The 72,089-nt window shown below is 44.7% G+C and overlaps 2 protein-coding genes across 2 annotated transcripts in view; both read right to left on the reverse strand.

Moving 5' to 3' along the window:
• Window positions 1–18,646: 18,646 nt before the first annotated feature.
• LOC120877109 (glycine N-acyltransferase-like) lies at window positions 18,647–48,635 on the reverse strand. Its single transcript, XM_040259437.1, has 6 exons — window positions 48,453–48,635; window positions 41,397–41,492; window positions 37,508–37,615; window positions 30,606–30,732; window positions 27,842–28,013; window positions 18,647–20,758 (listed from the first exon to the last, which is right to left on the reverse strand). The coding sequence occupies exons 2-6, from the start codon at window positions 41,472–41,474 to the stop codon at window positions 20,356–20,358; spliced, it is 888 nt and encodes a 295-aa protein (XP_040115371.1). The 5' UTR covers window positions 41,475–41,492; window positions 48,453–48,635; the 3' UTR covers window positions 18,647–20,355.
• A 20,593-nt stretch (window positions 48,636–69,228) lies between these two features.
• LOC120877110 (glycine N-acyltransferase) overlaps window positions 69,229–72,089 on the reverse strand; it is a 13,695-nt gene continuing 10,834 nt past the window's right edge. The window contains exons 5-6 of the mRNA XM_040259438.1: window positions 70,157–70,328; window positions 69,229–69,730 (exon numbers count right to left, since the gene is read on the reverse strand). Of these exons, the coding sequence (XP_040115372.1) occupies window positions 69,328–69,730; window positions 70,157–70,328 (575 nt within the window). The 3' untranslated portion in view covers window positions 69,229–69,327. The remainder of the gene's footprint in view (window positions 69,731–70,156; window positions 70,329–72,089) is intronic.

Raw genomic sequence — 72,089 nt, forward strand, 5'->3', positions numbered from 1 at the left:
CAAGCAAACTGTGGTTAACAAATAGGCAAGTCCAGAGAATGAAAGGAGAGCATTCTTTTATAGAAGAAAGGGGAAAGTTAGGAGGGGTTGCTCTGAACAGAAATTTTTTGGAGAAAGGGAGAGTTGGAAGCGGTGGAGGCCCTAACTGGCTGCAGAGCAGGGCAGCCTGCTGTTGCTGGGTGAGAAAGGAAATCCTCCTTGTCCCTGCAGATCCACGCAAGCTGCAGTGACAAGCATGGGCCTGAACGCCCCCCCTTCATGGCTTCCAGCTCCAGCTTTGAGTAAGCATTCTTTAATTCACCTTCACGCTCATGAGGTGTCAGGGGACCCACACTTACTGCATCGTGCCTGCGTTTCCTACATGGAGCGATCAGCCCAGCTCACACCCTGAGTTTGTGGTTCCATGGCTAATGCAGTTTTCCAAGAGAACAGGTGGCAAACTCAGGTCTTGCAGGAAGGCAGTTTCTATTTGTTCTGAATCAGGGTCAGACAAGGCCCAGCTCACCAGATTCTGCAGATTCAACGTGCACCAACGAAGTGCCTTTCACTTGGAAAATACCTACGAAGGCTGGAAAGCTGGATGCACATGACTCTTGCAATTCACCCAAATCATGCTTGGAGCCTTCATGAGTGATGACCTGAGATTCTTAGGAGAAGCGGAGCGAGGGAGGTGTGCATAGAACCTCTGCAGAAGCTGTGATGCTGTGAATCGTTGCCCAGGCCAGACTCCTGGTGCTGCAGTTGTATGAGAACCACGGGCAGTTTATCCTTAGTCCCTCATCTCTCTCCTCCTCGTCTCTTCAGGCCTCTCTCAAGGATCTCAGGGTCTTTATGCCATTCTGCTAAGTGTGTGCAAAGTTACAAATTCCTCCCGGAACCCTCACATTCTCTCAGAATAGCTTGTCTGGGGATAATGAATGGAATATGGTAAAAAGAAGATTCTATCCTCTCAAATGCATGAGTACGGACTTCCCTGGTGGTCCTGTACCTAACTAAGACTGCTGCTGCTGCTAAGTCACTCAGTCGTGTCCGACTCTTCGAGACCCCATGGACTGTAGAGTACCAGGCTCCTCCATCCAAGGGATTTTCCAGGCAAGAGTACTGGGGTGGGTTGCCATTTTCTTCTCCAAGGAATGTTGCAGGGAGGAAGCCAATTCTGACTCCATATTCAAAATTGTTTCTTTGACTTGATTTTCATTGTTTTATTATTATAATTATACTTAATGGCCTCCCTGGAGGACCCTGCCCCTCTGCTTGACAGGAAAGTGCCTTTGTTCAGCTCTTGGAGAGACAGTTGTCCCTACCCACCTGTGAGTAGAGATTAACACACCCCATCCAAAGTCTGACCATTCCCTTAGAGATGTTTTGCAAGACTGAAGACCCTTTCACTTTACTTCCCCACTGCCTCTCCCTAAGTGCTCCCTATTCAGGGGCCCAGTTTCGATCCCTGGTCAGAGAATGAGACCCCCCCCCCCCGCCACAACTGGAAGATCCTGCAGGCTGCAACTAAAGACCCCGTACGCTGCAGTGAAGAACCACACCACCAAATGAATGGCTCACTGACTGAGTGAAGAAAACAAATGTATGAGTCGTGAGCGGAAATAAGGGCAGTGAAATGATCAGCAGAAGCGGAAAACGTCAAGAAGAAAAGCTGCCCTCGCCAGTGGAATCCCCTTTATGGATCTGGAGCCCCACTTAATGGTCCCAGAGAAGGAAATGGTGTTGCTGGGGGCCTGGACCATTACACAGGGTGATCCTGAGTCTCCCTTCTCCCAGCTCTTCTCATTTCCCTAAAGTTTCTTGATCCTTTATCTAGAATAAAGCTTCAGCCAAAAGGCTTGCCTTAGATGGTATCCAGATGCTGAGAACATTGGAGAAATCCCAGAGGGGAAAGAAAGTCAAAGACAATATCATATGTTATCTCTTATACACAGAATTTATATGAGAATTTGTATAAGAGATGTCTAAACGTTCATCCCTGGATGTCACTGGGGCTGCCTTGCTGAGTGAATTTTGGCATTTTGGTGGGGATGATAGGAGCCTGAGATCCACCATGTACAGTATCCAGACCTTCCACAGCTGCTGTCTGCTGGGATTTGATGGGGATCCTGAGACCTGGACCCCGAGTGACCAGCCTGAGAGCTGTGAATGCCTGGGTTCCCAGGACCTTACCCTGGATCTTCTCCTCTCCCATGCCTTCTACTGTATCAGATCCAGGCTTTCCCATGCGTTCCCAGGTGGACCAGGACACCTACTTACACAGAACGCCTGCCAAACCTGAAGCAGACGGACGTGCTCTGTGGATGGCGCCTGAGGAATCGTGTGCCCTCGGAAGTTTCTCCAGGGAAAGCAGGGATGTCAGATGAGGACTGAGGGTTGGGGAGCAGCTCCCTGGAGGCCCAGGGGTTAGGATTTGCTGCTTTCATTGCTGCGGCCTGGGTTCAATCCCTGCTTGGGGAACTAAGATTCTGCAAGAGGCATGGTGTAATCAAAAATAATTACAAAGCAAGCCACACAGAGCTGGGACTGCCATGTAATTAATGGACATATAGGTAAACGGGCTTCTCCAGTGGCTCACTGATGGAGACTCTGCCTGCCAGTGCAGGAGATGCAGGGTCGATGGCTGGGTCAGGAAGATCCCTTGGAGATCTCTTGGAGAAGGACGTGGCAACCCACTGCAGGACTCTTGCCTGAGAAATCCCATGGATAGAAGAGCCTGGTGGGCTACAGTCCTTGGGTCACAAAGAGTTGGCCATGACTTAGCCACTACACAACAATGCATAAGTAAATATGGAAGACACTAAACTTGCTTACTTGTGTTTCTAGAGTTTCTAGCCAGTGTTTCTCGTATAGCTGATGTTCAATAAATCTTCTCTGATGAAAAACATTTAATTAAAAGAAATATTTGCTTAATATAATTTAAGAACCCTCTAAGCACTGTGGATACATATAAAAACAGCATGAGCAGAGTACATTGATTTCCTTGAACAAATAACATGTTGGGAACAAGATGGTGTGCAAGCTGTACTTAAGCCAAGATGAGATTAAAAACAACCCTGCAGGTGGAACCTGCGCCCTGGAGCCTCTGGGCTAGATAGATCGCTGTGTATCCCTGGGATGCTTCAACTGTGATCAGTAAGTATTGGTTGGAAGGAACTTTCATTTATCTCTTCTGGGAAGAAGACGGTGTGTTCTATGAGTCAGAAGGAAAATAAAATGGTTTGGTAACCAAAACAATGATAGGTGATGACAGAGACGATGGTCTACGTGGACATGATTTTCTCTCTTCTAATTGTGGCAAAAATCATTTTCCCTTTTTTTTAATTTTTTACTAAAAGAATGAGGAGATATTACATTTCCCAGTAACTCACATAGTTAAAGAGCCTGTGATTAATTACTTGCCAAGGGGGAGTTCCCTGCTGGTCCAGTGGCTAAAACTCCACCCTCCCAATGAAGAGGTCCTGGTTCCATCCTTTGTCCAAGGAACTGAATCCCACATGTGGCAAGTAAGAGCTCTCGTGGTGCAATGAAGATTCAGTGCAGGCAAATAAACAAATATTAAAAAAAAAAAAAAAAAACATCAACAGAGGAACCAAGAAGAGTCAGAGAGACTGTGGGCAAGACATAGCTCAGCTCAGTTCAGTTCAGTTCATTTCAGTTCAGCCGCTCAGTCGTGTCCGACTCTTTGTGACCCCATGAACTGCAGCACACCAGGCCTCCCTGTCCATCACCAGCTCCCAGAGTTTACCCAAACTCATGTCCGTTGAGTCGGCGATGACATCCAGCCATCTCATCCTCTGTCATCCCCTTCTCCCCCCATCCTCAGTCTTTCCTAGCATCAGAGTCTTTTCCATTGAGTCAGCTCTCCGCACGAGGTGGCCAAAGCATTGGTCCTTCCAAAGAACACCCAGGACTGATCTCCTTTAGAATGGACTGGTTGGATCTCCTTGCAGTCCAAGGGACTCTCAAGAGTCTTCTCCAACACCACAGTTCAAAAGCATCAATTCTTCGGTGCTCAGCTTTCTTCACAGTCCAACTCTCACATCCATACATGACCTCTGGAAAAACCATAGCCTTGACTAGAGGGACCTTTGTTGGCAAAGTAATGTCTCTGCTTTTTAATATGCTATCTAGGTTGGTTGTAACTGTCCTTCCAAGGAGTAAGCATCTTTTAGTTTCATGGCTGCAGTCACCATCTATAGTGATTTTGGAGCCCCCCCAAATAAAGTCTGACACTCTTTCTCCATCGATCTGCCGTGAAGTGATGTGACCAGATCAAGACAAATCCTTACCTAATCTTCGGAGGGACTTCCTTTCGCTCTTGCTGTGTTCTGTTCCAAAGAAATGAACAAATGTTCACTGTATGAAATGAACAAATGAACAGATTTTCACAGTGAAAAGCAAGCTATAAAATAAATAAATAAATAAAATTTAAGTACTTGCCAATGGGAACAATAGCACAAGTGATGGGTCACTGTGCTGCCAAGCAGGTCAGAGTGGATGTAAAGTTTTCCACACTCTGTCTCCACTCACACGGATGAAAAAAGAAAAAAGTCTTTGCAGGAGGTGACGGCGAGCACTGTGGCTTCTGTTCTGAGTTGGAAAATGAGAAAGTCCTGGGCTCACCAAACAGCCTGCCAAGTGGTGTCGCTTGCTGTCTGCACTGCCCTCTGCTGGTCAGTGGTGCCCATTGCACGGAGGAACGTTCCGGGCTTTCAGAATGGAATCCCCTGGGCCATTTATTTCATTGTCACTGATTTTTTTTTTCTGTTGTTGTTGTTTTTTAATTTTACTTTATTTTGCTTTACAATACTGTATTGGTTTTGCCACACATCAACATGAATCTGCCACGGGTGTACACGTGTTCCCCATCCTGAACCCCCCTCCCTCCTCCCTCCCCATACCATCCCTCTGGGTCATCCCAGTGCACCAGCCCCAAGCATCCTGTATCCTGCATCGAACCTAGACTGGCGATTCATTTCTTATATGATATTATACATGTTTCAATGCCATTCTCCCAAATCATCCCACCCTCGCCCTCTCCCCAAGAGTCCAAAAGACTGTTCTATACATCTGTGTCTCTTTTGCTGTCTGGCATACAGGGTCATCATTACCATCTTTCTAAATTCCATATATATGTGTTAGTATACTGTATTGGTGTTTTTCTTTCTGACTTACTTCACTCTGTATAATCGACTCCAGTTTCATCCATCTCATTAGAACAGATTCAAATGTATTCTTTTTAATGGCTGAGTAATACTCCATTGTGTATATGTACCACTGCTTTCTTATTCATTTGTCTGCTGATGGACATCTAGGTTGCTTCCGTGTCCTGGCTATTATAAACAGTGCTGCAATGAACATTGGGGTACACGTGTCTCTTTCAATTCTGGTTTCCTCGGTGTGTATGCCCAGCAGTGGGATTGCTGGGTCATAAGGCAGTTCTATTTGCAGTTTTTTAAGGAATCTCCACACTGTTCTCCATAGTGGCTGTACTAGTTTGCATTCCCACCAACAGTGTAAGAGGGTTCCCTTTTCTCCACACCCTCTCCAGTGTGTATTGCTTGTAGACTTTTGGATCGCAGCCCTTCTGACTGGTGTGAAATGGTACCTCATTGTGGTTTTGATTTGCATTTCTCTGATAATGATGTCACTGGACTTTTAAACACTGGGAGGGGGTGGGGTGGGGAGGTGGGGCAGGAGAGGGCGGGGTATTTACCATGTTGGGTGATAGCTCAAGATTCCCGTCAGATCCCAGCATACAGAAGCTGGGAGGGCAGGATCCTGTCTGTTATAAATCTCAGGCTCTCTAGTTCAGTTTGGTTCAGTGGCCCAGTTGTGTCTGACTCTCTGTGACCCCGTGGACTGCAGCACACCAGGCCTCCCTGTCCATCACCAACTCCCGGAGCTTGCTCAAACTCATGCCCACTGAGTCAGTGATGCCATCCGACCATCTCATCCTCTGTCATCCCCTTCTCGTCCCACCTTCAATCTTTCCCAGCATCAATCAGGGTCTTTTCAAATGAGTCAGTTCTTTGCATCAGGTGGCCAAAGTATTGGAGTTTCAGCATCTGTCCTTCCAATGAATATTCAGGACTGATGTCCTTTAGGATGGACTGGTTGGATCTCCTTGTAGTCTAAGGGACTCCCAAGAGTCTTCTCCAACACCACAGATCAAAAGCATCAGTTCTTCATTGCTCAACTTTCTCTCCTTCCCACCAAAATGCCAAAATTCACTCACCAGGGCAGCACAGGGATATCCAGGGATGAAAGTTTAGACATACCTTATATAAATTCAACATGTAAGAGCTAGCACATGATATTTGCCTGTCTCTGTCTGACTTACTTCATTTCGTGTAATAATCTCTAGGTTTACCCGTATTGGGGCAAATGATGTTCTCATACTTTCTTTATGGCTGATAAACATTCCAAACTTTATGGCTGAGAAATGATACATCTCCTTTAGCCATTCATTTGCTGCTGGACACTTAGGTTGGAGAAGCAAGATGTTTTCTTCGGCCCTGGGGCAGTTTTCAAAGGCCATTCCTGTTGATCCCTACCAGAACTCTTGAGTTCTGAGCAGGAAGAGAATGAGAGCATTACCATCTTTGAGATGAAGATGCTAGATGATGAAGATGAAGAGTGATTTGGCCTAACTCCCATAATTAATAAGAGGCAGAATCAGTCCTTAAAAGAATTATTGAATGCTAGTCCTGGAAAAAGCGTGCAGACCATCTGACCCACCCACTTCATAATGTACAGAAACAGATCTCTGGAGAAAGGAAGTAACTTTCTGTGGTCTCAAATCTAGTTTTAGAATTTTTTTTTATGGCTATTTATGTAAAATAAAATGCTGCCTCCTTAGCACCTGGCACCAAGTCTGGCTATTAGCAGGCATTGAATGAGGCGCAACTGAGCACCAGTGATTCTAAAGTCTCCTCCCACGACCCCCTTAGTCCAGAGAATATTGATCGTAGCTGATGTCCACACAGATGTTGCTTGGGAAATGCTGGTATATGATTTGGCACACTATTTAGATAAATACCATGCCAGTATGCGCTGTGTGCTGAGTCGCTTCAGTCCTGTCCGACTCTGTGATCCTATGGACTGTAGCCCGCCAGGCTCCTCTGTCCATGGAACTCTCCAGACAAGAACACTGGAATGGGTTGCCATGCCCTCCTCCAGGGGAACTTCTCCACCCAGGGATCAAACCAGCTTCTCTTACGTCTCCTTCATTGGCAGGTGGGTTCTTTACCATTAGCACTTGCCTGGGAAGCCCTACCCTATCAGTATATCTTCCCTAATATCTGAGACAATAACCAAAGCTAACGTTGGACATAAGTTTGCACACTGGTTTGACTTGAGAACCTGTAAAAATCACCACTGACTTGAAATCTCATCTGAAATAGAGGGGAATATTTCAGAGTCAGATAAATGGGAATCAGGTAAGCCTCGGCTCTCCTATTTGCCAGTCTTTGCTCATCCTTTCTAGGCCTCTGTTCTTTTGTTCATAACCACTGAACATTGGCATCTCCTTGCAGGGATATTATGAGGGTAAGGTGAATGGACGTGACCCAGTGGGTGCTGGCCCCATGGACTGCATCAGAGGCTGAGCTTCACACTTCCCCACAGAAGGTCGCATCTCCACCTTCATGAACTCAGGATTTTTTTGGTTTGTTTTCACTCATGGATTTCTCCCATGTCCTCAGAATCTGGATACCATCTAAAGCAAGCATTTTGGCTGAAGCTTTATAAAGGACCAAGAAACATTAGGGAAATGAGAAGAGCCAGGAGAAGGGAGACTCAGAATCACCCTGTGTCATCATTTCTTCCCTGGGACCGTTTAGCAGGTCTCCAGATCCATGAAGGGGATTCCACTGGCGAGTGACAGCTTTCTCTTCTTGAGGTTTTTCCCTTCGGCCGGTCACTTCACCGCCCTTATTTCGCTAGTGCATCACACACGTGTTTCTTGGTTCACCTGGGCACGCTGCTCTTCACCGCCTGCAGGGCCCTTAGCTGCAGCATGCGGAGTCTATCAGTTGCGTTGTGTGGGGTCTCGCTCTCCAACCAGGGCTTGAACCTGAGCCCCCTGCTTTGGGATCCTGGAGTCTTAGGCACTGGACCACTAGGAAAGTCAACACTCATGCATTTGAAAGGTTAGAACTTTATTATTATTTTTTATATCAACTTTCCTTTCATTATCCCCAGATAAGCTATTCTGAGGGAATGTGAGGGTTCCGGGAGGAATTTGTAACTTTGCACATGCTTAGCAGAATGGGCGGCATAAAGACCCTGAGATCCTTGAGAGAAACCTGAAGAGACGAGGAGGAGAGAGATGAGGGACTAAGGATAAACTGCCTGAGGTTCCCATATGATTGCAGCGCCACGAGTCTGGCCTATGCAACGATTCACGGCATCACAGCCTCTGCAGAGGTTCTATGCACACCTCCCTCGCTCCGCTTCTCCTGAGAATCCCAGGTCACCACACATGAAGGCTCCCTTTCTTTTGGCCAAGTGTGTTTTGGGCCACACTTGGCCCAAATTGTGTGAGGCATGTGTGTGCAGCTTTCCAGCCTTCGTAGGTATTTTCCAAGTGAAAGGCATTACGTTGATGCACATTGAGTCTGCAGAATCTGGTGAGCTGGGCCTTGTCTGACCCTGATTCAGGACAAATAAAACATGTTTTCCTGTAAGACCTGGTTTTGCAATCTGTTCTCTTGAAGAGCTGGGCATTGAGCCCTGAGCCACAAACTCAGTAGGCCTTTCTTCAGTACGTGCATGTTCAGTCGTGTCTGACTCTTTGTGACCCCACGGACTGTAGCCCGCCAGGCTCCTCCGACCGTGGAATTCTCCAGGCAAGAATACTGGAGTGGGTAGCCACTCTTTTCTCCAGGGGATCTTCCCCACCCACGGATTGAACCTGAGTCTCCCACATTGCAGACAGATTCTTTACCGTCTGAGTCACTAGGGAAGTCCTCAGTAGGTCTGAGCTGGGCTAATTGCTCCAGATCAGAAATGCAGGCATTATGCGGTCAGTGTAGGTCCCCTGACACCTCATGAGTGTGAAGATGAATTAAAGAATGCTTACTCAAAGCTGGAGTTGGGAAGCCATGAAGGGAGGGCATTCAGGCCCGTGCTCGTCACTGCAGCTTGCATGGATCAGCAGGGACAAGGAGGATTTCCTTTCTCACCCAGCAACAGCAGGCTGCCCTGGTCTGCAGCCAGTTATGGAGAAGGCACTGGCGACCCACTCCAGTACTCTTGCCTGGAAAATCCTGTGAATGGAGGAGCCTGGTGGGCTGCAGTCCACGGGGTCGCAAAGAGCTGGACATGACTGAGCGACTTCACTTTCACTTTTCACTTTCATGCATTGGAGAAGGAAATGGCAACCCATTCCAGTGTTCTTGCCTGGAGAATCCCAGGGATGAGGGAGCCTGGTGGGCTGCCATCCATGGGTCGCACAGAGTCAGACACGACTGAAATGACTTAGCAGCAGCAGCCGGTTAGGGCCTCTCCTGCTTCCAACTCTCCTTTTCTCCAGTGAATTTCTATTCAGAGCAACCCCTCCTACTTTTCCCCTTTCTTCCTCTGGGTTGTCTCTGTTTTAACCAGTTTGTTTCTCCTGAAATTCCTCCCTGTATGTGCAATCAGTCCCTCAGTCATTGCGACCCCATGGACTGTAACCTCCCAGGCTCCTCTATCCATGGGATTTCCCAGGGAAGAATACTGGGAGTGAGTTGCCATTTCTTGCATCAGGGGATCTTCCCAACCCAGGGATTGAACCCATGTCTCCTGCATCTTTTGCGTTGGCAGGCGGATTCTTTATTACTGAGCCACTTGGGAGGCCTCAGTTCCTCTGCTCTTCTGGAGTAAACTCTCTTGCTCTCTCTTTTTTTAAAACGTAAACTTGCCCTTTGCTATGTTTAAGGTTGATATTTCGAAAAGAAGAGCAAGTGAAAGGGCAAACTGCCCTTGACTAGTGAGCAAATAGTCAAACAGGAATGTATAATGTATTGCAAAAATGTCTTTACCAGGAGAAAACTTAACAGGGACAGAAAATTTAAAACGGTGCGGGAGGCAAGTAAATTTAGAAAGCTTCGCTGGACTCAGGTCAGACTTTCCCCCAGCGCACGAGTGGAGGAAACTCACATTCCTCCTGGTGGTGGACAGGGGATGAATTACTAAGCAGTGGTGTGAGTGTGGTGGGCTCACCTCCACTCCTTAGCATTCAGGACAGCACGTGACCCACCCGAGGGACAGCAGCTTGCTGAGCTCTGGCTGATTATTGCCTCGTGGGCAGAAGGTCTGCTTTGGCCAGATCTGAGATTTCAAGAGAACTGTGAATGAAATTCTGCATCAAAATGACCTATTTTAAAAAATGTTAGCATCTGAACCAACTGTTTCCAGAAACACTGCACGGACCTCACTCCACTGACTCGAGAGCCTTGCAGGACGGGCTTCCTTCCTCTCCACCACCTGCTCCTCTGTTGCTAAGCACCTTCTTGCATATTTCTGCTTGGCGTGTTAGTTGCTGGTGGTGCTCTGCAGCAAGCGAAGGAAAACCCAGAAGAATAGGGCAGCTTGTTGACCTCAAGGAGCTCACGGTGTAGTAGGATAAGGGCAACGACTTTAATAAGAGTGCAACAGAAGTGGAATAATATTCAGCCATAAACAGAGGGATCTTGCTAGTTACAACACGGACGGAGGGCCTTCCCTGATGGTTCAGTGTCTGGGATTCCTCCTTCCAACGCAGGGGCTGCAGCTTGGATCCCTGGTTGGGGACCTAGGATCCCACGTGCCTCTGGGCCAAAAACCCAAAATATAAAGCAGAAGCAATATTGTAACAAATTCAAAGAAGACTTAAAAAAAAAAAAAAACTTTAAAAAGGCAGATGGAATTGGAGGGTTTCATGCTCAGTGAAATAAGTCAGACAGAGAAAGACATACTGTATGCTATCTCTTATATGTCGCTCAGCCGCTCAGTTGTGTCCGACTTTTTGCGACCCCATGAACCGCAGCACGCTAGGCTTCCCAGTCCTTCACAATCTCCTGGAGCTTGCTCAAACCCATGTCCATCGAGTCGATGATGCCATCCAGCCATCTCATCCTCTGTCATCCCCTTCTCCTCTTCCCTTCAACCTTTGCCAGCATCAGGGTCTTTTCCAGTGAGTCAGCTCTTCGCATCAGGTGGCCAAAGTATTGGAGTTTCAGCTTCAGCATCAGTCCTTCCAGTGAACACCCAGGACTGATTTCCTTTAGGATGGACTGGTTGGATCTCCTTGCAGTCCAAGGGACTCTCAAGAGTCTTCTCCAACACCACAGTTCAAAAGCGTGAGTTCTTCAGCTCTCAGCCTTCTTTATGACTCAGAGAGAGAGCAAGTAAATTGTCCAAAGCCCCACAGCTTGTCCAAACCCCGAAGCCCTGTGAGTTTCAGGTGAAGCAGTCTGGCTCTGGGGGCCGTGTGCTTACCCACCACACTTGACTCTCCAGGGCCACAAATATTTGGCTGCTGCTGCTGCTAAGTTGCTTCAGTCGTGTCCGACTCTGTGCGACCCCATAGACGGCTGCCCACCGGGCTCCCCCATCCCTGGGATTCTCCAGGCAAGAACACTGGAGTGGGTTGCCATTTCCTTCTCCAATGTGTGAAAGTGGAAAGTGAAAGTGAAGTCGCTCAGTCGTGTCCGACTCTTAGCGACCCCATGGACTGCAGCCCACCAGGCTCCTCCGTCCATGGGATTCTCCAGGCAAGAGCACTGGAGTGGGTGCCATTGCCTTCTCGGATATTTGGCTTACAAGTACCAAAAATTGGGTAGATTCAAACACATTTATTTTCTCACAGTTCTGGAATCTAACAGGCCAAAACCAAGGTGTGAGCAGCGTGATGCTTCCTCTGAAAGCTTTAGGGGAGAAGCCTTCCTTGCCTCTTCCAGGCACCTGGCTGCCACGAGTCCTCAGTGTTCCTGGGTTGGTTGATGCCTCGTTCCAGTCTCCGCGTCACTCCACGGAGCTCCCTCTGTTCTCCCTGTGTGTCCATGTCCCCACGTGGCCCTCTCATATGTCCCTCCCCTGTTATGAAGAGACTCATCAGTTCAGTCCAGTATCACTCCAGCCTCACTCACTCACCGCCAAGGCCTCTGCACGTGTGCCTTCCTTAAGGCCCTGTGTTCTCTCATTTCGTTCTGTCCCTTCCCGCGTGTCCGTATGTGCAGGAGCTGCGTAATATCATGGAGTTGCATCACAGCTGACGTTTCCTTCCCTATTGCTGGACCCTGGGATTTTGTTCAGTCCTTGCTTATGTTTGTGTAGCTTTATTAAAATCTGCTGAGAGCTCTTTTCATTTTTGAATTGTTTTCTTTAGATGAATTTCCTCTTCTGGGAATAATTGGGTCAAAGATTCTGAGTTTCTCCCTGAAGGCATTGCCTGTTGCTCTCTTCTGCCAGCTCACGGTGAGTCTGTCCAATGTCATGAAGAATCTCAGTCTTAATTGTTTCAATCTACCTTTTTTTTATGAGGCCCAACGCTTGGCTGTTGGCTTGAGTGGGCATCCCTGGAGGGTGTTCCGAATCCTAGACTTTTCAGGAAATTCATTGCTATCACACCCCACAGATTTATTTGGAAGGTTATTGGAGTGTAGATGATTTACAGTGTTGTGTTAATTTCTGCTGTATAGCAAAATGATGATAGATGTGCACAAATATGCCTTTTCCTCTGCTTTTATCCTGTGGTTTATCACAGCGTGTTGACTATCTTTCCCTGTGCTGTGTGGTAACATCTTGTTCGTTCGTTCTGTGTAAAGTAGGTTGCCTCTGCTAATCCCAAACTCCCAATCCTTCCCTCTTCTCCTCCTCCTAGCAAGCAGAAGTCTGTTCTCGATGTGGGTGAGTCTTTCTACTTCATAGATGCGTTCATTTGTATCGTATTTTAGGTTCCACAGGTAAGTGATACCATACTGGGTCTGTCCTTCTCTTCCTGCCTTGCTCTGCTCCATATGAGAATTTCGAGGTCCATCCGTGCTGCTGCAAACAGCACCATTTCATCCCTGTTTATGACTGAGTAAGATTCCATCAGGTGTATATTTCGCACATCACTTTTCTGTATTCATCTCTTGGTGGACATCTAGGTTGTCTGCGTCTTAACTATGTAAATGGTGCTGCTATGAACACAGGACAGCATGTATCTTTCCAAATGATAATTTTGTTTGGGTGTATGCTCAGGAGTGAGATTGTTGGGTCAAATGAAATTGAAAGTGAAAGCGAAGTCGCTCAGTCGTGTCCGACTCTTTGCGACCCCGTGGACTGTAGCCCACCAGGCTCCTCCTTCCATGGGATTCCAGGCTCCTCTGTCCATGGGGTTCTCCAGGCAAGAATACTGGAGTGGGTTGCCATTTCCTTCTCCAGGGGATCTTCCTGACCCAGGGATCGAAGCCGGGTCTCCCACACTGCAGGCAGATGCTTTACGGTCTGAGCCACCAAATCACCCTTATGAGGAACCTCCATACTGTGTCCAGAGGAGCTTCACCAACTACATTTCCCTTCCCAGCAACACTGCAGGAGGGTTCCCTTTTCGCCACACCCTCTCCAGCATTTATTATTTGCAGACTTTTTAATGATGGGTATTCTGACCTCCCAGATTTGACTTGCATTTCTGCATCTTATATTTATGTAACTTTCTTGTGAATTACCCTGAGATAAAAGATAAGATCGGCCTTCATGAATTCTATATTTTTTAATAGTCTTCAGTTCAGTTCAGTTGCTCAGTTGTGTCCAACTCTTTGTGACCCCATGAACCTCAGCACGCCAGGCCTCCCTGTCCATCACCAACTCCCAGAGTCCACCCAAACCCATGTCCATTGAGCTGGTGATGCCATCCAACCATCTCATCCTCTGTTGTCCCCTTCTCCTCCTGCCCTCAATCTTTCCCAGCATCACGGTCTTTTCAAATGAGTCAGCTCTCCGCATCAGGTGGCCGAAGTATTGGCGTTTCACCTTCAACATCAGTCCCTCCAATGAACACCCAGGACTGATCTCCTTTAGGATGGACTAGTTGGACCTCTTTGCAGTCCAAGGGGACTCTCAAGAGTCTTCTCCAACACCACAGTTCAAAAGCATCAATTCTTCTGCACTCAGCTTTCTTTATAGTCCAACTCTTACATCCATACATGACTACTGGAAAAACCATAGCCTTGACTAGATGGACCTTTGTTGGAAAAGTAATGTCTCTGCTTTTGAATATGCTGTCTAGTTTGGTCATAACTTTCCTTCCAAGGAGTAAGTGTCTTTTAACTTCATGGCTGCAGTCACCATCTGCAGTGATTTTGGAGCCCCCCAAAATAAAGTCTGACACTGTTTCCCCATCGATCTGCCATGAAGTGATGGGACCAGATGCCATGATCTTATTTTTCTGAATGCTGAGCTTTAAGCCATCTTTTTCACTCTCCTCTTTCACTTTCATCAAGAGGCTCTTTAGTTCTTCTTCACTTTTTGCCATAAGGGTGGTGTCATCTGCATATCTGAGGTTATTGATATTTCTCCCGGCAATCTTGATTCCAGCTTGTGCTTCCTCCAGCCCAGCATTTCTCATGATGTACTCTGCATATAAGTTAAATAAGCAGGGTGACAATATACAGCCTTGACGCACTCTTTTTCCTATTTGGAACCAGTCTGTTGTTCCATGTCCAGTTCTAACTGTTGCTTCCTGACCTGCATACAGATTTCTCAAGAGGCAGGTCAGGTGGTCTGGTATTCCCATCTCTCAGAATTTTCCACACTTTATTGTGATCCACACAGTCCAAGGCTTTGGCATAGTCAATAAAGCAGAAATAGATGTTTTTCTGGAACTCTCTTGCTTTTTCCATGATCCAGAGGATGTTGGCAATTTGATCTCTGGATCCTCTGCCTTTTCTAAAACCAGCTTGAACATCTGGAAGTTCATGGTTCACGTATTGCTGAAGCCTGGCTTGGAGAATTTTGAGCATTACTTTACTAGCGTGTGAGATGAGTGCAATTGTGTGGTAGTGTGAGAATTCTTTGGCATTACCTTTCTTTGGGATTGCAATGAAAACTGACCTTTTCCAGTCCTGTGGCCACTGCTGAGTTTTCCAAATTTGCTGGCCTATTGAGTGCAGCACTTTCACAGCATCATCTTTTAGAATTTGAAATAGCTCAACTGGAATTCCATCACCTCCACTAGCTTTGTTCGTAGTGATGCTTCCTAAGGCCCACCTGATTTCACATTCCATGATGTCTGGCTCTAGGTGAGTGGGAGTGATCACACCTTCATGATTATCTGAGTTGTGAAGATCTATTGAGGATGCAGCTGAGGGCAGGGTGGCACAGTGCACGCATTTCTGCTGTTCCTCGTGACCTTGGCACCTCCCTTCAGGATGCCCAGTTCTGCGCAGGCCAGACCATTGTCTCAGAGGAGAGTCTGGTTGCTGGTGTGCCAAGCTGTTCCGCCTGGTAGGGACGGGTTGGGGGAGAGCTTCCTGCCCCAGCCCCGCAACAGCCTGAGCACCAGAGCCGGCAGCAAACAGCACCTGCACGAGGGTCATCACCTGGTCAAGCACCTGCTTCCGCTGGTCCGTCTAAGCTTGAAATTCGGCTCTGCAATTGGAGGTTAAGGCCGCCACTCACTCACACACACACACACACACACACGATTGCGGTTTAATTTCTTGAGTAGTCAAGAGAGCTTGGATTTTATATTGGGTGGCATTTTGTGGGAGAGTTGGTTTTTTATATTGGGTGAGGGCAGAGTTGTGTGCAGGGGTTGGGCGGCAGGAGTGGCTTAGGTGGTCTTGCCTAACTCTTCAGTTTTGTCGTATGAAGGGGCATGCTCAGGACCCTGCTTTGCCTTCCGACACCCTGGTCTTTTTTTTTTTTTTTTTCACTCCTGGCTCTAGGGGTAAAGAACATGCCTGCCCATCCAGGAGGCATAAGAGACACGGATTCCATCCCTGGCTCAGGAAGACCCCCTGGAAGAGGGCAGGGCAACCCACTCCAGGATTCTCGCCTGGAGAATCCCAAGGACAGAGGAGCCTGGTGAGCTGTGGTCCACAGGGACGCAAACAGTTGGACACGACCGAGCGACTTAGAACACAGCACACTTCAGAAGCAGCAACTGAGTGGTTTTGGTCTCTTCATACGTTTTGGTCCATGTTGCTATTTAGTGGCTCAGTTGTGACCGACTCTTCGCAACCCTGTGACTACAGCACGCCAGGCTTCCCTGTCCTTCCACCTCCTGGAGCTTTGGCCCAGGACCTGTCTCAATTGCACATGCACACAGTTATCTTTAGTCACTTAAAATCTGGTCCTCAAAATAGCACCGTTGGCCTTACTTGAGAATTCTTAGACTCCACACAGACTGCTTTTTAAAACAATATGTATTTTATTTATTTATTTTTGCCTACGTCAGGCCTTAATTGTGGCTCTTGGACTCTTTGTTGCCACGCTCAGGTGCCTCTCTAGCTGTTGTGGCCCCTTGGCATGTGGGATCTTATTTCCCTGACCAGGGATTGAACCCTTGCCCGCTGTGTTGGAAGGCAGATTCATAAACAGTGGACCACCAGGGAAGTCTCAAAGAGCTGCCTGGAACCCCAGCACAAGTGCCTTCAGAATTCGTGGTCTGGGCTGAAAGAGCTATTATCACAGACTCATTTCTACCAGAGCGTCGTGGGGAAGAGCCAATTCTGACTCTCCTTACTGCAGGGTCCCCAAGGGCCCTCTTCCCTTGCTGACTTCAGGGCCTTTCTGGGGGCGAAGCTTTAGCTGGTGCTCAAGTATAAAAAGCAGAGCTTTTATTTTGATGTGTTAAGAAAGCTGTGGTGTGGTGTTAAGGACCGTGGTGGTCCCAAGTCTTAAGCTGGTATCGTTCTCTTTCCTTCTTTTTCCCTTCAAGTAGGCGCTCTTCCTCTGGCAGTGTTGGGACAGTCTTCCCGGAGAGACTCAGAGGTGAATTGTCTGGTGGCCTCACCAATGAGACTCCCGCAAGACCCTTAGTCATGTTACAGAGGATTCAGATATCTTGAAATAATGTACTGCTGCCAAGTGAGAGCCCAGTCTCCTCCCTACACAGAGCCTCCCCGACTTCTGCCCCTGGTAAACCAAGCTCCACTCTCTGGTCTGGGTGCACCCACCCCCTCCTCTCCCTATACTGCTTTCATGGACCACATAGATTAAGCTTCCGCAACCAAACAGAGAATCTCCTTATTATATGTGGACTGGAGGAGGGGGATTAAGAAAGCTCAGCTTTCAGAAGTGTCAGCTAAAAACTGTCCTTGCTATCTGGTTCTAAAGGATGGTCATTAGCCACTGTAGTTGCTGACCTTCAACACACCCCTTGAAAAGATTTCAGGGTGGAGATCAAGAATGAGGCACTCATGCTCTGAGAAAGCTGGCAGAATAGGTCTTCAGAGAGTTAGACATTTTCAGGGAAAACTTCTATGAACCCCAATTCTTGCATCTTTACATACTCATAAAATCACTAGAATCATTCACCGAGGTATCTGTTCATCATGCCTAACAATGATCTACCAAGAAGCATGCTTGGTTGCAAGCGCCCCTGCTCTAAAATCACATACATGCTGACCTCCCTCTTTACCTTTTAGGTTTTTTTTAACTTTTTATTTTATTTTGGAGTATAATTGATTGGACTGCAAGGAGATCCAAACAGTCCATCCTAAAGGAGGTCAGTCCTAAATATTCATTGGAGGTACTGATGCTGAAGCTGAAACTCCAATACTTTGGCCACCTGATTCGAAGAACTGACTCATTTGAAAAGACCCTGATGCTGGGAAAAATTGAGGGCAGGGGGAGAAGGGGACGACAGAGGATGAGATGGTTGGATGGCATCACCGACTCAATGCACATGAGTTTGGGTAGGCTGTGGGAGTTGGTGACGGACAGGGAGGCCTGGCGTGCTGCTGTCCATGGAGTCACAAAGAGTCAGACACGACTGAGCTGAGCGACTGAACTGAACTGAACTGATTATATTAGTTCCAGTTGTACAACAAAATGATTCAGTTAGACATACACATGTATCTATTTTTTATCAAACTCTTTTCCCAGTTAGAGTGTTACGTAACATTAAGCAGAGTTCCCTATGTTTCGCTGCTGCTGCTGCTGCTAAGTTGCTTCAGTCGTGTCCGACTCTGTGTGACCCCGTAGATCCCACCAGGCACCGCCATCCCTGGGATTCTCCAGGCAAGAACACTGGAGTGGGTTGCCATTTCCTTCTGCAATGCAAGTGAAGTCACTCAGTTGTGTCTGCCTCTTGTCAACCCCATGGACTGCAGTCCACCAGGCTCCTCCGTCCACGGGATTTTCCAGGCAAGAGTCCTGGAGTGGGGTGCCATCGCCTTCTCCACCTATGTTGTACAGTGGGGCCTTGCTGGTCATCCATTTTAAATGTAGCGGTGTGTGCCTGTCAATCCCCAATCCCCTATCCCTCTCCCCTGCCTCCCCACAGTAACCATAAATTCTTTCTCTACGCCTGTGAGTCTGTTTCTGTTTTGTAAATAAGTTCATCTGTATCATTTCCCCCACCCCCACCCCCTCACCTCTTTGGAGGAATTCCTCAGAGTTATCTGAGGGGCTGTCTCACAGGCTAGTCCTCAGCAAATCCCACAATAAATCTGAAACCCACAGCTTTCACCTTGTGCATTTTTATTGATATTTCAGCATACAGGAACAATTTTTTCTTGGCTGAGTTGGGTCTCCTTCATAATGTGTGGGCTCTTCCTGATGTCTGGACTCTTCGTTGGGGGAGTGCAGGCTTTCTTTAACTGTAGCATGAAGACTTAGCTTCCTCTTAGTATGTGGGATCACAGTTCCCTGACCAGCATCAAATCCATGGCCCCTGCATTGGAAGGTGGACTCTTAATCACATGACCAGCAGGAAAGTCTTGACAGAAACAATGTTAGTATCTCTTTTCTGGCACAGTGTTGCTGAAACTCAGCCTCTGTTCAGGAGGGCTGAACAGCAACGCGCAGAGTTCTGAGTGAAGCAGAAACAAGTCGCTTTCATTGTTTGACCAGACAAAGGAGGCCAGAGTGGGCTACTGCCTTGGAGACCATGTGGCCCACGCTGGACAGGGTAGAGAGGGGGTTTATAGTGTTCAGGGAGCAGGGTGTGGTCAGCGTGGACAGTTCTTGGATCAGTTGGCGTCAGAGTGAAGTTTCAAGCATCATCAACCTTCTCGTTTCAACCAGTCTAGCATCTTTGTTCTTGTGGCCAGTGGTTTTCATTCGGAGGGGGTCTTCTTCCTGTAAAAGCTGCTTAGGAATGTGTGTCAGGCCTTTGTCCATACCTTTCAGGGAACTGTGAGTTCAGTGATTCTGTTATGTGGCAGAATTTTATTCTAAATTGTTACCCATTCCCTAACCCAACAGTTATTCTTTGTTTCTACATCCTCACATTTTCCAGTCATTAACTCTTGAGTCAGCATTTTACTTCAAAAGACAAGGACACAGGGGTTTGCCCAGATTGAATAGATGTTGCAAAAAAGGATACTGATACCAGTCAATCTTTCTCTTTTAATTTTCTATGCTGCAGTGTGTATGTGTGTGTGTGTGTGTGTGTGTGTGTGTGTGTGTGTGTGTATGTGTGTGTGTAAATGGCTTCTCTGGTGGCTCAGTGGTAAAGAATCCACTTTCAATGCAGGAGACTCAGGTTTGATCCCTGGTTTGGGAAGATCCCCTGGAGAAGGAAATGGTAACCCAATCCAGATTCCTTGCTGGGAAATCCCATGAACAGAGCTACCTGGGGGGCTACAGTCCATGAGGTCATAAAAGAGTCAGATATGACTTAGTGACTAAACAATAACAACACCTTTATAGATAGATGGAGGAATGTATATGTATTTGTATAACATATTTCATGTGATTATAATATAAGGCTTAAGAAATGACCTGAGAGAGGAGGGTCTTCAAAGATCTACTTAACGGACAGGTCACTCTCCAGCCAAATAAAAAGTCATAGAAAGCCAGAGGGGGGATAATCATCATAAAACCCGCAAATTATTACAACACTTCTGGCAAACTGGAGAAGTTAATGAGCTAGGAGTTCCAGGAAGACCAATGTAGAAAAGCATGCAACTGAGTATAAATCACGAGAAGGATGCTGAAAGCATCCAGATACCGACAGCCGGGAGCCTGGTCTGTTTCCTACTGAGGAAACAAGGAAATTCTGGGACGTGTTTGAGCGCAGAGACTGAGTCTGTCCTGTTCACCACCCTTCGCTGCTCCCTCAGAGCTCAGGCCATTTCATCACCCTTCATTACACTGCGTTCTCTCTCTCCGTCGGCTCCTCCAGCCACATTCTGCATTCGTTCAATGCTCTCTGTGTTCAGGGCCGCTTTACAGAGGCACAAAGTTCCATTGGTTCCAGCCGCAGGGCACGAAGATACTCTGCATGTTGGAGCATACTCTTTGCATGATGTGATTGGCCTTGTCTACGTGGGAATACAAGGGGAAGCCAAGCTTGTCCAGAGTCTGGACCTGGACACAGGAGATGTAGGAGATGAGCCCCTGGGCCCGGTACTCAGGCAGGGTGCCTGCCATCCGCAGCTCTCCTGTCTGATCCATCAGCATCCAGGACACAGGGGTCCCCTCAGGCCCCAGCAGGCATAAGTTGGGGAAGGTCCGGATACAGCGCTCGATGAACCTCCGGCTCCTTTCATTGCCACCGAAATACCAGAGCTTATTCACCAAGACAGCATGGGCAGGATCCAGGGTTGAGAGTGTCAACATCTTTTGGTGGCTATTGGGAATGAAAGGAAAGAATAGCCCATAACATCAAAACGGTATACAAGCCCTTGTGTCCCTGTCCTTTGAAGTCAAAGGTTTTACTTTAGCCTCCCAGGCTTCCCCAGAATCTCAAAAGGCTATCTCAAGGGTTCATGGCCAAGGGGGCTGCCCTGGTGGCTCAGGGGTAGAGAACCCACCTGCCGATGCAGGAGATACGGGTTTCGGTCCCTGGCCTGGAAGAGCCCATGTACATGGAACAGCGAAGGCTTTGTGCCACAAATACGGATCCCACACTCTAGAGCTCATGGGCAGCTACTGAGTCCACACACCCTAGAGCCACGCTCGGCACGAAGAGAAGCCTGTGTGCTCTGAAGACAGAGTAGCCCCCAGTCACTGCACTGAGAGAAAACCCGCCCAGCCACGGCGACCCAGCATGGACAAAACAAATAATTAATAAAGCCTTTTCTTTAAAGAGTTAATGGAGAGATCAAATCACGATGGAGGAATAGAAGGACAAGCACTCATCTCCTATCGCAAGATTATCATTCCTATCAACTCCTATCACAGTTTTCATTCCAATCCCAAAATTGCAACTCGCTTTTGAACACCATTGACAGGAGGACGCTGAAACCCACCAAAAATAGGTTGCCCATGCTGAACAAACTGAAGCTGAATGGTTCTATGAAGACCTATAAGACCTTGTAGAACTAACACCCCCCAAAAGATGTCCTTTTCATCATAGGGGACTGGAATGCAAAAGTAGGAAGTCAAGAGCTACCTGGAGTAATAGGCAAGTTTGGCCTTGGAGTACAGAATGAAGCAGGGCAAAGGCTAACAGAGTTTTGCCAAACGAATGCACTGGTCACAGCAAACACCTTCTTCCAACAACACAAGAGATGACTCTACACATGGACATCACCAGATGGTCAACACCGAAATCAGATTGATTATATTCTTTGCAGCCAAAGATGGAGAAGCTGTATACAGTCAGCAAAAACAAGACTAGGAGCTGACTATGGCTCTGATCATGAACTCCTTATTGCCAAATTCAGACTCAAATTTAAGAAAGTGGGGAAGACCAGTAGGCCATTTAGGTATGATCTAAATCAAATCCCTTATGATTATACAGTGGAAGTGGTAAATAGATTCAAGGGATTAGATCTGATAGGCAGAGCGCCTGAAGAACTATGGTTCGTAATACTGTACAGGAGGCAGTGATCAAAACCACCTCCAAGAAAGAGAAATGCAAAAAACCAAAATGGTCATCCGAGGAGGCCTTACAAACAGCTGAGAAAAGAAGAGAAGCAAAAGGCAAAAGAGAAAAGGAAAAATATACCCACCTGAATGCAGAACTCCAAAGAATAGCAAGAAGAGACAAGAAAACCTTCCCCAGTGATCAATGCAAAGAAACAGAGGAAAATAATAGAATGGGAAAGACTAGGTATCTCTTCAGTAAAATTGGAGATACAAAGGAAACATTTCAAGCAAAGATGGGCACAATAAAGGACAGAAACAGCAAGGATCTAACAGAAGCAGAAGAGATTAACAAAAGTTGGCAAGAATACACAGAACTATACAAATATGGTCTTCATGACCCATATAACCACAAAGATGTGATTGCTCATCTAGAGCCAGACATCTTGGAGTACAAAGTCAAGTGGGCCTTAGGAAGCATTACTATGGACAAAGCAAGTGGAAGTGATGGAATTCCAACTGAGTTATTTAATATCCTAAAAGATGATGCTGTGAAAGTGCTGCACTCAATATGCCAGCACATTTGGAAAACTCAGCAGTGGCCACAGGACTGGAAAAGGTCAGTTTTCATTCCAATCCCAAAGAAAGGCAATGTCAAAGAATGTACAAACTATCACACAATTGTACTCATTTCACATGCTAGCAAGGTAATGCTCAAAATCCTTCAAGCTAGGCTCTAACAGTATGTGAACCGAGAACTTCCAGATGTACAATCAGGATTTAGAAAAGGCAGAGGAACCAGAAATCAAATGGTCAACATCTGTTGGATCATAGAAAAAGCAAGAGAATTCCAGAAAAACATCTACATCTGCTTCATTGACTATGCTAAAGCCTTTGACTGTGTGGATCACAACAAACTCTGGAAATCTTAAAGAGGTCTGAATACCAGACCACCTTACCTGCCTCCTGAGAAACCTGTATGCAGGTCAAGAAGGAACAGTTAGAACCAAACATGGAATAATAGACTGGTTCAAAGTTGGAAAAAGAGTATGTCAAGACTATATATTTTCATCCTGCTTATTTAACTTATATGTAGAGTACATCATGTGGAATGCCAGGCTGGATGAAGCACAAGCTGGAATCAAGAGTGACAGGAGAAATATCAACAACTTCAGATATACAGATGACACCACCTTAACGGCAGAAAGTGAAGAGGAACTGAAGAGCCTCTTGATGAACGTGAAAGAGGAGAGTGAAAAAGCTAGGTTAAAACTCAACATTAAAAAAACTAAGATTATGGCATCTGGTCCCATCACTTCATGGCAAATAAACATAGGAAAAGTGGAAAAAGTGACTGACGATGTTTTCTTGGGCTCCAAAACCACTGCAGATGGTGACTGCAGCCATGAAGTTAAAGGATGCTTGCTCCTTGGAAGAAAAGCTATGATCAACCTAGATAGCATATTAAAAAGCAGACAAAGTGATGCATATAATCAAAGCTACGGTTTTGCCAGTAGTCATATACAGATGTGAGAGTTAGACCGTAAAGAAGGCTGAGTATTGAAGAGTTGATGCTTTCGAGCTGTGGTGCTGGAAATGACTCTTGATAGTTTCTAGGACAGCAAAGAGAGCAAAACAGTCAATTCTAAAGGACATCAGTCCTGACTGTTCATTGGAGGAGTGATACTGAAGCTGAAGCTCCAATACTTTGGCCACTTGATGTTAAGAGCCAACTCATTGAAAAATACCCTGATGCTGGGAAATATTGAGGGCAGGAGGAGAAAGGGCCAACAGAGGATGAGATGGTTGGATGGCATCACTTGGACATGAATTAACCAAATTCTGGGAGATAATGAAGAAAGGGGAGCCTGGGGTGCTGTAGTCCATGGGGTGGCAAATAGCTGGATACCTCTTAGTGGTTGAACTGCAACAGGAGCCTGTAGACCCCAGGACTGGTTCATCCCAGGCTAAACAACTAATAGGGAGGACACACAGCCCCACCCATCAGCTGAGAGTCAGACTGAAGTTTTACTGAGAGCCAGAAGATCTAGTTTTTTCCACCACCAGTCCCTGCCATCAGCCTCATCCACCAGAGGGCATGTAGAAGCGATAAGTCAGTCCTGCAGCCACCAGAACAAAGCCACAACCACAGAAAGTCAATCAGAATGAAACGGGGGAGAATTATCTCTCAGATGAAAGAACAAGATAAAACCCCAGGGAAATAACTGAATGAAGGGCAGATAGGCAGCCTTGCAGAAAAATAATTCAAAATAATGACAGTGCAGGTGGTCCACGTTCTTGGGAAAGGGAAGAAGAAGATGCAAGAAGTGCTTACAAGAGACCTAGGAGAGCTAAAGCACAAACAGAGATGAACAGCACCCTGGGAGAAATCAAGAGCAGAATAACTGAGGCAGGAGAACAGGTAAGTGGCCTGGAAGACAGAATGGTGGAAGCCACTGCCGTAAAATGGAATACAGAAAAAAGAGTGAAAATAAACATTCAAGATAGCCTGAGTCCCCTGGGACAGCACTGAACACACCAACATTTGCATTATAGAGGTCCTAGAAAGAGAAGAGAGAGAGAGATAAAGCACCTGGGAAGATATTTGAAGAGATAATAGCTGACAACTCCTTTAACATGGGAAAAGGAATAGTCAGCCACATCCAGGAAGCACCGAGCCCCAGGCAGGCTAAACCCAAGGAGGAACACACTGAGACACATAGTAATCAAGCTGCTGACAAAAATTACAGACAAAGATAAAATATTAAAAGCAACAAGAGAAAAAAATGACAAATAACATACAAGGGAACTCCCATAAGGTTATCAGCTGATTTCTCAACAGAAACTCTGTAAGCCAGAAGGCAGTGGCATGATCTATTTAAATTGATGACTAGGAATACCCTGCAACCAAGAATATGTTACCCAACATTCAGATTTCACTCATTCAGACTTCACGGAGAAATCAAAAGCTTTCCAGACAAGCAACAGTTAAGAGAATTCAGCACCACCAAAACAGCTTCACAGCAAATGCTAAAGGGGCTTCTCTAGGCGGGAAGCCCAAGAGAAGGAAGAGACCTAAACAATTAAGAAAATGACAATAGGGTCCTACATGTCAATAATCACACGAAATGCAAATAGATTGAATGCAACAACAGAAAGACACAGACTGGCTGGATGCATGCAAACATGTGGCCGTATTAACTCCCACTTACACGTCACTCTACTTAAGCCCCGAAACTGTATGAAATCATTCTACCCTGGTAGATGAACCATGCTTCATTATGGCTTGCAAGTGTAATTACCTTTCATTTTCAGTCTGGCTATTACTTGTGAAAACTGACAAACATCTTTCACTACTGTGATTATGTCGCTAGTGTTCATTTTAATACCATTGCATCACGATCGGTCAACAGAAAATAACAGACTTCTCTATCACTAAAACTACCACTTAACAGGAAAACTTGTCATCACTTTTTAAAATCCAGCTGCATATCAGAATTATCTTGGAATTTCTTGGACAACACAAATCTGCCCAAAGTTCCAGATGTGACTGTAATGAGCTGCCATGTTTGGAAACAGCTGGACTATGTGATGTCTCCCTTTTATCCAGTTTGTTTCACTTTCTTCTGTTTCATAGTCAGTGATCCCATTTCATTCAGCTTATGGTCTCCAGTTTCTCCATCTCTTTCTTTGTTGTTCTTTCTCTAGCCTTTACCGAGTGCAGCAGAAAAGCTTCTGTATACTATATATACATATATATATTTAGCATGATATATATATTTTAGAAAACATGAAATTTTGCTTAAATAGTTGACATTTTTGGTTCCATTTGTTTGACTAGGTATGAATAGAATGTTAGATTTCTAATTCATATTCACTCAAAATTTTGATATAGTTTCATATATTCTGGCATCGAGTATTATTGCTAAAAATCTAGAAAGCTTATTATTTTTTGTTATTAAAAACTTTTGAATGAGGCTTGAAACTTCTAATCCAATTATGAAAATATAAATAGGTATTATGTTATAAAAAGACAACAGGAGATTAACATGTAATACAGTATTATTAAAGTATAGATTTCATTCAAATTTTATAAAATTTTATGCTAGTATCTATTATTTATTTTCATGCCTTATTCAAGATTCTACATTGTGTTTAGTTGCGTTGAGTAGCTTCAGCTGCATACAATGAATTCTGTTAAATTCCCTTTTTATTCTTTCAATAATATTTTCCACTTTTCCTCGTCATGGTTTCTTAGAGACGTTCATCATATAAAAGTGGACATTTAACTTCTAAATGCATGGGGTTTTTAAATTATCCTTGATATTAATTTCTTGCATTGATATTAATTTCTCATTTAAATGCTTTCTTCTGTGCAACCACCCTCTGCGTTTTTTCAGTCTTTTAACCTTCTTGAGGCTTTCAATGGCTAAGTCAAAGATCTCTCTCAGTAAATGTCCCATTGCATTTGAAAACATGTGGGTTCTTTTCAAATTTCTTTCGATACTGATTTTGAACATAATTTCACAGTGAGAAGAGAACAGGCCCCATATGATTTCAGTACCTTTGGACCATGAAACTTTTTCACCTTGTTATATATCCCACTGTCTCCTCATTTATAGTCTATGGGATCTTGAATAGAATTTGTATCCTGCTGCTGTGTGAAAATTGTATAAATCTTAATTATGTTGAAATGGTTCATAGTGATTTTCATGTCTACTATAGCCTTCTAATTTTGTGTCTATTCATTTATTAATTTGGGGGAGTTTGATGTTGACACTCCAACTAAAAATCTTAGTTTATCTACTTAAACAAATTGCTTGTAATATATAGTGGAACAATAACAGGTAACTTTGTTCTGTACTTTCCAAGTCCCCTGTAAACACGTCATCATAGTGTCATAATTTTAAAAATAAAAAAAAAAATTTTTAAGAGTTAATGATTAGGATCTGTGCAGCTATAGAAAGAGAACAGCTGTTGACTTAGAAACTATTAAGAGTTTAGACTACAGACTGGCCACAGAGCCGAATCAGGGAAGTGACATATAGATAAAGGCCTGATGCACATTCCCAAGCCGTCTTTACAGGAAGCAGACCCCCTCCAGATGAGCACTTCTGACCGCAGGAACATAGACCCCAGCCTGGTCAAAACCAGGAGGTTGATTTTGCTGGTAACTTCTCGTGATGGCAACCAGAGAACTGCACACAAGGTAATCGTGCCCTCTGCAGCCCTCCTGCTCACACTGCCTTAAAGCCCCTTCCCTGAAAACCACTGAGCAGTCGCGTCTTTTGAGCTCGAGCTGCCCATCGGACCCCTGGACACACTGCTCCCCTCACCCCATGTAAGGAACCAGCCCCCCAGCCTCAGCAAGCAAGGGGAAACCATTGCTTGTTTTCACCCCCACCTGCTGCAGCAGGGGCATCAGTGAAGCTCTGCCTGAATTTCTTGTCAGGCTTCTAATCAATGTCTGTTTCTTGGAGAAGGCCAAGCACCCTGGTCAGTATCAAAGTCACGAGTCAAGGAATGCCCAGAGCCACCAGAATGCGGAAGAAGCAAGGACGAATTCTCTCCTAGGGGCTTTGAAGGGAACATAAGTTTGCCAGCTCCTGGACTTGGGATCCTGGCCTCCACAACTAGAAGGATAACTTTCTGCTGTTTGAATCCACCCCAGTCTATTGTGTATTTTTGTGACTATCCTAAGAGACTACTGCGCTGGCTACTTCAGTGGTAACAGATATGACGTTTTTGGTTCGGTTTTGTTTTATCCTGCCATGTGGCTTGTGGGTGTGATCTTAACTACTTCTCAGAGCAGAGGGACTAAACCTTGGCAGGCAGTGAAAGTGCGGAGTCCTAACCGCTGGACCGCCGGGGAATTCCCCAGAGCAGATTCTGTCAGACTTACCTGGGTTTGTGTTTATCACCATTGACTGATACACTTTTTGCCTCCAGCAGAGAAGTAGCCAATTTCTTTCCGGCCTCAGAGGCCATATAGAGAAAGCACTGTGTTTGCTTGACCTTGCCTGATTTAGTAGCTGCAAGATTTTTTATCACGTCATCCAAGCTGGACTGTGAGCCTAGATGGAGGAAATGAAGAATCGTATGAGATATCATTGTTCATTTAAACGTCAGGAAAAAGCCATCGGATGACTGCAAGGTTTGTGGGTTTCGAATGATTAAAACTCACGTTCCATCATGAAAAGACCTCTATGGGATAATAGTAAGTCACTCTCACATTTAAAAGAAATACATTTGCAAAGTTGAAATAGAGACACAGACATAGAGAAGAAACATATAGATTCCGAAGGGTCAAAGTGGAGGATGGGGTGAGTTGGGAGATGAGGATTGCCACATACGCAGTGCTACGTATGAAACAGATGACTAGCGAGGGCCTGGCATGGCGCCCAGCGAGGTGCTCGGTGCTCCGTGGTGATCTAAACGGAAAGGAGATCCAAAGAAGGGGTGATACGTGTGCACACATACGGCCGATTCACTTTGCTGTACAGCAGAAGCTGACACAGCAGTATAAAGCAACTAAACTCCAATTAAAAAAATAAAAATTGGGCTGACACTACAAGTGCTGAACACATCACGGCAGTTATGCTCATCAAAGGCCATGAGGTAAAGACAATAACCAACATCTGCTGAATTTATTTAACAGTTCTATGCTGTAGGTTGTTGCTATGATGGCCCCAGTTTTTTCTTCACCATCTGGACTTTTTTCTGCTGACCTGACTCCTGGGATTGACTGTGAAACTTGTTTGGGCCAAGGGAGCAACAGCAAATATGAATGAGGAAGAAGCTTGGAAAGTGACTATGGATGGAGTTTGCCTTTTCTCTCGGCTCTTGAGAACCTTGGGTGACTTCTGTGTCAAGTACAGACGAAGCCAGCATTAACAGCCGGCCCCCAGACTGTGGCTGACCTAGTCCTGCCATCTCCTGGACAGCCCCCAGCTGACTGCAGTCACATGGGTGACCCCAGGAGAGCCCAGCGGAAGAATCATCCAGCCGAGTCTCGTACAAAGTGCTGACCCGCAACATGTGAGCTAATAAATGACTGTGTTTTGCGGTCACTATTTGGGGGTGGTTTCGAAACCCGACTGATAAGACCAGGCTTGGGGCCAAGCATTTCTTCTTCAAGAGCTCACTTAATCTTTAAAGAGCCCTATGTTTTGGGTACTATTATAATTGCTATTTTTACTCATCAGAAGACTGATCCACGGAGCTGTTGTTCCTTGTCTTAGACCACACGACTACTAACAAGCCTAACGAGGTCACAACTTCAGCTAGTCTGACTCCAGAGAACACATTCTTTCATTTTTTTGGCTACACTGTAAGGCTTGTGGGGTCTTAATTCCCTCACCAGGGATCGAACGTGGGTCCCTGGCAGTGAGAGCAGAGTCCTAACCACTGACTGCCAGGGAATTCCCAAACATATTTGTAGTCACTAAATTCCTCCTCTGTAGTAAGTATGATATAGACTCCGTGGAGGTGAGGCAGAACGGAAGCTCTGCTCCCATATCATCGATCCTGGAATAAACCATGAATTTTTGCTGTTGTTCCGTCGCTAAGTCGTGTCTGACTCTTTACAACCCATGGGCTGTAGCACGCCAGGCTCCTCTGTCCTCCACTATCTCCCAGAGTTTGATCAAATCCATGCCCATTGAATTGGTGGTGCTTTCTAACCATCTCATCCTCTGCCACTGTCTTCTTTTGCCTTCAGTCTTTCCCAGCATCAGGTCTTAATTCCAATGAGTAGAATCAGGTAGCCGTGAATTTTTAACTATTAAGAAATTCTATTGCTCATGATTTCCTGTGTAAACCCCATACCCGGCAGTCTTTAAGTTCTAATTCACTATTGTTGGAGGAGGTGATCAAGAAGACATGTCGCCCTTAACTCTGGAGGCAACTGGAGGCTTCCCCCTCTCTCCCCTGTCCTTGGAACGGGTGTTCCACTTGCCTTCCAGAAACTGCTCCAAGGACACAGCCTTGAGATAGAAATGTGGTGTTCACATATCTGGATTGGGCACGTGACTAAACCCAGATAAGGCCACTATATACTTTTTTAAGATTTTGGCAGGCAGATGAGGGGATTCCCTCGTCCTGCAGTCTCCCAGGACAAGCCTGGAGGTAAGTTCACCTGCTTATTATCTTGCCACCCGCCAGTCTGGAGTGGCCTGCCCCTTTCTTAGCCTCTCCCTGCCGTGTGCTCATAGCGGGGTGGCTTCCGGTCTCCACCTGGGAAGCTCCCTAAGAGCTCTGTGAACTGGCAGCTATGGAGGTGCTGATGGCACGGCCAGCTGAGTGTCTGGAATTGCAGTACAGATCTAGAAGGCATGTGTGTGTGTGTGTGTGTGTGTGTGAGAGAGAGTGTGTGAGTGTTAGTCACTCAGTCGTGTCAGACTCTTGTGACCCATGGACTGTAGCCCACTAGACTCCTCTGTCCTGGAATTGTCCAGGAAGAACACTGGAGTGGGTTCCTTCTCCGGGGGATCTTCCTGATCCACTGATCAAACCCAGGTCTCCTGCATCGCAGGCAGATTCTTTCCCTTCTGAACCACCCAGGAAGCCTGCTGTAGAGGAGACAGGGGTGTCACTCCAGAGGTCAAGGGACCCCACGTCTCCGACGCGGGAGAGTCCGGCAGCCTGCCCACATCCCGGCCACTTACTCTGAATCTGCAGATGTTGCTTCCAGTTGATGACTTCTGGTGAGCCAAGGAATTCCTGACATTTCTTTGGGTCCTTGGAGTAGACTTGATAAGTATTGGTATAGTGATCAAGGTCATCTGTCATCTCCTGTTTGGGTCAGGAAAGTAGAATCAACCAAAATGCATCTGTGTGGTGATTGCCATACTGGCTCTCAGTGTTCTGTTAGATTATGATGTTTTAAAAATGCTAAAGTATTAGCATTTTTTGGTGTATTGATTTTATTGAAGGATTACTTACATTATGAGATCAAGTTAAGAACTCCCTTATTCAATTAATAATGAAAAATGTCCTGAACAAAATTACTTCCAACTCAGTTATAGCTCTAAATTTTCAAACCTAACAAAAATAATCTATTTAAAATTACTTTCCACCCCTCCATGACACACATGAAGAAGCTTGAAAAGTGACTGACCGCTGAATCTTGCTGTTTCTTGCTGCTCTTGAGAACCCTGAGGCTTCTGTGTGTTGCCCAATCCACTTCCATAAGTGTGTTCAATAAACAGCAAAAACCAAGCTAGCAGCTATGGCCAGACTTGGGACTGCGACTTACTCGGTTCTACCAGTTCAGTAAAATAACAATTGAGAAGCAAAATATTTGGCCAAAAGAATACACCGTGCTTTAGGGCAAAGATGTTTAGATTACGCGGGCTATGAACATGTCTTTATTGAAACAGAGACAGGCAACAGGTCAGACGATTCTTCTATACATTGTGAAACCAAGAAAAAGATGATGAAATCGACTTGCTTTCTTTAAAAAATATTCAAGGGCTTCGCTGGCGGTCTGGTTAAGACACCATGCTTCCACTCAGGAAGCACGGGTTGGACTGGGGGGCATGCCTTCCATCCCTGGTCGGGGAACTAAGATCCCACGTGCTGCACAGAACGGCCAAAACACAAAAATCATGCTGTTGTAAAACCAACAACAATCCCATCAGTAAACAAGCATTCTCATTTAAGTATATCTAGTGAAGTTATTAAAACTGACACAGGAGGATAAAGGAATAGATAAGAGGAGAAACTTCCTTTACCTCGAGCAGAATCAGAAAGCTTTTTCCCCTATAACTGGAAAATATGCCACACAACTGCACTTCCTAGTCAGCAAGGGTTACTTCTGATCAAACTATTTTTAAGAGTAATGCCACCAAAAATGTTGGTATAGGAGACCTCAGACTCTGTCCCTCACAAGGATCAATAATTAGACAGATCAATAATTAGATCAATTTTGCCTGCTACCCACACACACACAAAAGGCTATGAGAGAGCCCTGGAGTCTAGCAACACAGGAGAATTAAGAAATTGAGGCTAGCTGCCCCCAAAGAGAAGAAAGACAGTCGCATTTCGCCTGCATCATCCCATTCGCCAAGCCAGCATTGCCCAGTGCCAAGAGGGAACTCCCCAGATAGAAGGAGCTCTCTCTCCCCAAGACAGGGAGCAGAGGATGAAGGAGCTGCTTCCCCAGCCTTCTCGAGCACCACGCCAAGGTCCCACTCCAGTTTCATCCCACCCAGACTGGCCAAACTGAGATAAATAGGGATGGTTAGAAACAAGAGAGAAATGCAGGGCTACCAGTAGCAGCCATGTGATGGGGGCGAGTCACAGTTCACCCTGACCTGCTCTGCAGGAAAACCCAGCAGTTTTTGCCCCTGCAGAAATCAACAGTCAGCTTTGGACCACCTGCAGACATCATCAAATTTTGCACCACCAGTATTCACATGCTCTGTGTCAGCCACCCGAGACCCTTCTCCCACCCTCCCCGACCAGCTCCTACCGGAACCAGGTCACTGAACCCACAGTCAGCTCTGCAGCTGCATGAATGCAAGCCGACATCCACCACCGAGCACACGTTGGGGGCTGGCCCCTGCAGCTGTGTGCTTGTGTGCCACTCAACAGGTGACTGTCACTGGCCTCCACTGCAATTTGCAGAGTGAGAGACAGACTGCAATCATGAGAGAGCCCACCGATAGCGAGGGTCCCCACAGCTGTCTGTGGGCCTTCATCGGGCCTGCACCCCTGCGCTGACCTGCAGCTGACCCCCCCAGCTGCCCGCCTGCACGCCCCCGTCCCCAGCCTCCAACTGTTGCGCCCCGTGGCAAGACCTGTAAACACTGTATTGAGTGCCAGCAGCTAGGCCCCCACAGCAGCCAGTGCGCCTGAGCTGGTCCTGGCCCTGCTGCCTGCCGGGGCTCCCACCATTGCGTGCCTGTTTGCAAACGGCCCAGCCACTGCCCAAGAGTCTGCCGCTGGCCCCCACAGCTGTGTCTGAACACATCACCGACGGCAGCCACTACCACACCTGCCCTGGCCTGTAGCCACTGGCCTTGGAGGCGTCACTGAGGACCCCAAAAGCCTTGAAGCCACCTTTGACCCCCCCGAAATGCTCACTAAGGATCACACAGTTGTCAGTGTGGAACCCAGTAGCCTGAGTGGAAAAGCCATCACCCCCTAGCCCTGAAGACCAGTGCTCCCATGGCCCTCGCACTCAGTGCCCTGCACCACTAGACCTGGGGCCACAGCACGCGCTAGAGAGCCCCAGAAAGTCACTCAGTCATGTCCGACTCTTTGTGACTCCGTGGACTACAGCCAAATCTCTTCTGTCCATGAGATTTCCCAGGCAAGAATACTAGACTAGGTAGCCATTCCCTTCTCCAGGGGATGGAACTCGAGTCTTCTGCATTGCAGGCAGATTCTTTACCATCTGAGCCACCAGGGAAGCTCCTACCCATGAGAAAATGTTCCGTTACCAAAGTCAGTCCATAACGTATGGAAGATTGTTTCTTCAAAAGCTCAGGCACCTATGCAAGGATATAGGGCTCATAAAGAACCCGATGTGAAGAACTGACTCCTTGGAAAAGACCCTGGTGCTAGGAAAGATAAAAGGGGATGGCAGAGGATGAGACAGTTGGATGGCATCACCGACTCGATGGACATGAGTTTGAGCAAGCTCCAGGAATTGGTGATGGATAGGGAGGCCTGGAGTGCTTCAGTCCATGGGGGTCACAAAGAGTTGGACACAACTGAGCAACTGAACTGAAAAAATCAGGGAAATTTGAAACCACCAAAAGAATACAGTAAACCCCAGCAATTGGCTCCAAAGCAATGGATACCCAGGAATTTCCTAACAAAGAATTCAAAATAATTTTTCAAAAGATGCTCAGAGAGCTATAAGAGAACACAGAAAAATAATTTAACAGTATCAGGACAACAATACAAGAACCAAACGAGATGTTCAGAGATGGAAAACATAAAAAAGAACCGAAGAAGAATTTTGGAAGTGAAGAATGGTAGGAGTGCACTGAAGAATTCAATAGAGCGTTTCAGCAACAAACTAAACCAAACAGAAGAGAGAACCAGGGCTCAGAGTCAGGCCAGTTGAAATTATCCAATTAGAAGAGCAAAAAGAAAAAGAATAAAAACCAGCGAGGAAAGCCTGTGTGACCTACGAGAGTGAAGTGACAGCCATTCACTCGCGTCTGACTCTCTGCCACCCCGCGGACTATCCAGTCCAAGGAGCTCTCCAGGCCAGACTACTGAAGTCAGTAGCCTTTCCCTTCTCCAGGGGATCTTCCCAACCCAGGGATCGAGCCCAGGTCTCCTGCATTGCAGGCGGATTCTTTACCAGCTCAACCACCAGGGAAGTCCATATGTCTTGAATACACCTAAATTAATTTCATGAAACCCTTTACCTATAGGATACCTCAAAAAGAACCAATTTGTGAATTTATTAATTTCCAGAAGTAGAAAAGAGGGAAAGAGGGAAAAAAGTTTATTTAAAGAAATAATGACTGAGAACTTCCCAATTCTTGGAAGAAATTCGGATATATAAGTTTGAGAAGCTAATAGGTCACCAGACAACTTAAAGAGGACCTCACTTAGATACATTAGAATAATATTGTTGAAAATCCCTTAAGGCGGCTATTTCTTAGTCGGTTTCTCAGAGACCTTGCAAGCCAGGAGAAAATAGGACAATATATTTAAAGTGTGGAAAGAAAGAAACTGTCAACCAAAAATACTTTACCCGTCAAATTTGTTCTTCAGAGACAAGACAGACTTTCACTAACAAATAAAAACTGAAGAAATTCATCACCAAAAGGCTTGCCTTATAAGAAGTGTCAAAATGGGAACAGTTCTCAGAACAGTTCCAAATAATCCTCTTAAAATAGGCAGAGGAATTGAATAGACATTTTTCCAAAGAAGATATACAAATGGCCAGCAGACACATGAAAAAGTGCTCTGTATCACTAATTAGCAGGTAAATGCAAATCACAACCACATACACAGCAGAGTGCCGCTGCTGCTGCTAAGTCACTTCAGTCGTGTCCGACTCTGTGCGACCCCATAGACGGCAGCCCACCAGGCTCCCCCGTCCCTGGGATTCTCCAGGCAAGAACACTGAAGTGGGGTGCCATTTCCTTCTCCAACGCATGAAAGTGAAAAGTGAAAGTGAAGTCGCTCCGTCGTGCCCAACTCTTAGCGACCCCATGGACTGCAGCCCACCAGGCTCCTCCATCCATTGGATTTTCCAGGCAAGAGTACTGGAGTGGGGTGCCATTGCCTTCTCCGACATAGCAGAATGGTTATCGTCAAAAAGACAAGAGATAACAAGCATTGGGGCGGGGGGCGGCAGTTTGGAGAAAAAGGAACTCTCGTGCACTGTTGGTGGGAATGTAAATTGGTATAGCCACTATAGAAATGGTATGCTGGTTTTCCCCCAAATTTAAAACAGAACTGTCCTAGGAACTTGGAATCCCTTTCTGGGTGTGCATCCAGAAGAAATGGAAACAGGAGCTGGAAGAGACACCTGTGCTCCGTGCTCAATAGCCACGACGTGGAGACAACGAATGAATGGACAGAGAGCATGTGGCTCGTCTGTAGAGTGGGATATCAGTCAGCCCGGAGAAAGAAGCAAATCCTGCCGTTTGTGACGGGGGTAGACCTTGCATGCGCTGTGCCGCATGAAATAAGGCAGACGGAGGAAGACAAGTGCGTGTGGTGTCTTTTATGTGTGGGATTTTAAAGCAGTGAATCATAGAAACAGAGTTGAACGGTGGTTCCTAGAGGCTGGGGACGCCCAGGAGAGGGCAGTGGGGAGATGTTGGTCAAAGGGTACAAATTCCAGTTATAAGACAAGTAAGTTCTGAGGATAAAAGGCACAGAATGAGGACTATAGTTAATGCTGTTTTATATGCAGTTGGGCATTGACCAGTGCAGGAGTTAGGGACACCACCTCCCCACACAGCTGAAAATCTGCACATAACTTTACAGGCAGCCTTTGTATCTGCTGTTCTGCATCCACAGATTCAAACATCATCAGATGGTGGAGTACTGAAACATGTAATTATTGGGGAAAAAATATTTCAGTGGACTTGCGCAGTTCCAACCCATGTTGTTCCAGGGTTAACTGTACCTGAAGGTTGCTGAGAGAGCAGATTTTGAATGTTTTCACTAAAAAATAGAATGGTAATTATGAGACAGGATGGAGTGTTAGCTAAAGTTATGGAGGGAATCATTGTACTGTACATGTATATCAAATCTGCAATGCTATAGATCTGACACAATCTTATATGTCAACGATCGCTCAAGTTGGAAGAGTCTTATTTTAAGACTGTATTTCTGAAAGTAGCTCAGATTTCTATCAATAATTAAAAGTCTTCATTTTACACTGTTATTTAATTTGGTTTCTTGAATATTTATTACCCATTTCACTTCTATATAAGTTATATTAAATAATAATATATTTATATTATAATTTTACCTGATATTTTAAAATATAATTATACATTTTATTTTTGAATAAACTTAACTATTAAATAAACTCAACTATTCAATTTCACCAATTAAAAAATTATCATACAATATGTAACCAACAATTCCAACTATGTAATTTGCTCCTTAATTTTCCTTAATTCACTCTTGTTTCAGACTTTATCTCTTGCAACTGCTTTGAATGAAGTTCTGCTCCGCCACCACGTAAAAAATCCTATTGATATTCAACATCCAATTTTGGTAAAATTTCTACTAAGAATCATTCCTCTCCCTGCAGCCTCTACCACAGGCTGTTTTTCCCCCTGCCTGGTTTTATTTGCTTAACTGATGACTGTAGGTGATAACATCTCACCGGGAAGAGACCACAATGAGAAGTTTTGAGTTAGCATGAATGCGTTGGTGTGGTTTCAAAAGTGGAGTTTTTACAAGGTGTGAAATATTTTTCCCCCCTTAGGTTAAGAGTTTAAAATGGGCTTGATTTGTTACATGTAGAAATCCAGCCTGGGAGATGCTTCTTTGATGCCTTTCACAAAAGATCAAGCTCTTGTCTACGCCATCAACATAACTCTGCATTAGTACAGCCCCCCAACTGATTGCCTCTATTCCCACAAACTGGATGCAAGAAATGACAAAGTGTTTGGTCCAAAGCAGCAGCGGGATGCCATTTGTGTTTTGATTCTGCCCATTTCAGGCCACGGGGCCCTAGTGGTTCAGATGGTAAAGAATCTACCTGCAATGCAGGAGACCTGGGTTCAATCTCTGGGTTGGGAACATCCCCCGGAGAAGGCAATGGCAGCCCACTCCAGTACTCTTGCCTGGAGAATTCCATGGACAGAGGAGCCTGGCAGGCTACAGTCCGCAAGGTCACGAAGATTTGGACACGACTGAGCAACTAGCCATTTCACACCATGCTGTCGTTTCCCTGTGGATTTCCCTAGAATCTCCTCCAGGCTGTGGACTTTTTGAAGGTAAGGACATGTTGACTATATCACCTTGATTTATTTCTATATTCCCAGGGTCTACCATACTGCCAAGTGCATGGTAAGTACATAGCGAATATGAACATAAATACCTATTCATTCCACATCTGACCCCTTACCTGCTCCTGAGGGCGGATAACCACTGTATTAAAATCAGGCCACTTGTCCACCAGAGCCTTTAGGTTGAAAGGGTTTCCCTGGTTTATGTGGAAGGTGGTCCCATAAACCTGCAGTATTACAAGAAAGTGAGAGGATGATCTTATTAGGAAGAGATGGCAAAGTGCAGTGTTTGCATGCTGCTGCTGCTGCTGCTAAGTCGCTTCAGTCGTGTCCGACTCTGTGCGACCCCAGAGACGACAGCCCACCAGGCTCCCCCGTCCCTGGGATTCTCCAGGCAAGAACACTGGAGTGGGCTGCCATTTGCATAGGACAAGGTTTATTTTCATGACATAATGGAATTTTTTTATTGGAAGGTACCTAGCAAGAACTTCAGCAGACCACTGGTGAGATTCTGTTTTCCCCCAATAAATAGATCTTTTTAAAAAATATTCACATAGAAGATATGCAAACCATTGGAATTTATGAATAGAAATCACGAGCTCTCCCATTATAGAATTGAACAAGACCTTTAATAGGTTCACATCTTTTCACGCACGTGTGTACGTGCTAAGTCCCTTCAGTCATGTCTGAATCTTTGTGACCCCATGGACTGCAGCCCACCAGGTTCCTCTGTCCATGGGATTCTCCAGGCACACACAACAAATTTCACAGAACTGAAGAATATCAGATACACTCCACTCCAGGTGTTTACAACTTTTGACGCAAAAAAGTACTCTTCAAAGAATATCTTTTTCGCTTTGCATTTGCATTTGTACCTGATATTTGCTTAGTGAAGGTTTTCAGAAGGGAGATTGCTGGGTTTAAAGTTATCTGCATGTTTAAGGCTTTTTAACACATATTTTCAAATTAACCTCTGGTAAAAGTAAATTTTTCCTACAAATAAGTAGAGGCTATAGTAACTAAAGGTCATGGAGAATTGTCTCTTTGGTCCCTTTACAGTAAATATAAACAAAATCAGATAGGCTACCTATAGAAGAATGCTTACCTTTCTTTTCCCCAGAGTAAAAGGATGGTTTACAAATGGTTAAGATTGAGGAAGGTGAAGATATTCAACTCATTCCAAATTATGCCAAGTCTTTCCAAGTATTAGCCTCAACTGAGATAAACCGACGTAGCCACAATACCCACAGTGGCTAATACTGGCATAGCTCCTCTGTGTGCAGGGCACAGCCTGGCTGCTCCCCATCAAGTCTTCTCATCTGGCAACAACCCCCAGAGGCTGGAGGTCCTGTTACTCCCCCTACTCTTTTACTGTGGCTGTGCAGCCTGTGGGATTTTTGCTTCAACATCAGGCATTCAGGGATCGAACCCGGGCCCTAGGCAGTGAAAGCACCAAGTCCTAAACCCTGGGGCCACCAGGGAATCCCTTCATGACTCCCATTCTGCATGAGAAAGCCAAGGCACGTGAAGGTTAAGTGACGCTGCAGGGAGACACAGCCTTCTGGTGGAAGGGGCGGGTGCAGACCCAGGCAGGCTGCCCTTTTAGCCGTGGAACCAAGAAGTCACCATCATCAAGGTGACTCCCGTGGTGGGATGAGGGTGCACATTCTAGACGAAACTGTAAGATAGAAACTTATACGCATAAGTTATTGACCAAAGTCCAAGGCGCTGTGCTAAGCAGATGAGCATAACGGTTAGGACTTGGCTTCAAGCATTCACTTGCCTGGAGTGAAATCCTGGCTGCTTACCGTGTAAACTTGCTGAAGCACAGAGGCCTGCTGGACTTTAGGAGCAACACCACAACAGGGTTCTGACACTGATACAGTCCAGATGCAGAATACTTCCCTTATCACGAGGGTGGCTCCTCTGGCTGTTACACATCCACTACCTTCCCACTGCCCACCTCCTCTTTCACCTCCAGCAACCATCAATGTGTTCTCTATTTCTGTATTTGGTTATTTCAAGGATTTTATATAAATGGACTTACATAGTGTGGAACCCTTTGGGACTGGCTTTTTTTTCACTCAGCATAATTTTCTGGCTGCTGCTGCTGCTGCTAAGTCGCTTCAGTCGTGTCTGACTCTGTGCAACCCCATAGACGGCAGCCCACCAGGCTCCGCCGTCCCTGGGATTCTCCAGGCAAGAACACTGGAGTGGGTTGCCATTTCCTTCTCCAATGCGGGAAAGTGAAGAGTGAGAGTGAAGTTACTCAGTCATGTCCAACTCTTAGCGACCCCATGGACTGCAGCCTACCAGGCTCCCCTGTCCATGGGATTTTCCAGGCCAGAATACTGGAGTGGGGTGCCATCGCCTTCTCCAGTAGTTTTCTGAGGATTCATCCAAATTGCTGCAGGTATCCCTAGGTCATTTCTTCTTTATCATTTAGTAGTATCCCATTGTATGATGTACCACAGTTCATTTAGCCACTCAACCATGGGAGGACACGTGAACTATTTCCAGCTTTTGACTATCATGGATCAGATTGTTGTAGACACTGGGTACATAGTTTTGTGTGAACATAAACTTGCATTTCTCTAGGGCAAATGCTCAAGGCTGTCGTCGCTGGCTGTGCGCTGGTTGCAGGATTGGTTAGATACTTACAAATGGCTTTTTAAGAGGGGCTGTACCATCTCACATTCCCAGCAGTGATGTATGAGAGATTCAGTTTATTCTCTTAATAGGATCTGAAGTTGACGGCCTGTTTTGCTCAAAACATACAGGTAGGCTCTCGGACTTCCCTGCTGGCTCAGATGGTAAAGCGTCTGTCTACAATGCGGGAGACCCAGGTTCAGTCCTTGGGTTGGGAAGATCCCCTGGAGAAGGAAATGGCAATCCACTCCAGGACTATTGCCTGGAAAATCCCATGGACAGAGAAGCCTGGTAGGCTACAGTCCATGGGGTTGCAAAGAGTTGGACACGACTGAGCAACTTGACTTTCACTTTTAGGCTCTGGAGAGTTGAAACGGAATAAATGGACCATATTTCTGGCCCCAGGAGTAACCAGGGGGGGAATTTATTAAGTTTTCCTGGCCTCAGATCCATCTTCCACAACATCGGGAGAAGACTGACTGCTCCTCCTACGGGAGTTTTGAGGCTGACACGAGTCCACAGATAAGTCTGGCGGCTGCAGTGAACCGAGGGCTGGAAGTGCTTTCCTTTGCCACTGATGACCACGATGCCGTTGTTCTGGCCTCGAGGCCCCGCTGGCTGGCGCTGGTGCTGGCAGCGGTTCTGTGATTAAACTTCTATCTTTAGATGTGAAAGGAGCTTTTAAAAGCAGTTCAGGGAATTCCCTGGTGGTCCATAGTTAAGACTCATGCTTTCTCTGTTGAGGACCTAGATTCAATCTCTAGTTAGGGAACTGAGATCTAACAAGTCATTTGGACAAAAAAGAAAAAAAATGAAAGAAAAAGCATTTTCCTCCTTTCATCAATCCTCTGAATGTTAAAAGTGAAAATATAAATAAACCTGCATAAATCCAGCCATTCTGTAAAAAATACCATGGCCTTAAAGTAATGAATAGTAGATAATTGTTTCTAAATCTCTTCCATGCACACTTGGATTTCAAAGAAATAAGATTTGACCTATTAAATATTCCAAGAAGATACATGGTGGTTAACTTCACCTCAGGCACAGATGTTTAAAAATTAGTATGTATTTAGATCAACCTTTTAAAGAGAATTCAAGGAAATATTTTTGAGTCTTCAGAGGGTAGAGTTTTTGTAACTTAAAATTACTGGACAAGTCACATAACTGAGAATGCTTCCCTCTTCCAGGACTTGAGTGTAATACACTTCCCTTGCCAAGAGACGGTGTGAGCTACGTGAGATGTGGTGTGAGTGAGTTCTTACCACAGAACGAGCACTCGGTAAGAGCTCATTCTCTTCCTGACCTCTTTGGTTCCCTAAGAATGCACCTTCTGCTTCCCTAAGAATGTCCCAAGCTCACCTTTAAGGATTCAGGGATGCTCTTCCTCAAGGATTTTTCTAGCATCCGCAGCTTCTGTGGGCCTTGTAACTGGAGCATCTTGGCAGGTGCCTTAGCCTAGTAAGGACCAAGAAATATCGAGGAATGAGAAGATGCTGAACCAATAGGAAAAGATCCACACAGCTTTACCTGAGTTTTAGAAGGTAACAGGGAAGATACATTTGCCTAGAATAACTGCCTTGTGAGAGGGAGAGATATTTAGATTGTTTCCGTGTCTTGCTGTTCTACAATTGCAAATTTTTCCTCTTATATTTTCTTTCAGAAGTCTTATAGGTTTAGTTCCTATATTTGGGTCTACGAAAATTTCAAGTTAACTTTTTGCAAGTGGTATGATGTAAGAGTTGATATTCTTTCCCCCAGGGTAGATTTGTTGTTGATCAGTTGCTAACTCGTGTGCCAACTCTTTGGAAACCTATGGACTGCAGCACGCCAGGCTTCCCTGTCCTTCACGATCTCCTGGAGTAGAAACTGGTTATTTAATTACTAGTTATTGAAAGGACTGTCCTTTCTCTTTTAAGTTGCTTTGATGTAATTGTTGAAAAGCAATTGAGTTTATATGTATGCATGCATCTCCCAAGTTTCTATTAGTTTAATTGATCTGTATATCTATTCTTATGATTTTTTTTTTTTACTACTGTTTTTAAGTACTGTAGCTTTATACTAAGCCTTGAAATCTGATAGTGTGGGTCCACCAACTTTTTTAGATGCTTTTTGCTTAGGTTTTTTGCATTTCTGTTTAAAGTTTGTAATAATCTTGTGAATTTTTATTAAAAATTTTCTGACATTTATGTTGAGATTGCAGTGAATCTGTAGTTTAGTTATATAAGAAGTAATATCTGAAAAATATTGAATATTTTAGTCTATGAATGTGATGTATCTCTTCATTATTTTAGGTCTGCTTTAAATTTTTTAGCAAAGTATTTTAGTTTTTGGCTATCTTCTGTTAAACTTATCCCCGTTCATTCCCTCCTTTGGATGTCATTATAAATAAATACAACACTTCCCAGGTGGCGCTAGTGGTAAAGAACCCACCTGCCAATTCAGGAGAACTAAGAGACACCAATTAGATCCCTGTGTCAGGAAGATGCCCTGGCGGAGGAAATGGCAACTGACTCCAGTATTCTTGCCTGGAAAATCCCATGGACAGAGAAATTTGGGGGGCGACAGTCCATGGGGTCGCAGAGTTGGACGCAACTAAAATGACTTAGCACATAAATAAACATATAACTGTAAATTAAGTAATATTATGAAGTTTTAAAAAATGTGTTGCTTGTTTATAGAGGTGCAATCTTTCTATGTTGGCTCTGTGTAGTGTGACCTTATTGAGTTAACTTATTACCTTTAGTTTTGCTGTTCAGTGGCTAAGTTGTGTCCCACTCTTTGTTACCACATAGACTGCAGCGCCAGGCTCCCCTGTCCATCACCAACTCCCGGAGTCCACCCAAACCCATGTCCATCGAGGCAGTGATGCCATCCAACCATCTCATCCTCTGCCATCCCCTTCTCCTCCCGCCTTCAATCTTTCCCAGCATCAGGGTCTTTTCCAGTGAGTCAGCTCTTCCCATTAGGTGGCCAAAGTACTGGAGCTTCAGCTTCAGCATCAGTCCTTCCAATGAATATTCAGGGTTGATTTTCTTTAGGATGGATTGGTTGGATCTTGCAGTCCAAGGGACTCAAGAGTCTTTTTCAGTACCACAGTTTGAAAGCATCAGTTCTTCAGTGATCAGCTTTCTTTTATGGTCCAACTCTCACATCCATACATGACAACAGGGAAAACCATAGTTTTGACTCTATGGACATTTGTTGGCAAAGAAATGTGTTTGCTTTTTTAATATGCTGTCTGAGTTTGTTATAACTTTCCTTCTAAGGAGCAAGTGTCTTTTAATTCCATGGCTGCAGTCACCATCTGCAGTGATTTTGGAGCCCAAGAAAAGAAAATCTGTCAATGTTCTACTTTTTCCCGTTCTTCACGCCATGAAGTGATGGACCAGATGCCATGATCCTCATTTTTTAAATGCTGAGTTTTAAGCCAGGTTTTTCACTCTCCTCTTTCACCCTCATCCAATAGCTCTTTAGTTTCTCTTTGCTTTCATCCATTAAATTGATACCATCTGCCTATCTGAGGTTATTGATATTTCTCCCAGCAATCTTGATTCCAGCTTGTGATTCATCCAGCCTGGCATTTTGCACAATCTACTCTGCACAGAAGTTAATTGAGCAAGGTGACAATATACAGCCTTGACGTATTCCTTTTCCAATTCTGAACCAGTCATTGGTTCCATGTCTGGTTCTAACTGTTGCTTCTTGACTCTCACACAGGTTTCTCAGGAGATAAGTAAGGTGGTCTGATACTCCCATCTCTTTAAGTATTTTCCACAGTTTCTTTTGATCCACACAATCAAAGACTTTAGCATAATCCATGAAGCAGAAGTAGATGTTCTTCTGGAATTTCGTTGCTTTCTCTATGATCCTACCAATGTTGGCAATTTGATACTGGTTCCTCTGCCTTTTCTAAACCCAGCTTGTACATCTGGAAACTCTGGGTTCATGTACTGCTGAAGACTAGCTTGAAGGATTTTGAGCATTACCTTCTAGCATGTGAAATGAGAGCAATTGTACAATCTTTGGCTGTTTGAGCATTCTTTGGCCTTGCCCTTCTTTGGCACTGGAATGAAAACTAACCTTTCCCACAATTACCTTTAGTAGTTGTGTATGTTTGCAATTAAAATTTTCTATATATGTGATCAAATTTTTTTGCAAATGAAAATAATTTTATTTCTTCCATCTGTATGTGTTTGGTTCCTTTTCTTGTCTTATTGTACCACTTAGAACTTGCAGGAAAATATTTTATAGGAGGTGCTATATGAGCATTCTTCTTGATAGTAGGGAAAAGTACTTATTTTCTTACTTAAGTTTAGCTGTTAATTTTTCATCAATCACCTTTGTCATGTTGAAAAAGTTGCTCTTTAAGAGGTTTTTTTAAAAATCATAAATTAATGTTGATATTTGTCAGCCATTCTTAATACATCTGTTGGGATAATTATATGATTTTTTCTAGTTGACATGTTGAATTTTAATTATTATTTTTGAATGCTAAATGAGTAATATATTTTTAATATAAACCCATTATTCATAAGGTATTATTTTTATATATTGTTGGATCAATTTTCTATTATTTTAAAGGATTTTTGCACCTATGTTTGTGAATGATTGATCTATATTGATCTATATTCTTATTTTCTAGTAAAGTTTTTATCCGTTTTGATATAACATTTATGTTCAGAAAATACAAATTGGGAAAGAGTTTATTTCTTCATCAAGTATTTGTTGATTTCAACAGTGAAGCCATCTGGGACTTGGAAATATTTTTACTTGCAATTAAATTTCTCTGTGGAAATGTTTTAACTACAAATTCAATTTCCTTTGTAAATATATGGCTTTTCTGATTTTTGAGGTAACTTCTGGTTATTCAGTAGGGTCTTCTCTGGTGGCTCAGACAGTGAAGAATCCGCCTGCAATGCAGGAGACCCAGGTTTGATCCCTGGATTGAGAAGATCCCTGGAGAAGGGAATGGCAACCCACTCCAGTGTTCTTGCCTGGAGACTCCCACGGACGGAGGAGCCTGGCGGGGCACAGTCCATGCAGTTGCAGAGTCAGACACGACTGGTTATTTATTTAGGTCATTAGAGGAATTTTTTTTCCATTTCATCTAAGCTGTAGAATTTATTGCACAAAGTCATCTATATTTTCTCATCCTTTAAATGTCTGTGGGATCTATAGTAGTGTTCCCTCACTCATCACTGACAGTCCTGGCAATTCATGTTCTTTTTCAAAATTTCTTGATCAGTTTAGATTGGGTTCCCTAAATTTAGCACTATTTATATTTCAGTCTAGATAAGTCTTTGTTGGGGGAGGCAATTTTATGCATCACAGAACGTATAATAACATCACTGGACTCTATTAACTAGCTCTCAATAGTAACACTGCCACTCTCAGTTGTGAGAAACAAAAATGTCTCTAGGCATTTATATCATCTTCCTGACCTCAGGATTTGTTGTTGTTCAGTCACTAGGTGGTGTCCAACCCTTTGAGACCCCATGGACTGCAGCACACCAGGCTCCTCTGTCCTCCACTATCTCCCAGAGTTTGCTCAAATTCATCTGCATTGAGTCAGTGATGCTATCTAACCATCTCCTCCTCTGCCCCCTTCTCTTTTTGCCTTCAGTCCTTCCCAACATCAAGTAGAAGTCCAGCATTCTGGGAGGCAAATGTGACTTTTTGTCCAAAAGCCTCCTGTAAGAGACAAAATGAGTTTGATGCCAAATTTCTAGGGTTGTAACATTGCCTGTTGAGAAACCTATATGCAATTCAGGAAGCAACAGTTAGAACTGGACATGGAACAACAGACTGGTTCCAAATAGCAAAAGGAGTACATTAAAGCTGTATATTGTCACCCTGCTTATTTAACTTCTATGCAGAGTACATCATGAGCAACGCTGGGCTGGAAGAAGCACAAGCTGGAATCAAGATTGCCAGGAGAAATATCAATAAGCTCAGATATGCAGATGACACCACCCTTTGCAGAAAGTGAAGAGGAACTCAAAAGCCTCTTGGTGAAAGTGAAAGAGGAGAGTGAAAAAAGTTGGCTTCAAGCTCAGCATTCAGAAAACGAAGATCATGGCATCTGGTCCCATCACTTCATGGCAGATAGATGGGGAAACAGTGGAAACAGTGTCAGACTTTATTTTCCTGGGCTCCAAAATCACTGCAGATGGTGACTGCAGCCATGAAATTAAAAGACGCTTACTCCTTGGAAGGAAAGTTATGACCAACCTAGATAGCATACTGAAAAGCAGAGACATTACTTTGCCTACAAAGTTCCGTCTAGTCAAGGCTATGGTTTTTCCTGTGGTCATGTATGGATGTGAGAGTTGGACTGTGAAGAAAGCTGAGCACTGAAGAACTGATGCTTTTGAACTGTGGTGTTGAGAAGACTCTTGAGAGTCCCTTGGACTGCAAGGAGATCCAACCAGTCCATTCTAAAGGAGATCAGTCCTGGGTGTTCATTGGAGGGACTGATGCTGAAGCTGAAACTCCAGTACTTTGGCCACCTCATGTGAAGAGTTGACTTGTTGGAAAAGACTCTGATGCTGGGAGGGACTGGGGGCAGGAGGAGAAGGGGCCGACAGAGGATGAGATGGCTGGATGGCATCACTGACTCAGTGGATGTGAGTCTGAGTGAACTCCAGGAGTTGGTGATGGACAGGGAGGCCTGGCGTGCTGCAGTTCATGGGGTCACAAAGAGTCAGACACGACTGAGCGACTGAACTGAACAGAACTGAACATTGTTACAATACTGCAAGCTCTTTAATATGAGACTGTTCTGTTAGGCAGGCACACAAACAGACAGTGGAAAGTACCGCCATCCTCACCAGCAACAGCAAAACATGTTGTCCTGTTAATGAGTAGATTGAAAACTGAAGAGGCTCTAGAATACTGCCCAGTCATCATGAGCTTTTAGCTTTGGCAAAGGGCAAAGCCCACACACACAAAAAGTAATAAGCACTTCAGAGCCAGCCATCATGACCGGAAATATTTGCAAAATGTTGAACAATTTAAACAAAGAAAGCAAACTCTAGTTAAATAAAACACTAACAAATAGGAACAAGGCACATCCTTGATGTCTGGCACTAGGAGAAGGTTACGTAAACGATGATCTCAGTATGCTACGATTCTAGGAGCCGTTGACATGATAACTGTGACACGCACCGGAGAACTCTAAAATCAAAGGAGAGACTGTAGAACACAAACCAGTACCTGATCCTTGATTATAACGTGTAGATCTCCACTTAGACACATTCAATATGCAACATATATGAGAACTGGAGGGAGGTAGAAAGATAAACTTAGAAGGGAAAATGAGACGTGAAAAGCCACTTAATGCAAACCGAGAGAGTGGTACTGACATGCACACTCGCCCATGTGCGAACTAGATGGCCAGCGGGGAGCTGCCGTGTAACAGGGAGCTCCGCTCAGTGCCGATGACGTGCAGGGGCCATGGGGCGGGCAGGGAGCCTCACGAGGGAGCCGACCTCATGTGTGAGTGAACACTGCTCAGGGCCCCACTCTCTGCGACCCCGTGCACTGCAGCCCGCCAGGCCTTCTGTCCAAGGAATTCTCCAGGCAGGAGTACTGGGGTATCAGTGCATCTTCCCGACCCAGGGATTGAACCAGGACTCCTGCATTGTAGGCAGATTCTTTACCATCTGAGCCACCAGGGGAGCCCAGGGAAGGGATATATGTTACAGATAGCTGATTCATTTTGTTGTACAGCAGGAACGAACTCAACGTTGTAAAGCAGTTATATTTCAACTTAAAAAAAAAAAAACTAAAAAAGCCATTTTATGGCCATAACATTATTGATAACATATTTTACATTAACTTTCTTTTTCACAGGATCTGAATTAACGGTTAACCTAGCGTGCACTCTAGTCCATGTTCTTCTGCATACTTCCTCTCTGACTTTGAACCGACTGCTTTGCTTTCTTGGTTAACCTTTATCTAAGGAACGAGCTACCTCCTGTAGAATGTTTCCTAAAAGAGTAAACAGAACCACGTTTGCCTCATGTCTCGGCACTGTGGGTGTGTTAGGTGAATGCTCCCTGGGTCAGCATCCTTCCTGCAAATGTTATTACATCTCCACTCACCCGCCAACTTCCAACCCCCCTCCGTACTATTCATCTGCTCTGAATGGAAAGCTGGCTTCGTCTTTCCAAGAAGTTTTTTTTTTTTTTTCCCCCCCACAGTACGTCTATCATATACACAGTAGAGGCAATGCATTATTTCTCAAATCAAATAGGCTCCCTCCCCTTTGGCATAAATATCAATCAATAAGCTTGGCACTTCCTGTCTAAAACCGACAAGAGCATTTGATTTTTTCCTATCCTCTTATGTGAAGAAAAGGGAGGAGGTAAGTATCAGAGAGCAGCAATTCTCTCCACTGAGGTGAGTCCTCACCTGGAAAGCTGTCTCCACAGAGAAGAGTCCTGAGGAGCCAATGAGAAGCAGCAGCCTCTCCCAGAACGTGAAATGCTCGTGTCCTGGCGTGCCCAGCCAGGAGCTGGAAAGTGTGTTGTAGTTTTTCTACAGAAACAGCTAAGTTGGAGCTGTCAGTGTGGACCTTTCCTCCTTAAAAAAAAAAGGGAGGCGGCTCAGGAGCTGGTGCAGCCTCTCCTGGGCCTCTGGGCCCTCCTTCTGGGTCACGAGTGCTGCTGTTTCTGCAAATCCGGGAGTCTGGTTGTAACTCAGCGTTTGTAATCCTACCGTTTACCAGTCGTGTCTCTATGACCAAAGCAGCTAATACCTCTTTGCCTCTGTTTCAGTATCTACAGGTGAGATCAATAACACTGCCTACACTTACTTACTAGGTTTCTGCTTTGCTAAGTTAAACGGGCTAACATTTGTGAGCTTCTTAGGGAAGTACCTGAGAAGTACAAGATATGTATATTAATGTCTCTTAAATGAAAGAAAACAAAACAAAATTACGCACATAGACAGTGTAAGCTGCCTGAGTAAATGTGTCTCTCAAAATATTGAGTGAAAGCCTGTTTTCCCTGTGGTTATAGATCCAATCCCTTTTGAAGCGATCATTCTGATGTGAGGCGCTGAAGAGAAGAATGTCAGGAAGAGGTGATACGCTACTCCGTCCTAAACAGTCCTGCACAGTGTGAGCTTTTGTTATGAACATCCCCACCGAAGCCCGCGTTTATGCTGACTCAAGGTGGCTCTTCGTAACTTGCTCATTGTATGTAAGTGAAGATGCTCGTGTACTTGATTAGATGAGGTTTTGCCTTCACTTGGGATTCCTGGCCTTCGAGGAAAACAAATTCATGTTTAAACATTATCAAGGGATTTCCCTCGGAGTCCAGAGGTTAAGCTTGCAAAGCAGGGGAAGCAGGTTCAATCCCAGGTTAGGGAACTAAGCCCACACAGCTAGAGAGACAGCGCACTGCAACCAAGACACTGAATAAGGCAGCCAAGGTCCCCTGGGTTGCAACTAGGGCCCAGCGGGACCAAATAAGCAAATAAACATTAAAAAAAAAAAACCGCATAAAGAAATTTAAAAAATTATCAGCAGTCAGACAGCTTAGCACACATAATCTATCTTGCAAACAGAGAGAAAAGCATGGAGGCGAGTTACTTTTGCGTTATCAGGGATAGAGCTTCCCTTGTGGCTCAGCTGGTAAAGAATCTGCCTGCAATGCAGGAGACCTGGGTTCAATCCCTGGGTTGGGAAGATCCTCTGGAGAAAGGAAAGGCTTCCCACTCCAGTATTCTGGCCTCGAGAATTCCATGGACAGCACAGTCCATGGGGTTGCAAAGAGTTGGACACAACAGAGTGACTTTCACTTATCAGTTATCTAACTTAGGAAAAGAAACAGTTTCTTGCTATAAAAGCATTGAAATCTGCTGTGAAAACATTGAAACATTTTATTTAACTTACTTATAGATGGCTCCAGCTCATTTTTGGTGTTAGCCCTGTGAGAATTGGACCATAAAGAACCTGAGCGCCAAGGAACTGATGCTTCTGAACTGTGGTGTTGAAGAAGACTCTTGAGAGTCCCTTGGGCTGCAAGGAGATCCAACCAGTCCATCTTAAAGGAAATCAGTCCTGAATATTCAATGGCACAGACTCTTTACCAGTCAGTCAAATAAAATTCAAACTCTAGGCTAAAAAACATAAACTAATTTGACACGGTTGCATAGAATGAAGTGTATTCTTTACGACAACCTAAGGCTAGAGGTGTCCCATTAGCTAGCAGGCATAACTCCAGGTATACTTGACAGTTCCAGACTCTAGAAAAGACCTATAGTCCACTGAGGGAGTTGGGAAAGAAATACACGGGCATGGTCTAAGATTCCCAAAGTCCTGACTTAGAGAAGAACCTGATTCCCCCATAGGATAAGAACCCAGGAGCCTCTTGTGAGGTGTGGTTAAAATGACTAACTCGGTAGGTTCTCCATGTCTGGGTTATGTCACAAAAAACAGTTCCCGATCCTCAGGAATATGTGTATGTTTGTCTCCACAGCACAAGGATATTTACTTTTTGTAGTATTGTCCCCCCAAAGAAGCGTCATTATTGGTAAAATTAATGTAACACAGTTTAGCACCATCCTTTTTATTCTATGTCTAAGCAATTTGAAATCCCATGGACAGAGGAGCCTGGCGGGCTACAGTCTATAGGGTCACAAAGAGTCAGACGCGACTGAAGCGACTTAGCACGCACACACGTTACTAGACAGGAAATGCCTCTGAACACTGACAAAGGGCTAGTCTGGCTGAGGATGGAGTGATTGAAATGATTAGGTTGAAAGATAATATTTTTATAATCTTGAACCAATTTAATCAAATCTTATCAACGTGACTTACCAAAAGTATTGTTCCAGGGACTTTCTGGTCCATTGGTTAAGACTTCACTCTTCCAATTCAAGGGGCATGGATACCATCACTGGTTGGGGAGCTACAATTCCACACGCTATGGGGTGCAGTAAAAAAAAAAAAAATTGTTCCAGAAACTATTCCATGAATGTTTATTAACAGTGTCTTTCTAACTTTCCTAAAATCTAGCTGTTGATCAGAATATTCTTGTTAAATTTAGTTCAGTTCAGTCGCTCAGTCATGCCCGACTCTTTGAGACCCCATGAATCGCAGCACGCCAGGCCTCCCTGTCCATCACCAACTCCCAGAGTTCACCCAAACTCATGTCCATCAAGTCGGTGATGCCATCCAGCCATCTCATCCTCTGTCGTCCCCTTCTCCTCCTGCCCCCAATCTGTAGGGAACAAGGTATAAGGAAGGTTGAGAAGTGCTTGCAAACGAGACTCTCAACCAGGGCTGAACATTCTTGCACACGAGATGTTCAGCTAAGAATCATCTGTTCACATGGGAAAAGAACATTTCTTGCACACAAGGATGTTTCTCTGATTCTTCAAAAGGAACAGACCCAGGGACAAAATGGATTCTAAGTTGATAAGGAAGTTCCCCAAGACAAAGTCTTAGCTGCAGTAAATAAGTCAAGGTAAAGGTTATCTCGCCCTACGCCTGCGCACTGTATAGTCTCTGAATCATAGTGCTTGGCAACTTGCCCTGTAGGTTGTTGTGCAAGGGATATAAAATAAAGCAGCAGTAAGAAGCAAGTGTTAAAATATAAAGATTGAAACCACTCTGCAGTGTTGGTGTTTCATTCTGTCGCCAGCACCAATCCCTCCCAGCATCAGAGTCTTTTCCAACAAGTCAACTCTTCACATGAGGTGGCCAAAGTACTGGAGTTTCAGCTTCAGCATCAGTCCTTCCAATGAACACCCAGGACTGATCTCCTTTAGAATGGACTGGTTGGATCTCCTTGCAGTCCAAGGGACTCTCAAGGGTCTTCTCCAACACCACAGTTCAAAAGCCTTGATTCTTTGGTGCTCAGCTTTCTTCACAGTCCAACTCTCACATCCATACATGACCACTGGAAAAACCATAGCGTTGACTAGACGGAACTTTGTAGGCAAAGTAATGTCTCTGCTTTTCAGTATGCTATCTAGGTTGGTCATAACTTTCCTTCCAAGGAGTAAGTGTCTTTTAATTTCATGGGTCTGCAGTGATTTTGGAGCCCCCCAAAATGAAGTCTGACACTGTTTCCACTCTTTCCCCATCTATTTCCCATGAAATGATGGGACAGGATGCCGTGATCTTCATTTTCTGAATGTTGAGCTTGAAGCCAACTTTTTTCACTCTCCTCTTTCACTTTCATCAAGAGGCTTTTTAGCTCCTCTTCACTTTCTGCCATAAGGGTGGTGTCATCTGCATATCTGAGGTTATTGATATTTCTCCTGGCAATCTTGATTCCAGCTTGTGCTTCTTCCAGCCCAGCGTTTCTCATGATTTACTCTGCATAGAGGTTAAATAAGCAAGGTGACAATATACAGCCTTGACGCACTCCTTTTGCTATTTGGAACCAGTCTGTTGTTCCATGTCCAGTTCTAACTGTTGCTTCCTGACCTGCATATAGGTTTCTCAAGAGGCAGGTCCGATGGTCTTGTATTCCCATCTCTTTCAGAATTTTCCACAGTTTTTTGTGATCCACACAGTCAAAGACTTTGGCATAGTCAATAAAGCAGAAATAGATGTTTTTCTGGAACTCTCTTGCTTTTTCCATGATCCAGCAGATGTTGGCAATTTAATCTCTGGTTCCTCTGCCTTTTCTAAAACCAGCTTGTACATCTGAAAGTTCATCAGTTAAATATATGTCCATTATTTACGGATTCTTTTTTTTCAGGAGCTATCAAGTGCAGAAATTCTTTAAGTTCACTGAACCAACAATGACTTGGAAGAAGTAATTTATAGAGTCAGGATGGGATTGTTTTTAAAACCTAACCAAGTTATTATTTGTAGTTAATCATAACCCACACATGGAGCTAGTGGTGAACTCGCCTGCCAATGCAGGGGATGTAAGACATGTGGGTTCCAACCCTGGGTGGGGAAGATCCCCTGGAGAAGGAAATGGCAAACCACCCCAATATTCTTGCCTGCAGAACCCCATGGATAGAGGAGCCTGGTGGGCTACAGTCCGTGGGGTCACAAAGAGTTGGACACAACTAAAATGACTTAGCACAAGGCAATTGCCGGGGTCCAGCCCGGGTGGATCCAGGGTGATTCGAAGACGGGGGGACGGCATCAGCGTCTTTGGAAAAATACATATTTAATTACAGATATATAGAGAGATTAGAAACGGATAGTGTAGTAGGAGAATTAGTGGAGAAAAGAGGCTGAATTCAGCCAGAGAAACGGGAGCAAGAAAGAAGCGACATGGTGGAATCAGTCTTTCTGGAAACTGATCCGATTTCTTTATTTTGGGGTTTGCTTATATACCTTTTGTTATACATAGGGATGAATACAGAGTCATGCCGGGGTCTTAGGGATATTACATCATCTTCTGGCCATGAGTGAGACCTGCTGACATTCTATGATCCTTTCTTTCTGATAACCAAAAACCTTATTTCTTCCAAGGGTGTTTTTTCTTAAACCAGGCACCACCCTCCAGATAAAGTTGCAGTCCTATAGGGTGAGGGTGTAGTGAGTTACAATCAAGAAAGGAATTTATTTACCCCAAGGTTAACAGGATTAATCTTAAAGGTTAATACTTATTTCTCCTATATGTTAGTTATATTCATTATAAGGGCAGGGAATATGGAGATTTAGCAGGAAACATCAGCCCAACAAATGAAAATCCTTTTACCAATGTTCCCCTTAAGATCTATTTAGTCTTAAGATAGTGATAAAGTTACATTTTTACATAACAAAGACACAGTGATTTATAACAAAGCACAGTGATCTATTACAAAAGAGAAAATCCATTAACTCAAAAAGTCTAGTATTGCTAACATCAAAAACGACTATATTTCCTTTTCTATATTCCAAATACATTGATCTATTACAAAAGAGAAAATCCACTAACTCAAAAAGTCTAGTATTGCTAACATCAAAAACTACTATATTTCCTTTTCTATATTCCAAATATATTGATTAATATATTCCCAGGTGCCTAAGGATATGGAGGCCTGGCGGCAATCAGTGACTCAATGATAAGAAAAAGCCCTATGCTAATTAAGACTCTCAAAATACTCCAAAACTCTCTGTGCTGTTTAGTGGCAGGAGTATGGATAATCCTGTCACACAAGCTAGTCTGTCAGCAGAGAGATTTGACCTGAGACATCCTTGTCCCACCCAGAGCAGGGAATTAGCAGCAATTATTGACACAACAAATGAAAAACCCTTCACCAATATAATTCCTAACCAACCCACTATACTAATAATTTCTAACTTCCCAAAAGAATTTGCCTTTAGTAAGTCTAAAACATCTCGTGCCTCTCAGATTGGGAGGCTGTAAACCATCACATGTGGCTGGACGAACCTATACAGGTGGGTTAGATAACCTTTAGAGGAGCCCTTAAGCTGAAACACTCTTGTCACACCCAGGAATTTTTATTGACTTGGAGCTGCATGTTTATTCCTTCTCTGAGAGAAACGGTTATAGGGGAGAGCCCCCGTAAAGTCAGAGGTGTAGGCGAGAGCATAAAACAGACTCTGGTTTGGGGGTAGATGCTCGGGAACAGGGGGTTTCCTGAGGCTTGATCACGCCTTTGCGTATGCCAAGCCTCCTTCCTCATGACCTTTGCCATGGGCGGAGTTCCTCACGCTGGCCCCCAACAGGCAAGGGAAACATTTTGTGAATTAGAATTGCATAACCTTAACCTAGAAAAAAGAATAATACAATCTAAACAACAAAGGACAAAATGATATAAACAGAATAGAACTATTAGTAGTTGGAGACATCTGGGAGAATTTGGTTCTATGGTCTTTGGTGGAAGCTGACTAATTTATGTAGATTTCTGGTTTGGGTTTTGTTTGTTTTGAGGCAATTTTGTGAACCATCTACTTTCAGACGCTCCCTAAAAAGTGAATTTTAAGACTTTAGATGCTTTTCTAATTCTTATTATTTGAATATTTGTCCATGGAGCCTTCCAGAGGAATTGGTCATCAGAAATACCCATAGAGTCCCTTCTAGAGAGGTTCCAAGGAAGTCATTCTCAGATTTCTTTCCCAGAATCACATGCTTTATAGCTCAGGCAGGGATTGGTCATGTAATTGATGAGGAAATGTAGCCTGGTCCTATTGAAGACAGCTCAGATTGTAGTATAGATAGCTACAGCTTTTCAACATTTACCTCGGTCAGGTTGTAAAATATTGGGATTTAGTACTGATGGAGCTATTTCCTGTGACATGGAGCTGCCAATGAAGGGATCAGACACATATAGGATGACACATTATTGAATAACATTCAGCAATAAAATGAATGAAATAGTGACACACACATCACACATTAATAACACATTTTAAGAGAGAGAGAATCTGTGTATTAAATATCTTAAGTTTTTGCATGTCCAACTATTTCTTTAATTTGATCTTTTAATTATAGCCTGTTTTCCCTGTCTTTATGATGGTGGATTTAAGACCTTTTCTGAGAATCTCCATGGTATCACTTCTCTGTTTACTAACTGTCTAGGGTTGTTAATGAGAAGTCTGAAGTCAGGAAGATTCTTATTCTTCTCATCATAACCAGGCTCTCCCCTCTCTCCAAAACCTTGTAGGATCTTGTCTTCCCCTCTGGTGCTGAGAAATTTCACAGTGATTTATCTGAGGAGTTCTTTTCACACTCAGTTTTAAGTGAGTTATTTCAGTCTTAAGCCATTCCTCATTTTTAGAAAATCAGCCGCATCTTCCGGAGAAGGCGAAGGCACCCCCTCCAGTACTCTTGCCTGGAGAGTCCCATGGGCAGAGGAGCCTGGTGGGCTGTAGTCCATGGGTTCTCGAAGAGTCGGACACGACTGAGCGACTTCACTTTCACTTTTCACTTTCATGCATTGGAGAAGGAAATGGCAACCCACTCCAGTGTTCTTGCCTGGAGAATCCCAGGGACGGGGGAGCCTGGTGAGCTGCGGTCTATGGGGTCGCACAGAGTCAGACACGACTCAGCAGCAGCAGCCGCATTTTCTGACGCTCCTGCCGCCTCTGTCTTCTCCCTTTTACGCTGTTTTCGTAACACCACTCTCTGTTCTCATTTTTTGGAATGCCACTTAGATGAGTGTCCAAACTTGTCGATGTTGTTCAGTTGTCCTATGTTTTCTTTCCATCCAGTCTCCGTTCTATGTGATGTTCTGAGGTATACCGTCTACCAGAACTTCTTACCTTTCTGATTATCTATCAGCTGTGTCCACTTTGCTACTTGGAACACCTACTGAGATTTCTATTCAAAGTTCCAGTACTTAATTTCCAAAATTAGAGGTTGACTAGAGGTTGGTCCCTTCTATGAATATAATATACCAACAACTATACTTTCCTAAAATCTCCTACCTGCCCAGTGTCTGTTTCGGCAGCTGTGAATTCACCCACAGGCTGAGTTTTATGCCTCTTTCCTTGTCAATTCTTTGGTCATTGCTGGTTTTCTTTTTATGTTTGAGTGTGAGAGTTCCTATTCACAATTTTAAAAGAACTGTTACTCCACGTCCCTGGTATTTTGGAGGATGGGAGTGGAATGTTACAGACTGTGGAATCATTTGCCCTCTTTGTGTGAGGCCCTCCCCTCTTGCAAAGGTCATAGTTCTCTGTTGCTTCCAGTCCCCAAAGCCCCTCCTTTACCTTCTCCGGCCCCCAAATGCCTTCTGCTTGAGTAACACTCACATTTGCAAACTAGTCAGCAAAAAATCAGGATGGAACCAAAGGTCAACCAGCCAAGTTTACATAATCTAGCTCTGAGCAATAACAAGCCTGGGTTAGTATTATTCCAGATTGCTGGCTCGGGGCTGATTCTGCCCTGTATGTTCTTCTGGCTGACATTTCACACATGTATTACAGGGGGCCATTTCTTAGACTTTTATTTCAGCCTGGTCTTGGTCCTTCTCCTTCTCCAGCTTACAGGAAATCCTCAACACATCTGGAATGTCAACAGATTACTTTTTCTCTTACTCCAAGTGGTGTTAATTTAATCACATAATGAAGCTTAGGCAAATGATTACTGGCCTCATCTAGAATCTTGAGCCAGTTCTTTAACTTGTATTTCCACAATCCTTTTCATATCTGTTTTTACAGGTGCATGTATTTTTATCTGCATTAAAAAAAATAAGAAACAAAAATCAACAGTGTTGATCAGATTTGCCCAGTATCATCCACTGAGTGGCTGAATCTTAGTTGTAGTTCAGACACACTCCTGACCCCTAATCTCATGTTTTTTCCACATTACCCAAGGTACTAGACTTAGGTATCCTAAACCAGTCATCTCTAAGTATATAACATGCAGCATTGCGTTAACTTTTCCTCACAGAAGTCCTTGCTATGGTGTCATTGCTCACTCTAGACAGGAAACGTTGCAATTTGAGAAAGTCACGTGACAACAGAGGGTTACAAGACAATTGTCGCGACAAATGACAACTGAGCAACGATGCTCAGGGTCTGGAAACCCGAAGTCTCTGGAGAGGTGCAGGCGTAAATCTTGGGGCATCCTGCCCATTTCTTCACCACCTACCTCAAACAATATGGCAACCAGCATGTTAACAGAATACCCAAATAAACCCACCTAAGGCTGGACAATCTTGTTTCCATAAAATATCTTTTTATCTTTAAGGACATTGGGTTGCTCCTTTTCATTCTTCTTTCTATTCAGTGGCAGTGATTTCCACTGCTCTGTCTTCCAGCTCACGGGTCTGTTCCTTTGCGTCATTTACTCTGCTACTGATTCCTTCTAGTATATTTTTCATTGCAGTTATTGTATTCCTCATCTCTGTTTGGTTGTTCCTTATATTTTTAAACTCTTTATGTTAAATATTTCCAACTTCTGGTTTTGTGTGTCCATTCTCCTTCCGAGTTCCTTGATCATCTTTACGGTCACTACACTGAAGTCTTTTTTAGGGTAGATTGCCTATCTCCATGTCACTCAGTTCTTTTTCTAGGTTTTATCTTCTTCCTTCATCTGAAACATATTCCTCCAGTGCCTCATCTTGTCTAACTTACTACTTGTATTTTTATGTATCACACAAAATGCCAGGCTGGGAGAAGCACACGCTGGAATCAAGATTGCCAGGAGAAATATCAATAACCTCAGATATGCAGATGACACCACCCTTATGGCAGAAAGTGAAGAAGAACTAAAGAGCCTCTTGATGAAAGCGAAAGAGGAGAGTGAAAAAGTTGGCTTAAAAGTCAACATTCAAAAAACTAAGATCATGGTATCCAGTCCCATCACTTCATGGCAAATAGATGGGAAAACATTGGAAACAGTGACAGACTTTAGTTTTCAGGGCTCCAAAATCACTGCAGATGGTGACAGCACCATGAAATTAAAAGATGCTTGCTCCTTGGAAGAAAAGCTATGACCAACCTAGACAGCATTTTCAAAAGCAGAGATATTACTTTGCTGACAAAGGTCCATCTAGTCAAAGCTATGATTTTTCCAGTAGTCATGTATGGGTGTGAGATTTGGACCATAAAGAAGGCTGAGTGCTGAAGAATTGATACTTTTGAACTGTGGCACTGAAGAAAACTCTTGAGGGTCCCTTGGGCTGCAAGGAGATACAACCAGTCAATCCTAAAAGAAATCAATTCTGAACATTCATTGGAAGGACTGATGCTGAAGCTGAGACTCCAATACTTTGGCCACCTGATGCGAAGAACTGACTCATTGGAAAAGACCCTGATGCTGGGAAACATTGAAGGCATGAAGAGAAGGGGATGACAGAGGATGAGGTGGTTGGATGGCATCACTGACTCAATGGACATGAGTTTGAGCAAGCACCAGCAGATGGTGAAGGACAGGGAGGCCTGGTGTGCTGCAGTCCATGGGGTCACAGAGTCAGACGCGATTGAACAACAAGGTTGTTTACATTTCTCAGCTTTGGAGAAGTGGCCTCTGTAGGAAGCTCCTTTCTCATGAAGGCACTGAAGAGGTATTCTGAGTAGATGTTCTCTTAAAACCTGCCATACATGACTACCATGCTCCAGGCCAGAATTGGATAAAATGTGGTTTTCAAACAGTAAATATACTTCTGCTTCTGGCCAAGACAGAGAAACAGGATGTGACTACGTACCTTCCCTCCCCAAGCTATGACAAAACTCAACAAAGTAAATGAAACAGTTTTCATATGTTGGACATCAGGCACCGTAAAGGAAACAGAAAACGTGAGCCTTAGGATTGAATCAACTCACTGTGTGAAGGCTGCAGCTCAGGGAAATAGAACCGACCAGAGCACAGGCTCTCACCCAGCTGTGCTTACAGAGACTGGAGGCTGGGGAGACCCGGGCAGAGCTTCGGAGAGAGACAGACGGACAGACAGACAGAGGGAGGGATATCTGGAGAATTCTTGGAGAAAGCAACCTCCTAGACTCTGGCTCAGTACTGACCTGTGGAGGGGAAACTCCCTTAGTCTTTAACCTAGGGGAAGGTTGCTGGAAAGAAGTAGGTGGGCAATTTCCCCTAGGTCCCACAAGGCTGGGAATACTTTGTGTTCTTACGAGTTGATGTGAAAATATCTCATAAAGTAGAGCATCGGGTAAGATGCTCAGGCTTAGCAGGGGATGAAATTCAGCCTTGCCTCTTCTAGATTCACCCTAACTCTGGTTAAAAGCAAGCCTTCACATTATCCAACTGATTCCAATAACTTCACCAGGCACCAGGACAAGCGACAGCATTATAAATATGTGTGACAGAACCTAGCAACTAACAGCCTGTGATTCAAATTGTCTGCCATCCAATAAATGGTAAGTATGTAAAGGATCAGGAAACCAGAGAAACACACACCAGAATAGTCAGACACAGAGGTGACACCTGCACACATATGGTGAAATGTTTTCTGTTGCAAGAGTGCTTTTCCTCTTCTTGTAATGTGTGTGTGCACGCATATGTGTGTGCACACACATGTGTGCATATGTGTGTGCACATGTGTGCACATGTGCACGCATATGTGTGCACACACGTGTGTGTGCGTGCATATATGTGCACACACGTGTGTGTGTGTGCATGTGTGTGTGTGTTGCTCAGTTGTGTCTGACTCTTTGCAACCACATGGACTGTAACCTTCCAGGCTCCCCTGTTCATGGAATTCTCCAGGCAAGAATACTGGAATGGGTATCTGTTTCCTTTTCCGAGGGATCTTCCTGATCCAGGGACCACACCTGGGTCTCCAGCATTGCAGGAAGATTTTTACCATCTGAGCCATCAGGGAAGCCCCTTACTGTAATAATTCTTGCCAGTAAGGTTTCTCTTTATAAGTAAGTAAATGCAGACAAGAATGTTAAATAGTTATCAGTTTACTCCACATGTGTAAGAGATAGAGGAACATGTGATTATAATGAGGAGGAAAATGGAAGATATAAAGAAGATGCATATGAAGCCTTGAAAAGCTATATCTAAAATGAAAAATACGCTGGACATGATTAACAGTAAATGAGACGTTGCAAAGGAAGAAAAGCTAAAGACACAGCAATTGAAACTATCCATGATATATGGAGGGAGAGAAAGAATCGCTGGAGTCATTACTGCTAATATGTCACTATTTCCCCCAAACTTATCTATAGATTCCAATTAGTCATGAAACACCGGAAGTTTCATTTTACGTTTTTGAATGTTGAGTTTTAAGCCAGCCAGTTTCACTCTCCTTTCACCCTCATCAGGAGGCTCTTTAGTTCCCCTTCGCTTTTTGCCACTAGGGTGGTATTATCTGCATATCTGAGGCTGTTGATATTTCTCCTGGTAATTTTGATTTCAGCTTGTGCTTCGTCCAGCCTGGCATTTCACATGATGTACACTGCATATAAGTTAAATAAGCAGTGGGACATTATACAGCCTTGACGTATTCCTTTCCCAATTTGGAACTAGTCCGTTGTTCCATGTCCAGTTCTAACTGTTGTTTTCTGACCTGCATACAGGTTCCTCAGAAGGCAGATCAGGTGCTCTGGTATTCCCATCTCTTTACGAATTGTCCATACTTTGTTGTGATCCACACAGTCAAAGGCTTTAGTGCAGTCAGTGAAGCAGAAGTCGATGTTTTTCTGGAATGTCCTTGTTTTTCCTTTGATCCAATGGACGTTGGAAATCTGATCTCTGGTTCTTCTGCCTTTTCTAGATCCAGATTGTACATCTGGAAGTTCTCAGTTCACACACTGTTGAAGCTTAGCTTGGAGAATTTTGAGTATTACTTTGCTAGTGTGTGAGATGAGTGCAATTGTATGGTAGTTTGAGCATTCTTTGGCATTGCCTTTCTTTGGGATTGGAATGAAAACTGACCTTTTCCAATCTTGTGGCCACTGCTGAGTCTTCCAAATTTGCTGGCATATTGAGTGCAACATTTTAGCAGTACCATCTTTCAGGATTTGAAATAACAGCTAGAATTCCATCACCTCCACTAGCTTTGTTCATAGTAATGCTTCCTAAACTATCCTCTGGCTCAGATGGTAAAGAACCCACATGCCCGTGCAGGAGATGTAAGAGATGCAGGTTCACTCTCTGGGTCAGGACGAGCCCCTGGAGAGAGGAATGGCACCCCACTCCAGTGTTCTTGCCTGGGAAATCCCATGGGCAGAGGAACCTATAGGGCTATAGTCCACGGGGTCACAAAGAGTAGGGCATGACTAACACCCAACACTTTCACTTTCCTAGAGAAGAGGATGGCGAACTGCTGCAGTCTTGCCTTGAGAACTCCATGAAGAGTATGAACAGGCAAGAAGATGGGGGGTGTGGAGTAACTTTAAATTTAAAACATAGTCTACTTAGTGTGAAGGCCATTTGCAAGGAAATCTCCTTCATGTGGACTTGTCATTGTAACCTAGGGCTAATCATTTAGTAATCATCCCCTTAGTCACTGTTCATGAAATTATGTTACGAAATTATGTCCTATGACCAAGAGAGTTACTGAGACATCTCTATAAACTCCTAGCATTCGTTGGAAATGCTAATTTATCATCAAAATATGTGTGTGCTGTGTTTTCTATAGTACTTTCATAAGAAAGGACAGTGGACAAAATGTGGGCTTTGGAATTCAGCACGTTGGGGTTTGAATATAATAATGAAACCTCTGTGTGTGTGTGTGTGTGAACATAGCCGCTCTGAACCTCAGTGTCTTCATCAATAAGGTTTCAATAATAATATTCATCTACGGTGCCCTGCAGTAAGAACCAGACATGGCACAACTGACTGGTTCAAAATTGGGAAAAGAGTATGACAAGGCTGCATCTTGCCACCCTCTTTATTTAACTTATAAGCAGAGTACATCACGTGAAATGCTGGGCTGGATGAAGCACAGTCTGGAATGAAGACTGAGGGGAGAAATATCAACAACCTCAGATAAGCAGATGGCAGCACTGTAATGGCAGAGAGCAAAGAGGAACTGAAGAGTCTCTTGATGAGGGTGAAAGAGGAGAGTGAAAAAGCTGGCTCTAAACTCAACATAGGAAAACTAAGATCATGGCATCCGGTCCCATCACTTCATGGCAAATAGATGGGCAAAAGTGGGAGCAGTGACAGATTTTCTTTTCTGAGCTCCAAACTCACCGCGGACAGTGACTGCAGCCATGAAATTAAGACTATTGCTCCTTGGAAGAAAAACTACGTCAAACCTAGACAGCATATTAAAAGGCAGAGACATCACTTTCCTGACAAAGATCCATCTAGTCAAAGCTATGGTTTTGCCAGTAATCATGTACAGTTGTGAGAGTTGGACCATAAAGTAGGCTAAGTGCCAAAGAATTGATGCTTTCAAGCGGTGGTGTTGGAGAAGATGCAAGGAGATCAAATTAAGTCAATCCTAAAGGAGATCAGTCCTGAATATTCATTGGAAGGACTGATGCTGAAGCTGAAGCTCCAATATTTTGGCCACCTGATGGGAAGAGCCAACTCTTTGGAAGAGACCTTCATGCTGGAAAACATTGAAGGCAAGAGAAGAGGGTGGCAGAGGATGAGATGGTTAGGCAGCATCACTGGCTCAATGGACATGAATTTGAGCAAATTCTGGGAGAAAGTGGAGGACAGAGGGGTCTGGGTTGCAGCAGTCCATGGGGTTGCAAAGAGCTGGACATGACTTAGTGGCTGGACAACAAAGAACAATGTTTCCCAGCACTAGACTTGCCATCAGGAAGGAAGTTGGCCTCCATCAGTTTTCTCTCATTGGCCCGCCTCCTCTCCACTGTACCTGGGTTTTACTGGATTGAGTACTGGGAGCCAGAGAACCGTGGCTTTACTCCTGAGTGGCCATCACCCAGCTGTGCTTGATCGTAGAAGCCATTTGCCTCCTAGGGCCTCCAGTTCATTTGAGCTGGATGATCTCTACGATCTTTGAGCTCTCAAGTTCTCTACGCAGGGGGTACGACTTACCCCCTCAAATTCAGGAGTCCAAGTTACTCAATCACTTGGAGATTTTGAATCCTCCTCTAGTGAGGCTGGGGTAGAGGAAACTCAAGCCCCTGAGGAAGAATGGACTGGGTCACTATGTGTGATTGTGTCTCAGGAATAAAGATGGCCAGAAGAAGTAATTAAAAAAAAAAAAGCAAAACCTTATTTCTGCATTGCGGATCTATCACTTTCTTGGGCAGCTGCAGTCTCTGAGTACCATTTTCCCTGTGTCCTACGTGAATCCTTTGGGATTGATGATGTTGGCAAACAGATGATCAAATTCCCGCTCACTGTTCGCCCAGCCTCAGGGACAGGTAGGTATCTGTTTTGTTAATCTATTGAGACCAACTCATTTTGACTGAAAAAAAATGCACAACTTAGAAGCTGAGAATTATGTTTTATTCATCAGATTTTTCTGAGGGTTTTAAGCCCAGGAGACAGCATCTCAGAGAGCTCTAAGGGACTACTCTGAAGAGGGAGTAAAGAGCCGGGATGTATGGGAGTCTGGAACAAAAACCAGGCGGTGAGCCCGTTGGAAGATTACTATTAATTAGAGAAAATTAGACACCCAGCTAATGAAATTAGTGCTTTCTTGAAAACTTGAAGGATACTTAATTTACAGTGCTGTAGTAGTTTCCATTGTACAGCAAAGTGATTCAGTCCTCTCTCTATATTCTTTTCAGATTCTCCTCTATTATAGGTTATTACAAGATGTTGAGTATAGTTCCCTATGCTATGTGATAGCACCTTGCTATTTACCTGTTATATATCAGTTCAGTCACTCAGTTGTGTCTGACTCTTTGCAACCCCATGGACTGCAGCGTGCCAGGCCTCACTGTCTGTCATCAACTCCCAGAGCTTGCTCAAACTCATGTCCATCGAGTCAGTAATGCCATCCAGTCATCTCATCCTCTGTCGCCCCCTTCTCCTCCTGCCTTCTATCTTCCCCAGCGTCAGGGTCTTTTCCAATGAGTATGCTCTTTGCGTCAGGGGGCCAAAGCACTGGAGTGTCAGCTTCAGCACCAGCCCTTCAGGTATATGTGCCTGTTAAATACAGTGGTCCACACGTGCCAAGCCCAGACGCGTAGCATATGTACTCCTCATCCCACACCCAGTACTGTTCTGTGTATGGGGAGATGCAAAAGTCTAGCTTCACCGAAATCATGCCTTCGACATGTGCCTCAGGATCTGGGCCGGCAGCCTTGCTTTCACCCCCGGAGTCCTCTCGGGGTGCACCATGTGGGGGTGGGAATCCCGTCTCCATCCTGAGTCTCCCTGGGACTCGCCTTTGATGGTGGGAGGCGTGGCATGGCTGGCGTGGCTGGTGGCCACAGTGTCCTTTGTTTGCAGATATGGCAGGAGGCATACTTGGTCCACAGTTTCGTTTTTTTGTGAAAAGAATAACTTCCCACAGGTTCCCCAACATTTTTTCCCCCAAATCTTATCAATGGATTTCTTTTTCTCTTTCTAACCTTCACAGAATGCAACATCAGTGAAGTCTATTCCAGCCCTCTGGAGAATTTCCAGGAATTCCTTGAACCACCAGTGATCATTCACTGGAAGTAAGAGTTCGGGTCCCTGACCAAGGGTCATATGACAAAAGGTCAGTCCTCAGTGTGGTGCAATCTTTATGCTCACGCGTGCCAACACCTCCTTCACATCCTGGGGTGCTTCACAAGACCGTTGCTGTGGTTTAGCTGCTCAGTCATGTCTGACGTTTGCAATCCCATGGACTGCAACACGCCAGGTTCCCAGTCCTTCAGCATCACCCGAGCTTGCTCAAACTCATGTCCATTGAGTCAGTGGTGCCATCCAGCCATCTCATCCTCTGTCGTCCCCTTCTCTTCCTGCCCTCAATCTCTCCCAGCATCAAGGTCTCTTCCAAAGCGTTGGCTCTTCCCATCAGGTGGCCAAAGTATTGGAGCTTCAGCATCAGTCCTAAATGAATATTCAGGGTTGATTTCCTTTAGGATTGACTGGTTTGATCCCCTGCCAGTCGAAGGGACTCTCAAGAGTCTTCTCTAGCACCACAATTCGAAAGCATCAATTCTTTGGTGCTCAGCCTTCTTTATGGTCCAACTCTCATATCCATACTTGACTACTGAGGAATAGCTATTGGGGAGCATTATAATGGTTGGAAAAGTCTGACAGTATCTGGACCTACATCCATCTGATCATCAGAAAAGAGAAACAAACACACTTAACATTCACCCTAATGTGATGCAGTAGAAAGTGCAAGAACACAATTATGAGATGTTCTTGCTGTAGAATTAAACCCAAACCTGACCAAGACTCTTGATCTAACTGCAAGTTTACAGAAAATTCAGGTGGTAGAGAACAGGTTAAACAACGTGTAGGCTTTGGGAATACAAATTAAATTCAGAATATGGGAAAATCTACAGGACAAACAACCCAATTTTTTTCAACACATAAATGGTGATAAAAAGAGAAAAAAAAATGATGGAGCTCTTGTTTGAATTTTTATCCAAACAAATCAACTATAAAGAGATGCTTGTAAGTAAATTGAATGCTAAATAGACGTTCTAAAACAGCCAGAAACTGCTAATTACTTTATCTGTGTTCACTGCACTAAGTATATAAGTATATTTTATTTTATTTTTTATATGTATAGTTTAAAGATTTGTTGATTCATCTTTTGGCTGCTCTGGGTCTTTGCTGATGTGCCTGGACTTTTTTCCAGTGGTGGTGAGCAGGAGGCTGCTCTGCAGTTGTCCTGCAAGGGCTGCTCCTCGTGGTGGCTTCTCGTTGCAGATCCTGGGCCCTAGAGTGCAGGCTAGCAACGTTTGTGCACGTCTCCTATCTTGATGGACATACTTGCTTCAAGGGTTTCCCAAATGTTTCCAGTGAAATTGTAATGATAAAAATTTGTTGAGTATTTACAAAGAATCAGACACTGCGTTCGGTAGTTTATATGAATTCTTTAATTTGTCCTTAAAACAAGTCAGTAGGATGTGTGCCATATCTCTTCAGATTCCTCAGATGATAATCTATAAATCTGTAAAGGTTCTGGTTTCAAATACAATTTTAACACTGAAACATGGAAAAGCAGCTGATTCCATTTTGGGGGAAAGCAGGTTCTTCATAAGACTTAACTAATTTTTAAGTTATTTTTAGTGTTAGAGATTTTCATGCTGGAAAGCAAGAAAATACTTAAAAATTAATAAGATCATGTCAAATGAACACAGCAGTTGACCTATAAGGGAAACCCCTGGCCAAAGTTATATTTTGAGTGTGAAAAGAAGACTAATGCTTGTAAAATACAGAAATGCATTCATCTGAAGAAGCACAAGCTGGAATCAAGATTGCCGGGAGAAATATCAATAACCTCAGATATGCAGATGACACCACCCTTATGGCAGAAAGTGAAGAGGAACTAAAGAGCCTCTTGATGAAAGTGAAAGAGGAGAATGAAAAAGTTGGCTTAAAGCTCAACATTCAGAAAATGAAGATCATGGCATCTGGTCCTATCACTTCATGGGAAATAGATGGGGAAACAGTGTCAGACTTTATTTTTCTGGGCTCCAAAATCACTGTAGATGGTGATTGCAGCCATGAAATTAAAAGACGCTTACTCCTTGGAAGAAAAGTTATGACCAACCCAGATAACATATTCAAAAGCAGAGACATTACTTTGCCGACTAAGGTCCGTCTAGTCAAGGCTATGGTTTTTCCAGTGGTCATGTATGGATGTGAGAGTTGGACTGTGAAGAAGGCTGAGCACGGAAGAATTGATGCTTTTGAACTGTGGTGTTGGAGAAGACTCTTGAGGGTCCCTTGGACTGCAAGGAGATCCAACCAGTCCATTCTGAAGGAGATCAGCCCTGGGATTTCTTTGGAAGGAATGATGCTAAAGCTGAAACTCCAGTACTTTGGCCACCTCATGCGAAGAGTTGACTCATTGGAAAAAGACTCTGATGCTGGGAGGGATTGAGGGCAGGAGGAGAAGGGGACGACCGAGGATGAGATGGCTGGATGGCATCACTGACTCAATGGACGTGAATCTGAGTGAAATCCGGGGGTTGGTGATGGACAGGGAGGCCTGGCGTGCTGCAGTTCATGGAGTTGCAAAGAGTTGGACATGACTGAGCGACTGAACTGAACTGAACTGAACCCACAATAATACACAGAAAATTACAGAAAGAAAATTAATAGAAATGAGTCTAAAACAAGTTGATGAGTATTATTGATTATTCTTATCAAAGGATAATCTGAAAGCTTCTAATGCTTAATAATGCTTTAAAAATTATATGTTGGAAGAATTTCAAACTTATTAAAGTTGAAGAATTGTAAAATGAACACCAAGTACTCTTTACCTAGAGTCACATTACTAACGTTTGGAACATTTTCAGATTTCACCCTTTAATTTTTAAATATGTCGTGTATCTTATAGGTACAAGAGTGTTTTCTCATATAACCAGAAAAAGAGGAGAGAGATTTTATTAGACTTTATCTTTTAGAGGAGTCTTGGATGGAGTCTAAGAATTCTCAAATAATGCCAATGATGCTATTTTGGGGACCACACTTTAAGTGACTAAAATAAGTGTGTGCACACACAGTTGAGGCAAATTATGGACAAAAGGACACAAAAGACCACAAACACCCAACTGCTACTGCTTCAGAGCTGGGAGCAAAAAGAGTACTGAGCATGCGTGCATGTGTGCACGCATGTACTGTGTGTGTGCATGTGTGTGGGTAGAGACCCTAACCTCCAATTGCAGAGCCAAATTTCAAGCTTAGAAGGACCAGCGGAAGTAGGTTCTTGACCAGGTGATCACCCTCGTGCAGGTGCTATTTGCTGCCGGCTCTGGTGCTCAGGCTGTTGCAAGACTGGGGCAGGAAGCTCTCCCCCTAGCCCGTCCCGACCAGATGGAACAGCTCGGCACACCAGCAACCAGACTCTCCCATGAGACAACGGTCTGGCCCGCACAGAACTGGGCATCCTGAAGGGAGGTGCCAAGGACATGAGGACCAGCAGAAATGCGTGCTGTGCCACCCTGCCCTCAGCTGCATCCTCAATAGATCCCCACCTCACTGGGTCTGGCTGTGCCCACTGTCCTCTCCCCAAACTCACTCACGCTGTCCCTGTCACGAGCCGCTGAGCTTCAATTTGTACAGTTAAACACAGCACAGCATCTCTTTATTAGCTGAGGGCTTCTGGTGGCTTTAAGAAGCTCAGCTTTCAGAAACAACATTGAATCATTTTCTCTGGAGTGACCGTAGGGAGTGGGCAGGCTAACAGATACATCTTTTTCTTAGTAAGCTCCCTGCTATATCACACATACGGTGTTTAGCATAATATCTCATGCATCCTGGCATGTAACATGTTTAATGTCGCTGTGAAGCAGAAAGAAGAGAGGTAACTGCTGCAGACCTAATGAGTAGTCTACCTGCTCTTCACTAAGGGAAAGGCCACAGAAACTCAGGACTAGGTCATAACGGCCAGGAGGTATTATCCTTCCCTGGACAAAGTGGTGAGCCTCTCCCCACTCCCGCCCTAAGAGTCCCAGGGGAATCCATTCAGGGCAACATGTGGCTGATGAGCAAGCCTGGCAGGGAGGCCGGGAGTGTGGGGAGCAGAATGTGTGCACCCACCACAGGAGCACCGGCCACTGCTCATGCAGAGACCTCTGAGGCAAGCGTGTCATGTCCTGAGTGCAGGGCCAGAACTGGGCCTGTTGGCCATTCACACGGCCTCCCCGGGGCCCCAGGCACACATGCCTTCACAGCGATTTCAGCCACATGCCCTCACAGGGATCACACCCACACGCCTTCACAGTGACTGCAGCCACACGTTTTCATGGTGATCACAGCCACGATTTATTCTTCCCTCCACCGCTCTGCCCCCCGTTATGTCCTCAGGCCTTTCTACCCTGGCCCCCGCTCAGGGCCGGTCACAGAGGCTCACAGTTCCACTGGTTCCAGTCGCAGGGCATGGCCGCATGGTGGAGGCTCTGACTCATCTTCTGCATGATCTGGTTCTTGGGGTCCACGTGAGAGTACACGGGGAAGCCCCGCTTGAGCAGACACTGGGCCTGCTGGTAGATGGCGTGGGTGACAAGCCCCTGGGCCCGGTACTCAGGCAGGGTGCCTGCCATCCGCATCTCTCCCGTCTGGTCCATCAGGGACCAGGACACAGGGGTCCCCTTGGGCCCCAGCAAGCAGAAGTTGGGGAAGGTCCGGATACAGCGCTCAATGAACCTCAGGCTCCTCTCGTTGCCACCGAAAAGCCAGAATCTGTTCACCAAAGCTGCGTGGCTAGGATCTACAGATGAGAGCTTAAACATTTCTGGGTCTCTGTGGGTGTTCCAAGAGAAAAGCACAGTCTGTGAGTTTAGAAGTTTGCATCTATCCCTACCTCTATTATCCTGAGAGACAGAGGAGGCAGAGGAGAGAGGGCACAGAGTCCTGGACTGTAGCTGAGCTTGTGAGGATGGAGGATGAGAAAGAGGCTGATGCTGCTGGACTGAGTGAGCTAGAAGGGCAAGACAGGTGAGAGAGGGCAGCATAGGCCTGCCTGACTCACTCCACAGGAGACGACCTGGTGGCCTATTTTAAGCAGGAGAGAGACACGGCTTGTATTACATTTTTTAAAAAGCTTATTCTGGCTGCTTTGAAGAAGATCCATTGTGGGGAGCCAGGGTAAAAGCAGGCAGAGAAGGCTGGAGGCTACTTGCGTAATGAGAGGTGTAAGTGGTGCAGAGAAGCTATTATCAAACTCACATGGCCTTGGGTTTACCATCTCCGACTGGTAAGTTCTTTACATCCAGCAGGGATGGAGTCAGTTCCTTTATTGTCTCAGATGCCATATAGAGAATGTTTTTTGATCGCTTGACTTTGAAGGATTTCGTGGCTGCAAGATTTTGTATTACTTCATTCAGACTGGACTGTGTACCTAGAGGGATTATAAGGAGACATGCCATGATTTAAGTCCATTCCAAGGAAAAGCTCTCTGGTGGAGTAGGAGTATCTGTGGGTTTATAGACAGAGAACTTTGGGGATGGGCTTGGGGCTGCTTCCCTGGTGGCTCAGTCAGTAAAGAATCTGCCTGCAATGCCAGAGACCTGGATTCAATCTCAGGATTGGGAAAATCCCCTGGAGAAAGGGATGGCAACCCACTTCAGTATTCTTGCCTGGAGAATTCCACTGACAGAGGAGCCTGAAAATCTACAGTTCATAGGGTCACAGAGAGTTGGACAGGTCTGAGCCCCTCATGCTTTTGTGTTGCTGCTGTTTGACTGGGGTATGTAGTCAAGATCTGTAAAATTTTCCTTGTTTTACAAAATTGAAAACATGTCTAGGAATTCATTCAGTCATGGTCATACCAAGACCTAAGTTTCCTGGGCTACATAACCATGTAGTTCTGATGACTGCAGAAGGTAAGCTATCATCATTATAGCTGCCACCATCCATGGAGAATTTACTGTGTTTCCAGTATGGTAGATGATTGCAAAAATGATTGCAGGAATGGTCCTCAGTTTGCCCACATGTCCTTGTGTCCATTCCCTGAAATAGTCCCCCTCCTGCACTGCATCTGACCTTGACCATGTGACTGGATTTCACCAATTGGGAAAGAGTATATTGATGCAGAGAGGGGCTCAAAAATGCTTGCGCAGTGTGGCTCACCATCTCTTTGCATTGGGGGCAGGAGGAGAAGGGGACAACAGAGGATGAGATGGCTGGATGGCATCACCAACTTGATGGAAGTGAGTTTGAGTGAACTCCGGGAGTTGGTGATGGACAGGGAGGCCTGGTGTGCTGCGATTCATGGGGTCACAAAGAGTCGGACACGACTGAGTGACTGAACTGAACTGAGATCAACACCGCATGAATAGGCCTAGGCTAGCTCGCTGAGGACGTGTGCGCCTATAGTGGTATGACCACAAGTAGCCAGCCCTGACAGTCAGACCATCATTCAGACATACGTGAGGCCATGCCAGAGAACCAGCCCATGGCCCACCCATCAGCTGACTGCAGTTGCATATGTAAACCCAGAGGAGACCAACAGAACAACCGCCTTGCCAAGCCCAGCCCACCTGCAGTGAAATGAACTGAAACATCCGGGCATTGTACACAGCAATTCCTGGTCAAGATTTCATTGAATCTTTTCAGCACTGCTGTGTTTTGGGTCCTTCATTGGAAGGACTGATGCTGAAGCTGAAACTCCAGTACTTTGGCCACCTGATGTGAAGAACTGACTTGTTTGAAAAGAGCCTGATGCTGGGAAAGATTGAAGGTGGGAAGAGAAGGGGACGGCAGAGGATAACATAGTTGGATGGCATCATTGGCTCAGTGGACATGAGTTTGAGCAAGCTCTGGGAGTTGGTGATGGACAAGGAGGCCTAGCGTGCTACAGTCTATGGGGTCACAAAGAGTCGGACACAACAACTGAGCAACTGAACTGAACTGATTATTCTCAATTCTATATACATAAATCATGATCTCAGATAACGTCTCTGGCTAGGATCACGTAGCAAAGTCACAGGCAAATGCCATCCTAGGTGGTCTGACTCTGGAGGGGATGCTCATAACCATGACAGCTGTTCTCTGTGACCTGAAAGGTGATCTAAGAATGGAGGTCTCTGGGGCAAGCTCTGCTCTGATACCCAACCATCCTAAGGCACCCTGGTTATGTCTGCAAGTGAAGTGAAAGTCA

This window comes from Oryx dammah, unplaced genomic scaffold, assembly GCF_014754425.2.
Source record: "Oryx dammah isolate SB20612 unplaced genomic scaffold, SCBI_Odam_1.1 HiC_scaffold_17, whole genome shotgun sequence".
NCBI lineage: Eukaryota > Metazoa > Chordata > Mammalia > Artiodactyla > Bovidae > Oryx > Oryx dammah.

What these genes read in the sequence shown, in the direction of transcription:
- LOC120877109 (XM_040259437.1), bottom strand. Translation starts at nt 41,474, where the DNA reads ATGCTCCAGTTACAAGGCCCACAGAAGCTGCGGATGCTAGAAAAATCC. An exon ending in TTATCCGCCCTCAGGAGCAG is followed by an intron (nt 30,733 to 37,507) that starts GTAAGGGGTCAG and finishes TGACCCAAACAG; the next exon opens with GAGATGACAGATGACCTTGA. An exon ending in GGTGATAAACACAAACCCAG is followed by an intron (nt 20,759 to 27,841) that starts GTAAGTCTGACA and finishes CATTCCCAATAG; the next exon opens with CCACCAAAAGATGTTGACAC.